This window comes from Phascolarctos cinereus, unplaced genomic scaffold, assembly GCF_003287225.1.
Source record: "Phascolarctos cinereus isolate Bilbo 61053 unplaced genomic scaffold, phaCin_HiC Scaffold_3;HRSCAF=262, whole genome shotgun sequence".
Classification (NCBI taxonomy): domain Eukaryota; kingdom Metazoa; phylum Chordata; class Mammalia; order Diprotodontia; family Phascolarctidae; genus Phascolarctos; species Phascolarctos cinereus.
In genome coordinates, this window is record NW_027555736.1 from 46,493,290 (window position 1) to 46,565,378 (window position 72,089).

The 72,089-nt window shown below is 43.3% G+C and overlaps 1 protein-coding gene across 2 annotated transcripts; it reads left to right on the forward strand.

Moving 5' to 3' along the window:
• Positions 1–5,716: 5,716 nt before the first annotated feature.
• Positions 5,717–31,306, forward strand: TBC1D21 (TBC1 domain family member 21). Of its 2 annotated transcripts, none has more exons than XM_020994734.2 (11): positions 5,717–5,920; positions 10,807–10,914; positions 11,193–11,296; positions 13,744–13,838; positions 15,089–15,199; positions 15,456–15,556; positions 24,913–25,009; positions 25,454–25,554; positions 27,760–27,876; positions 29,903–29,986; positions 31,227–31,306. In XM_020994734.2, the coding sequence occupies exons 1-11, from the start codon at positions 5,864–5,866 to the stop codon at positions 31,257–31,259; spliced, it is 1,008 nt and encodes a 335-aa protein (XP_020850393.1). In that variant the 5' UTR covers positions 5,717–5,863; the 3' UTR covers positions 31,260–31,306. The 2 variants fall into 2 exon arrangements, with proteins under 2 accessions (XP_020850393.1, XP_020850392.1); XM_020994733.2 differs by lacking the exon at positions 5,717–5,920 and adding an exon at positions 7,558–7,812.
• Positions 31,307–72,089: the final 40,783 nt, after the last annotated feature.

The window sequence follows — 72,089 nt, forward strand, 5'->3', positions numbered from 1 at the left end:
GGAAGAAAGAAGAGTATGGAGAAGAGTATACAAACATGAAGGAAGGGATGATTGAAAAAGGCATTAGATGAACCTCATTTTCATGAAAACCGATAAAGGAAGATTGAACATATGCATAAACAGTTTGGTGGAGAAATATGTGAAACAACATGGAAACAAAACAGGGATTAGGAACAAGGATGCTTAAAAAGGAACACAGTACTGGGAAGTGAAGAGTCACATGCAAAACAAACTTCCTGATCCCCAGAGATGAGAAGGAAGAAAAGAAAAAGAAGGGTTGGCACAGTGGATGGAATGCCAGGCTTGTAGTCAAGAAGATTTGAGTTCAAATCTGGCCTCAGACACTGCCTAACTGTGTGACCCTGGGTGAGTCACTTAACCCTGGGTGTCTCAGTTTCCTCTGTAAAATGAGCTGGAGAAGGAAATGACAAACCACTCCAAGGTCTTTACCAAGAAAACCCTGAATGGGGTCAAGAATACTCAGACATGATTGAAACAACTGAACAACAACAACAGAGAAAAAGAAAATAACTCTAATCTAAGGGGGTGCCTACCAGTTGGAGAATGGCCAAACAAATTTAGCACATGAATATAAGAAGATATTATTGTGTTGCAAGAAATGATAAGAGAGGGATTTCAGAGAATCCTACATAGCATGATTTGGTGTAAGAGCAGAGTGAGCAGAATAGGGAAACAATTTATTGTTAGGGCAACAATATTGACATTTCATTTTCTTCAATTTTTAATTATTTGATGTTGTTCTAATATTTCTTGCTATCTTACATAATTGTTAATTATTGTTCAGTCTATTCTGTGTTTTAAAAAGTCTGTTTCTTGGGTAAGCTTTACTGTTTTCTCTTCTAAACTATTTGTTCCCCTTCCCATTCTTTCCTCCAGAGTTTTTATTTCATTTTTACCTCTTGTTTCATTTCTTCTAGGCATCCATACAGTCCCTATGGAAAATCCTTTTTTTCATTTTAAGTCACTGCTTTTATTTTTTATGGAGTTATTCCTTCCTTTTGGAGATAAAATCATTTTTATAATGGATGGAGTTTTAAGATTTGTTCATCTTCACAGCTTCAGTTACTGAATTGGGGTTTTGTGTCAGGACTGGTTTCTGACCCCTGCTGAAGTTTTGGCTGAGGTAGGAGGCTCCTCTTGGTTGTGTCTTGAGTCTCTTGGGTTTTTTCAGTGACCTCCTAATCTTGGGAGTAGGCCCCCTGGATCTTTGATGTTCAACGCATTGGTCTTTACAGCCCTCTACGGCATCTCAAAACAGAGTTCCAGTGATCTTACATTCCCTAAACACATGGACTGTCGCTACCTGAGGGCTAGCATTTCAAGATATCAACCTTGGCTCAAGGTTTTCTGATCTCTTTGGGGATTTCTCAGGAGGGCATTCACCTGTTATTGCCTCTGTACTCAGAGCCTTGCAGGCTACACCTGAATATGGCTAATTTCTGGTCCCATTTGAAAACTGTTAGCTTATCTACCTATACTGGTCCTTACTTTGCTGGTGACCTCCTTTCCTATTAACCGTGAGCCTCTAGGTGATTTTTTGTGAAGTTTTAGGGTAGAAGAAGTCACTGTATTTTCTCATAGGATTTTTTTAATCATTATTTGGTCTGGTGTGAATTTGAAGTTTTGGAAGGAAGGAAGGAAAGAAGGAAGGAAGGAAGAAAGAAAGAAAAGGAAAGAAGGAAAGAAAGGAAGGAAGAGGATGTATGGAAGTATGGGGGAGGGAGGAATAAAGGAAGGAAAGGAGCATTTATTAAGCACCTACTATGTGGCAGGCTCTTCACAAATACTGCCTCATTTGATCTTTACAGAAACCCTGGGACATAGGTGCTATTATTATCCTCTTCCTACAGTTGAGGAAACCGAGGCAAATAGAGGTTAAGTGACTTACCTGGGGTCACACAGCTAGAAAGTATCTGAGGCTAGATTTGCATTCAGGTCATCCTGTATCCAGACTCAGTGCTCTCTCCACTGTACTACTTACCTAGAGTAGGTTACATGGGAGTTATACAGTCTGACTCCTTTCAGGATTTCATCTTGACAGGAAATTAGAGGAGGCTTTTCAGTGTCTGACACTATGCAAACTCAGCTGTTTCCACAGTGGGAAATGCCAACTATATCAGATTGCTACTTAAAACTCGATTTGGATTTATGAATCATAGCTTAAACTACTGGAATTATGGACTCTTGACCTGAGATGGAATATCTTATAAGAGCCAGTAATAGTGTGTGTGTGCCCACATACACAAACAAAATAGTGTATGCACATATACTATTGCATATTATATTTGTGTGTGTTTACTTATAGTCCTGTACATCTGATCAAAAGACTCAAATGAAAACAGAGTTGGAAGAGAACTTCCTATGTATAGTTACCCAAGTTTGATACCTTAGAGAGCAGCAGCTATAACAAAGGAATAAAGAATAGTAGTTGAGATGCTCACTAATTCATAGAAGACAAAAATCAAAAGGGAGCCAGCAATAAAACTAACAGCCCCAGATAGGCACAAATACACTAAATATGGATTATCTGCAAAGGGAATCAGAGAACATAATGGAGGTGAATTTGACCTCCCAGTTATCACTGGCTTGGAGGGATGGCTGAAACATGGATCTAGAAGGGTTATACTTTGTTTAAAATGCACAGAATAAATGAGGGGCAATGGATGAGCATGGCACATAAAGAATAGAGATTCAGATACCAAATCACCTCCTTGGTTTGTCACTGTGGTTTTTGCCATTTACATTTGAATTTAATATTTAGTAAATATTAGGAAGTCAAGGAACCAAGAAGTAACGCATGGTAGAAAGTATTCCAGTAAGGATCAACAGAGGAAGAAACAGAACAAAATAGTTTTGCTAGAATCAGCTACAAACCACCTGGACAGAAAGAAGAAATAGATTTGGAGAAATAGATGAGTAGTCTTGGAAGCATTGGAAGTCCAGCAATGAAGTCATGATATAATGATGATGGAAGACCAGTTAGCTGGAGCTCTGTCTGCCAAAAGTAGAACATCTAATTCATCCTAAACTGGCTCATCCTTCAAAATATGTAAAACTGATGAGGGGAAATGACCCTCTAGATCTTATTATTATCAATGAAGGGGACTTGGTTTCTGAAGTGGAAATGATGCCAACCTTGGAGAAAAGTGAATGAGTGACCACTCCTCTTAGAACTTGTTATAGAGGAGAGGAAAACTGGGCATAGTCGGCATGCTCCCTAAATTCTGCCGTAACAAATTCCAAAGTGTTCAAACAGAGGATACATAGGATCCCATGGTTTAAAATTCTCTGAAGAAAATCAACCCAAAAAGAATAAGAAGTTGTGGGGAATGATTATGCAAACAGAAACAGTTGCAGTGAGGGAAAAAATATGGAAGCTGTCAGAAGAGATTGATGTGGGTATGCAGAGAAGTTATCAACCAATTTAGATAAACAAAAGACATGCACAAAAAATGTCAAGCAAGGGCAAGTAATGGGAGTTGAATGCAACTGCATGGCCCAGTCCTATAAGAATGTCAAGTGCCAAAGCTCAGAATGAGCTGAGGCTGGTGATGCATGCTAAAGACTCAAAGGACTTTAATATGTTGGGAGAAAAGAAGGGTAAAAGAAAAGAGAGGACCACCACTTAGGGTGGATAGAATGAAGACAATGGACAACATTGCTTGCTTTATCTACTCATGATAGACATAGTTGTACTGGAAAAGACAGAGAAAAAATAAGAAATAGGGAGCTGAAACCCAAGATAATGGGGGGAGGGGTTGACAGGGAGTGAATAGTTGTCCCTGCTGAGTTCAAGTTAGTAACCAACCACCAGATGAACTACATTCCAAAATACTGAAAAGACTGGCAAACGTATTTGGTGAGTCAAGGTAAATGGTCTTTGAGAGATATGGAAAGTGGGAAAGAAGGGCTTTAGGATTGCAGAAGGGCAAATATCCTGATTTTTTAAAGAAAATACAGCAGTCTGCAATCTATGAGCCAGTGAGTTTGACTCAATTTCTGGCAAAATTTGAGAACATTTTAAAGGAATACATAGTAAACATCTAGAAAAAGGAAGTGGTGATCACAAAGGGCCATTATGATGTCATTTAGATGTCATCTATGGCAGATTAATCCCATTTTCTTTTCTAATAGATTTAATAAACTAGTAGTGGATCAAGGCAATGTTGTACATTAGTTAACCTAGATTTTAGCAAAGAATTTGACAAAGTCTTTCACGTTGTCTCTTTGGGCAGTATGAAGAGAAATGGGCTAGACCAGTGGTCTCAAATTTAAATAGAAATGGATCCCTGATGGCTACATATTGACTTAGAAAACCACAAGTTAATATAATCCATGTTGTATTTGATTGATTTGATTTGAGTTTAATCTGGCTCTGGCAGAATTGGCGAGTTTGCCATCTTTGGGCTAGGCAATACTAGAGTTAGAGAGATTTTGACTGATAGAATGAATGAATGCAAAGAGTAGTTCTTAATGGACAGATGGCAATGTGGAAAGAATGTCAAAGGGAAGAAACGTTTCATAGAATATTCCAGGTACTACGTAACCTGTGCTGGTCAACATTTTTACAGTGAGTTCTTTTGAGTATTACATTGGTATCCAGGAAACATTAGAAGACCCAGAGGAAGTCAGAATGCTGGCAAATACTCTCTGGAGTATTTGTGGAGAGGTGTTCCCTCAGTGGAATGGAAGCTCTCTGAGGGCTGGAATGGTTTCATTTTGTCAAGTTAATGCCAGGCACATTCTCCCCCCCCCCACCCCAGATCTCTGATTCCATCTGTGGAGGAAGCTCCTAGTAAGGAACTTCCTCTCCCAATGCAGATCAGTCCCCACTCAGCAATGTAGAGACTTCTAGTCTTGGGCACTGAGACATTAAGTGACTTGCTCAGGATCATACAACCGGTATAGAGCAGAAGCAGGACTCAATCCCAGGTCTTCTGACTCTTAAGGATAGCTCTCTATCTACTTTTCCATGGTGCTTCTTTTGATACACAGTAGACATTTAACAGATATCTATTTAATTGAATTGAATTGAACTGGCAAATCTCCCTTTTCAGGTTGTAAGTGTCCTTGATAATATCTTTTTTTTTCTTTTTGGGGAGGCAATAAAGGTTAAGTGACTTGTCCAGGGTCACACAGCTAATAAGTGTCAAGTGTCTGAGGCCAGATCTGAATTCAGGTCCTCCTGACTCCAAGGCCAGAGATCTATCCTAGCTACCCCTCCTTGATAATGACTTTTACTCCACATCTTGCATCCATGTCTTTGTTGATGATGAACTTGGGTTGATTGAGGCCCATGAACCATTCCGGTGCCTTTTGAATAGCCTACACTTTGGAGTCTTCTGAGATATTTATTCTATTTTGTCCCAATCCCCTCTCCCCCACAAATCCTGCAGCTAAATCCTGAAAAGACTGAACAGATGAGTGTGCAAATGTATGGGGAGGAAGGCTGATAGGCGAGGCTCTGAAACAGTTATATTACTGAATCTCAGAGCTGGAAGAGATCTCAGGGCTGTCTGGTCTAGGCTTTGCCTGGAAACCTCCAGTAGGAGGAGAGAGCCCACTGTCTTTAGGATGGTGAAAGGCCTTAAGCTATCAGGGTAGGGTTGGGGGAGGGGGTATATTGATGTATTCCTCCTTTTTTCTGATTGGTTGTGATGGAATGGGCACTTCTGTGACTACATCAGTCTTGCGTCAGTGGGTAATCAGAGTAAAGGACTCTGTCATGGCTAACCTCACGGAAGCCACGGACTTTCATGCAGTATTCTGTGTCTGATTGGATACCTCTACTATCCCTCTCTGCAGCCCAGATTAAAGCTTGATCCCATAAATCTTAAGGTAGATGGGAAATTGCCCCTCAGAGTTGCTTCAAAAGAAGAAAGAACCTAAACAATTACAGGTACTTTCCTATGTCATGGGTTGTGATTTTAATTTTCTTCTTACCAGGTAGGTGATATAATGGAAAGGGCCCTGTGTTTGGAGTCAGAGGACCTGGCTTTGAACCTTGGCTGTGATACTCACCACTTTCTAACCTTGGTCAAGTCATAATATCTCTGGGTCCAATGTTTCTTATCATCAAAATGAGGCGCTTGACCTTGAAGTGACCCTAAAGGTCACTTCCATCTCACTATATAGGATCTTCTGATGCCATCATTATATCCCCATGATTCTTAGGCATAAAGGAGAGAGAATATTGGCTTTGATAATCTTGCTTCAAATAAAATGCATTTCAATGAGTTAGGATGGTTCGCCCAGTTCCCTCACTGCCCCTTGATCCAAGCTCTCTGCTCCATGAAGGGACTGCCTGTAGGTAAAACGCCTGAATGGCATCATCTCAAAAGACTGAGCTGACTCACCAGCCTGAGCTGAACCGGGTGAGTGAGCTCTGCCCAGGGTTGGGACTACAGGGATGGGGAAGAGGTAACAACATGTTTTGATTTAAAGGGGCTTGGCTGCTTGCAGCTGAAGAGATAATGAATCGTGTTATTAGGGACTCTGCTTAATTATGTTAATAAGAAATTGAAAGCAAGAGGCAGGATGCTGTATTTTATGTTGTTTTTTTCATGGTTAAGGGGATCTTGGCTCAGAGAGGAAAGAACCATCCATAGCAGAAAGGTTGTCAGAACTCCTGCTTTCAAATTGCCTCCTCTTGGTCCTGCCTCCTAATAGCTAAAGATGCTTGGAAGCCAGATGACACTTAGAGTGTAGAACCACATTTAGAAATTTGGCCTATTTAAGGGTGACAGCCAGTGGTGCTGGGTGCTAGCCATGCTCCTAATGACAGCCACCTTCACTGAAAAGTTTTGAGGTGAGCAGTCCAGGTGAGCCAATAACAGACCAGGTAGAGATGACTTAGATCAAACCATGTCAAGGGTAAGCCTTCTTTCCCAGTCTCACGTCAGCCTAGCAGGGTGAAAAAAAGCACTGGACCTGGGTTCAAGTGTGGCCTTGCCATTTACTAGCTGCATGATCTTTGGCAAGTCATTTAATTTCTCTGTGTTTCAGTTTTCATCATCTGCAAAAAGGGCATGATAATATGTACAGTACCTATTTCCCAAGGTTGCTATGAAGGAAGTGCAAGGTAAACCACAAAATGCAATGTATGTGTGAGTTCCTATGATTTCCTGCTGTTGTGGGTAGGAAAGAGGAACCTTAAGCTCCATCTCTTATTACTGGGCAGAGATGAGAGAAATGCTTTTGTGCCATGGTTTGGCCAGAGTGGAAAACTCTGCTGAAGAAGATAGGAGGTGAGAGTAGGGCCAGAATGGTTTCTCCTTCATCCTCACTACTCATTAACACCTTACCTGTTCTTCAAGATTAGACTTATACCCCACCTCCTCCAGGAAGCCTTCCTGGGTTAGCTCCCTCTCCTCTGACCTATATAGTAGCTCCTACCTGTCAGGACATTTGGCCCTTACCACAGACTGGCTGTTAGTTATCTTTGGGTGTATCCATGTCTTATTTTAGAAGGCCCCAAGTTTTCATGGTGTTCTGACGTCACTGTGATGACTATTCTAGTGTGTTTGTGATGTCATCCTGTTCAGTCTTGTGGGAAAGGCCAGAGAGAGGGACATCTCCCCCTCATGGTTTATCTGGTTGGTAAGTAACCCAGAGCCTTCTCATCAAAAAGTCACAGTGGAGGGCCTAGACTTTCCTCCCTAATCTGGAATTCTCAAGGTTCTGGGAGAGTTCCCACTCAAAGGTTGCTCTGAAGACAGCTAGCAGAAGGCCATGACTACCCTCTCTCCAGAAAACAGCCTCTCTGCCATGAGGTCAGCCTCTTTCATCCTGGTAAGTGGTTTCTAATGGTCTGGATTTACTTTCTCAGTCTCAGCCTCATCCCTACCCTCAGAGAAGCCTTTCACCTCCTGCATATTTTGCTTGGAGACATCCTTTCAGTCACCGTGGTGGTCATAAAGTCTTAGTTGGCTTAGTAAGTCACTAATTCATATTCCTGCAAAACCTCATGTCTAAGTACTGTACTGTGCAGGGAGGGAATTTTCCCCATCCTTCCACCCTCTCACTCACCTGTGACTCTTTACCTGTTTGCATTTGGGTCTCCACTACTCTTGGTGTATGATACCACCCACTACAGCTCAGACAGAAGTCAGGTCTGTGGCTAGGTGAAGGATGGGAAGGCCAAGGTATCAGGACTTAGGTCAGGAGAGCATCAGGGGAGGAAGATAGTTCCTTTCCTGTTAGTGAGACCACCCTCCTCAATCCCATCCAGAGCCATCTCTGCATGGAGGTGGAGTAGACAGTTTCCAGTTTGATGCAATGTAAGAGCCCTTACATAAAACATCTCCCTCACTGACCTGCCAAGCTGACTGAAGTGAGACCTGATACTTTGGGTGATGACAAGATCTTTTCTTAAAATACAAAGTTTGCTGCAAGAAAGACCATGAGAAGTCATTAGCAGTCACTAGCACCTCAGTATGAATTAGCTAGATGATTTCCAAGGAGATACTTTGATAGAAACAATAACAATAATATTGCTATAGCATTGTAAAGTTTACAAAGTACTTTATATGCCTTTTCTTACTTACAATCCTGTGTGGTAAGCTTTACAGTCATCATCTTTAGGCAGCTAGGCAGCACACGGTGGGTGAAGTGCTGGACGTGGACTCAGGAAGACCTGAGTTCAAATACAGTCTCATGTACTTTCTAGCTGTGTGACTCTGGTTTGTTTTTGGTTTTGTTTTTGGTTTTTATATGAGGCAATTGGGATTAAGTGACTTGCCCAGAGTCACATAGCTAGTGAGTGTTATGTGTCTGAGGTCAAATTTGAACTCAGGTCCTCCTGACTCCAGGGCCAGTAGGCTGTGTGACTGAGCAAATCATTTAACCTCTGTCTTCCTCAGTTTCCTCATCTATAAAAGGGGATAATAATAGCTCCTACCTTGCAGGGTTGTTGTGAGGATCAAATGAGATAATATTTATAAAGCACTTTGCACGTTAAAGCACTATATTATCATCCTTGCTTTGTAGATGAAGAAACTGAAACTCAGAGTACTTAAATGACTTAAACCTAGTTCTTGGGTTTCAAATCCAGAATGCCATCCACTGTACTACATGGAATGAGAAAAGGAGAAATACAGTCTTAGAACACAGGATGCTACTATGGGTGCTAGGTTTGGGTGGAGTCAGCAGAACACCGCTAGATACCTGGAGGTGAGGCTCAGGGAAGGGCACATCAATGGAAGCTTATTTAAAATGAAAAATCTGTCCACGAGATGGACCTGATTTCATCCTACAAGAGCTGGTGATTTTTTTTTGTCTTCAACATCATCATCATCATCATCACCACCATCATCATCACCACCAGCACCATCATCATCATCATTTATCACCATCATTATCATCATCACCACCACCACTACCACCACCACCATCAGCATCATCATTTTTATTAAAGGTGCCCACCTTAATTTAAGCTGGATCCATTGTTTTTCCTCATGAAAACAAGGGGAGAAAACTAGCTAGGCCCTGTCTATGAGGCTAACTTTTACCAGTAAATGAAGTGGGAGGGTGTGTGGATCCCTGCCTCTTCTTTTTTGCCCATGAAGGCCAAGACTGTAAAGCTCCATGTTCCCTTTTCACCCTAGTTTCTATCTCTCCTGCGAGACATTTTTTCTAGCAGTATTTGAGATCATTTTCTGGGCTTAGGTTTTTAAGACTCAAACTCTTTTCCCCTTTAGGGACTTTCCAGTCATGAAGTGGATGTCAGTGTTATTTCTTATGCTGTACCTGGTCTGAACAAGGGCTATCCTTTGATCGGCCATCCATAACAGCCATAAGAATGAGAAGCAGTTTGGTGTCATAAAACTAGCTAAAGAGCACGGGAGCAATAGCTGGGAGATTCTAAGGTTCCAACAACAGACAATTCGATTTTACCCAAAGTTCCTAGTTCAAATGCTTTGAATAAACCTTGAAGTGTAATGCGAATGCACATTACCATCATCATGGTTGTTGGTAGTCCAGATGCATATTCATACTTTTCCTTTGGGGCTTTACCCATTAGAGTTTATTCCAATCCTAACTGTATGCCAGACCTCACTTATCGGGATGCTTTTCTGTACTCTACTCCTCTTTTAAAAATTTCTGTATTTGTTTTTAGTTTTCAACGTTCACTTCTCTAAGACTTTGAGTTCTAAATTTTCTTCCCCTCCCTCTGATCCTCCCTCACCAAGACCACCCTACTCCTCTTAACCTAGAGTCAAAAGCCCTCCCTATCAAACTGTGGTCCTATTGCTTTAGGACTTCAGGCCAACTCATCATCAAAAGCCCATCTAGAATGCTTTTCACATTTAACAACAGTTGAACTCTTGTAGTGAGCATATACTCCTCCATCTTCTAATTATAGAAAAGACTTTAATTTGATTTTCCTTCATTTCTATTTTCCATTTGCTTCCTTTTTTCTGCAGCAGAAACAGATTCCATAGAGTCATGTAATAATCTCTATATAAGTAGTAAGAAAACTTCCAACTATTTTTTCCCAATCAGACCAGACAGAGTAGCATTCCCCTCTCAAAGGTAAAAAGGAACCATTCCTTTTTCTAATAGCCTATTTGCTACCTGTGGTGTTCACTAGTAATATTCATCTAACCATCATTTTACAATTTGCCAGCGCTACGGTTTAAATTTACAAAAAAACTCCAGCTCTTGCCAGAAACCATTTTCTAAAATGACCAGTGTCTGTGCTAGGACACATCATTTTAAGACAATATTCGAACAGAAAATAGAGCAAGATTTTAAAACAGCACTAAATTGGTCTGGCCACACCAGGTGAAGAGGAAACCACCAATCGACAAGACAGAATGGGATAGCTACTTTGATGAAAATGGTCACTTGGACAAATCCCGAGATTTTATTTGCCTCAATATCCTGGAAAGGGTAAGTCCTCCCATTTATTTTTGGAAAGGGGAAAAGTGGTTATCACCAGTGCCCCATTAATACTCTTAGAGAGTTGGGGGAAGGAGAAAAATGGCTACCACCAGGACCTCATCCATACCCTTAGAGAGTTGGAGGACCAGTAGGGCTGAGGAAGATAGGGAAGTAGAGGGCAAGGGAGGTCTGGCTTTGGGAAGGGAAGCTCAGAGGAGAAGTCCAGAATTTTGTTGTCTACTTTCATATGACCCTGAGGGTTGGCCCCATGCCCTCTCTGCTCACAGGGCCTGCACCCCTCCATAAGGACAGAGGCATGGAAATTCCTCACAGGCTACTACTCATGGAGGAGTTCCAAGGATGAGCGCCTGATGGTGGACAACACCCGGAAGTATGTTGGGTCCCTATGGATCTATAACATTACGGGAATAGGATAGAGGAAAGCGTGGGTTAGACTAGAACAGAGGGTTTGAATGATGATTTTTCTAGGCCTATTTCTTCATCTATAAAATGGAAACCATAGTAGTTGCATTTATTACTTATTTGAAACCCTCTCCAGGCCCCGTGAAACCCCAGACTAAGTAAGGGAAAGGTCTTTGTAAAGTTTAAAGTACTATATGGATCGAATTAGCATTATCATCAACTCTTCTGGTCTCAGAGGAAGAGGCATCTCTCTTCTTCTCTCAAGCTAAGCTTCCTGAGATCCCATCTTCTTCCACCTTGTAAGTATCAAATGAGATATTGCACATCTGTAATAAATTAGGCTATTATTAGGATCACAACTCCCATGATTTAGTACTGGGATTAAAATTCCATCATTTAAACCTGGAAGAGACCTTGGAAATTTTAAGTCCAATGCCTTCATTTTATAAATGAGGAAAATGAGGCTCACAGAAGTTGTGTCTCATTAGTCAATTAACAAGAATTTATTAAGTGTTTACTCTATGCCAGGAAATATACTAAGTGATGGAGATACAAAGAAAAAAAGCAAAAATGGTCACTGCCCTCAAGGAGCTTCCATTCTAACAGGTCAGGAGGAAATTAACTAGGTATAGAGTTAATCTGTACTAAGCAGATGGAGGGCTGTTTCAGAGGGGAAGGCACTGGTAACCAGAAGAAGAAGTGGGAGTATCAGGAAAGGGTCCTGCAGAAGGTAGAATTTGTTCTGAATAGAGCTCAGATTTGAACCCAAGCCTCCTCACTCTAAATCTAGTGCTTTGCCTGTTACATTACTATTGGCATTACCATGGTTGTCTAAACCAAAGATGTCAAACACCCTAAGCATTTCTGCCACAACTCTCCAGAGTACAGCCTGAACCTAATTAAAATGTAATTGGGGAAGATTCAACAAAATACATAAAAATACAACAGGACAGAGATAATGTTAATAAGCCAATATGCAGCCTGTAATGATCTTATATAGGGTTTAGTGCCCCCCTGTTTCTATTTGAGTTTGATACCACTAGTCTAAACTCTTCACAACCTTTCCCTTCAATTTCTTTGTTTTCATTTTCAATTTTTTGTTTTATTTTGTAGCCTCTCCTGTGTGCTCAACTATACATTCATCTCAACTCTAGAGGGAGAGGAATAGGAATGTTTATTGATTTGGGGGAAGCTCCTAGGTGGGGAAAGACAAGTACCCTACATGAGACAATTAAACATTGATATGTAATAGTATAAAATCTGGTTCTAAACTGGATGGTTTTGATTCAAAGGGCTCTGAAGATGAGAGCATAGAGTTTAGCATGGGCTAGAACGGTCAGGACAGACTTCACAGAGAATGCAACCTAAAGAGTTGGGGGAATTTGGAACAAGGGGGGAAGAGGCAGAAGGGGATCTTGGGGATCAGTCAGAGGAAAGGTCCAGTGCTGAGAATCAGTGCAAAGTGTGCAAAACAATAACCAAGCTGGGGCAACTGGAGATTTACTTTAGGGTACCAATGTGAGATGGGAGGGGATTCTTCCACTCTGTCATTCATTCCCATGTCTTATAATCCTCCATTAACCCGTTATAATACAGCATTACTGCTCCCTTTCTCTATCCTGGCCCCAGACCTTCATTCCTAGGGTCCATGGCTATGGGACCCCTCTCCAAGGCTCCCCTCTCTACACTGCATCCTCTACCTGCTGCCTACTCCTAGAGGTCAGGGGGCATGGCTAGAGGTCAAGAGTTTTGGGGCCATGCATCTGTGTCATAAACTGGACTTTCTGAAGGATAGGCCATGCCTTCTCTCAGAATGACTGTGAGTGGCTAGTGTCACTGGACTTAGAAACCTGTTCTATATCATTTAGGGAAGGTGAAGCATGGACCCAGGTGATATAGGCAGATGGAGCAATAAAACCCTCAGGTCTTCTCAAATATCCACTGAGCTTTTCCAGGATCAGCCCTGTCTTGTTCCTTCACCCAGTTGCCTCCTGAGCAATGATATCATCCAGTTTATATTCACAGAGACCTTTTTAGGAATCCTGTCTTTCCCTCATTCTAAAGTATGAGACCTCTCCCCATGCCTAGTTATGACTCTAGGAGTATAAGAGAAAGAAGGTTAGGAAGCAAAGATACAGAGAATCCCAAAACATCTGCTGTAAATCCCTCTCTGCCTTGAGAATGTATCTGGGAGAGATCTGAAGTTGATTATTCTTCCTTGTTAAGTTTGTCTAAGGCTGGTGGGAAAATACATTGGTGTTAGCTCTGTACCCATCAACCAGAGACAGTGTGTTTCATTTGTGATCGGTAGCCCCAGGCAGAGTAGGAATTCCTTGTTCTCACTGGCCCTCAGCCCCAAGTCACAACAGTTCTCATTGCTGGGCCCCTGAAGGCATTACCTTCATGTCCTTGCAGGAAAAACTATGAGGCTTTATGTGAAATGTATGAGAAAATCCAACCACTCCTGGAAAATTTGCACCGGAATTTCATGGAGACACGAAACAACATCTGTGAGCAGAGCTGGGCAGAACCCCTCGGGATCCCCTCCCTCAACGTCTTTCAAGGAAGGAAATTCCCCAGGTTTTATAGAACTAGCTGCAGATGCTTTCAAGCTTTGTGTCACCATTTGGGGGCTAATGCACCAACAATTAAGTCTCTGCTGAGACTCCTGGCCAGGTGCTATGGGGGGAAATACTGGGGGGGGCAGTACCTGCCCTGGCACACATTGTAGTACGGTTGAAGGGAGATATACACATGAGAAATCTACAGAACAGCACAAGGCAATAAATATGTGCCAAGACCTTTGAGTGCCATAGACTGGGAGGTCAGAGGAGGGACCTATTAGTATCCACTGGAATAGACACAGAAAGTTCCCCAGAAGAAGTAGAACAGAACTGGGCCTAGGAAGGGACGTAGTTGTTCGTGCTGATAGAAGGGAGGAGGGAAGACACTCTAGGCAGGCGACAGAGGAGATAGTGGTAGATTAGAGAGCAGGGAGATGTCTTAAACAAAGAAGGATGAGTATCTGTGCAGGCATACTGAGACTAGCTTGGTTGGAGTGGAAGGAACCAAGGAGGATTAGAAAATTCTCAAGTCCCAACCCCCACCAACCCATCCTGCTCCATCATGGGGCACAGCATTCGGGGGAAGGGGATGAGCTCCTGTCTCCCTCCCTGATGCTGTGAGGGTCTGGACACTGACCCATTCTAAGGAGAGGAGGCGGTAGATCAAAGGTTCTATCAAAGACAGAACTGTGGCCTTCCTCGTGACCCAGTTATCCCCATCACCTATTCCCTTTCATGTTCTCCATGCCCAAGTTCTCAGGCAGCTTAGCCCAGCACCTGAAATGCCCCAGTGCAAAAAATGGCCCTCAGAGGAAGGCACAATACAAAGTCAATGTGCTCACAGGCCCACAAGAAATGATAACCGAGGGCACTGAATGACCCTGCCATGCTGTGCTGCAAGCCAGGTGGGCCTCCCCACCTTCTCTCTCCTGCCTGTGACACTATGAGGCTCTGCATGAGTCAGTCTCAAACACCATCAGCAAAGGCTTGCTTCTTCTGGCTTTTATGCATGAGCTTCAGGCAACCCTAGTGTGACAGAGTTGGCCGCTCTTGAGGCTACGACCCAAAGCTCTGTCTGTCTCAGCTTTCCTTGCTGGGCAGCTAACTGTCCATCTGGTAGCTTTGTCTGCACTGGTCAGGAGAGTTCTCATGGAACTCAGAAGTTATTCTTTGCTTATCTACCCAACCTCCTGAAGCCTATGACATCCAGAGACTCTATGACAAGGATCCCCTGGGCAACGTCATCATAGACAAGAAACGTCTGGAGAAGATTCTGCTCCTGAGTTATGTGTGCAATACAGAGGCTGGTGAGCCACCCCAGGATGCCCCTGCCTCTGTCCCCACCCCTTGAGCCAGCCCAAGCCTGTCTCTTCCTCACCCTGCCCCATCCATCTCCTTGTTTCCTGGCTCTCTCTTCCGTAGTCTCTTCCCACAAGTTCCCAGCCTTTGCCTCCCCTGAGCCCTGCCCCTTCCCCATGCCCTCTCCTCCACCCCCAGCTCCCAACCTAAGGAGGACCTGGCACTCCATCCTCCCCCACCCCAGCTCTGCTATGTCTCTGCTAGAATACCAGCAGGGTTTCCATGAGATGGTGATGCTTTTCCAGCTGATGGTGGAGAATGACCACGAGACTTTCTGGCTCTTCCAGTTCTTTCTGCAGAAGACAGTGAGTGGCCCAGCTAAATCCTAACCACCCAGATGAAAGTGCCAACAGTGTTGGCAGAATTTGTTTGTGTTCACCTGCCTGTGTCTTGTCAGTCCCAGACCCCTCCCCCCATATTCTCAGTGCTCTCCCAAGGACTCTTCACTTGGCACTAAACTGACAGGGCAGGGATTAGCCTTGCTCCCCACTTAACACCAGGCTCACCACTTAACACCAGGCCCACCACATAACAAATGTTCTACTTATGATGAATGAATACACATGCATTCAATATATTCTCAGTCCCAAGATTAGGGGAATGCTGGGTTAGGGATGGATGTGCATTTTAAACCTATTCTGTTATCTAAGTAGTTATGTCAAACGGTTGTTGTTCAGTCATGTCCAACTTTTCATGACCCTATGGACTATATTGTCCATTGTGTTTTCTCAGCAAAGATGCTGGAGCAGTTTGCCATTTCCTTCTCTAATTAACTAAGGCACTTAACAGAGGTTAAGTGGCTTGCCCACAGTCACACAGCTATTAAGTATCTGAGGCCAGATTTGAACTCAGGTCTTCCTGATTCCAGGCCCAGAACTCTATCTACTGAGCCATCTAGCTGCCCCATGTCAGAGAAAAGCACAGTACGATTTTAAATACTACTACTGCTACTACTACTACTACTACTACTAATAATAATAATAAGTAGTAGTAATAAGAGTAGGAGATAGACCTATGATTTCATTGGAATGGGGATCTACCAATAAGGATATGTCCTTTTTCAATGCAGATGAGTACTCATTTTACAATTTACAGTTTTAGAGAGTTGTTTGGGGGGCTTCAAGGGGTTAAGTGACTTGTCCACAGTCACAGAGTTAGGATGGGTCAGGGGAGGGATGTAAATCTGGTATTTCCTGATTCTGGGCCAATTCCACTATTGCATATCCCCTGTAGATGATGATAATTTTTAGTCATTCTTCACTCATGTCTGACTCTTTGTAACCCCATTAAGGATTTTCTTGGCAAAGAGAGTGGAGTGGTTTACCATTTCCTTCTCCAGCTCATTTTGCAGATGAGGAAACTGAGGCCAACAGGGTTAAGTGACTTGTCCAAGGTCACATAGCTAGTAAACATCTGAGGCTGGATTTGAATTCAGGTCCTCCTGACTCCAGGGCTGGCACTCTATCCACTATGCCACCTAACTGCCTCAATAATAATAATAGAAGAAGAATTAAATTAGGAGTAGGAGTAAGAAAAAAAGGAAGAGGAGTAATATATTTGCACAGTAGTCCACAGAACATTAAATATGCTAGTATAAGGGTGGGGTAGACTGTGAGTTTAACCTGTGACATACTTGTGACCTACCTTCCTTTATATCTTCAGTACTTAGCATAGTGCCAGGCAAATGGTTGGCACTTAATAAATGCTCATTGAGTTGACTGTCTGGGTAGAAATTGGTCCTAGTCTATCTGAAATCTCTCAAAAAAAGATGAGATGAGATGATGATGATGATGATGATGATGATGATGACGACAATAATAATAACTGGTGCTTACATAGTCCTGGAAGGTTTGTACAATGCTATACAGACATCTCATTTGATTCTTAAAACAACTTTGAGGTGAGAACTATAAATATTATCACCATTTTAAGGATGCATAAACTGAGGCTGGATGAGTTGCACTTAGCAAGTATCAGAGGCAAGATCTGAACCCATATTTCTGACTTTGAGGCTAGTATTTTAACCACTGAGCCATTTCACTTCTCACTAGCAATGAATATCAAGACTTGGAATCAGGAGACTTGGGTTCTAGTTCTAGGTCTGACTTAACTCAGTGATGTTGGCCAAAGCCTAATCTATGAAAATGAAGCAATTCCCAATTCCTTCCCTTCCCCAAGGTTGTTGTGAGATCATTCTGTACATGGCAATGAACAGCAGAAATGTTAGTTAATAACGGTGTTATTATTTAATTGTCTTTGCTAGATTAGACTTTCCTTCAGTTTGCATCGTCATGCTTGTTTACAGAGATATGGGCCATCTATCTTGAAGCAAACTTTCTTTGCATTGCTGATGTGGAAACTCCCTCCATTGATGCAAATCTACCGCTGCCTTGTAATTGATATAATCCTAGAGAGTTGTCTAGGGGCATTGAGAGATCAAGATCTTCCCCAGGCTCACACAGCCAATATGTGATGGGGACAGTTCTTGAACCCAGCTTTTCCTAGCTCTTGGGCAGTCCCTCTAGCCACCATATGACTTTGCTTCTCATTCAGAGAATCAGAAACGCAAAACTGAAAACAATCTCAGAGGCCTTCCAGTCCAACCTCTACCCAAAGAATTACTCCCACCCCCAACAAGTGGCCATCCTGTGTGTCCACCTAAAAACTGAAGTGACAGGAATTCCAAGGAAGCCCACTCCACATTTTGATAACCCCAATTGTTTTCCTTATGTTGGGATAACATCTGCCATCCACCACTTGGAGAGTCTAAGTCCTAGTTCTGGGGCCAAGTAGAACTAACCTAATTCTGCTCCCCATGACAGCCCTTCAACCAAATCAAGACCATTCTCATGTCTTCCCTTCTCTAGACTAAATTCTCTGAGTTCATTTTGTCTTGCAGAATAGTTTCGAGTCCTTCAGTATATTGTTTCTTCATCAGAACACCCTGCAACTCTTCAATATCCTTTCTAAAACATGGCTCCCAGAATCAGACACAGTATCCCAGTCTAACCAGGACAGAATATAGTAGGATCACCACTCCCTTCATTGTGGACAACATGTGCTCTAAACAACAAGATCTAAAATCACATTAGAGATCATGAGATGGAGTGTGGTAAAGTGAATAGAAAAGTGACCTTAGGGCAGCTAGGTGGCACAGTGGATAGAGCACCAGCCCTGAAGTCAGGCGGACCTGAGTTCAAATCTATCCTCAGATCAAACACTTGACACTTACCAGCTATGTGACCCTGGGCAAGTCACTTAATCCCAATTGCCTGAAAAAAAAAGAAAGAAAGAAAAGAAAAGTGGCCTTAGACACAGGAAGACCTGTATTCAAATCCCTCCTCTGACTGGAGCTCCATTGCTGGGCAAATCACCTCACTACTCATTGTGACAAGCAAATCTTACAGCTGCAAGTTGTTGAACGGTTGCTAATCTGCATGGGGGTAGCATCTTTGGGGCAGCTGGGTGGTACAGTGGATAAAGCACCTGGCCTGAAGTCAGAAAGACATGAGTTCCCATGCGACTTCAGATATTTACTAGCTGTGTGACCCTGGACAGGTCATTTAATCTCTGTTTGCCTCAGTTTTCTCATTTGTAAAATGGGGATAGTAGCACCTATATATTAGGGTTCTTGTGAGGAACATAATAATTGTAGAATACTAGGCACAGTGTCTGGTACATACATCAATGTTAGCTGTTATGCTGTTGTTGTTGTTATTATTACACCAATAAAGACATAGGTTCAAAGCAAAGAGGAAAAACAAAGGTCTCATCAGTTGCTGTGCTATTCAGTCCTATAGACCCTCAAGGTCTTTTTTGTTTCTTCACATGAAGTTCCTTCTATGTCCTGTACAAGTGTAGAAATCCAAAAAGAACACTTCTCTTGCATCACTAATTAATTCATTATGTTAGTTGCAGGTACTTTTCCAGCCCTGTAATATCTCTTTGGATTCTGTTTCTGTTATCCCCTGTACTGGGTATCCCTCCCAGCTGCCATCTGGAAATTGACAATCTCACTATCTGTGCCTTTATCCAAATCATTCATAAAAGTTCTGAGGCGAATGAGACAAAGGATGGTGCTGCCAGGCCTCTGTCTAGAGACTTCCTGACAGGTTGACATCCAGCTCTTAATGGATTTGGTATGGGTTAGTCACTCAATTCCTATCTCTTTGCCTTTTCGTGAGAGACATTGGCAAATGTCTTGCTAGAATCCAACTATCTTATGTTCTAGTATTCCCTTGACTTACTAGTCAGATAACCTCAAAAAAAGGAAATGATGTTAGTCTGACATATTCTTCATGAAGGTATGCTGGTGCTTCATCACATCAACCCTTTCTGAGTGCTTACAGACTTCCCTAATAATATTCCTCCTCAAACTGATGGTAACTCACCATCTTATGTAGTTCAAAGAATGTACCTTCTCCTTTTGAAAATTAGGACAGCTTTTGCCTATTACCACTTCCAAGCCCCTTGTATAATTCTCAAAAATCAACAACAGAAGCTTAACAATTATATCCAAAAGCTATTTCAATTCTCTGGGTCATAGTTCATCTAGTGGCTAGAACACACAGAGGACAATTAGAGGCTCCGCTGTCTTCTCACTTCTCTTTGGTTCCAATTCCCTCTTAACCATTTTTGTTCTATCCTTCCCAGGCTGAAGGTCCTTCTCCTCAGCAGACAACACAGGCACAAAATGACAATTGAGTGATTCAACCTTTCCCTCCACACACAGCGGAGTGAACTTTCTCCTCCAACACAGAAAAAGAATTTGGTTTTGTTTTTTTAATTGTGTTTATCATCTGTCTCAGCTCAGTCTGAGCTTTCACAGTCCTGACACTGGTCATACAGGAGTGAGTCATTCTTTTAAATTCATCCTCAGTTACCTGCCTGCTATTCTGTCTCTTTAAAAAGCTGGTTTTGTCCCGTGTGGTCATTGCAGTCTCCTTAGACAACACCTGTCTTCTCACCTCATGGGACACAGCTGTGACTGCATCATCAGAATTTCATAGCCATTCACATCAACCACCACTGGGCAAATCTTGGCTCTGCTCTTCACCACAGGGTTCTAGAATTATATCGTATAGAGGAATCCTTGTTCGTGGCATTCATGCCACAATGGTAACACATTTCCAAATACTGAAAAGTTTGTAAGAAGTCAGCATGGAAGCCGACTTCAGTGGAAGCCTAGGAGTAGTCAGTAAGATACCTTCTTACTGATTTTCTCATAAATCCCATTGCTCAAGTTACTGAGGCCATCAGGAGAGTATTAATATTACAGCACCATTCTGAGAATTTTGGTTGAAGTCTGTTTTGAGTACAGAATATACCTGTTGTTCCTATTGTTACCACAAGGGGGCAGCACAAAAGGCTCTTAGGAAAAATCCCATCATTGACAACACCAGGAATCACTGTTTAATCTGTCAGCGTAATTGTAACAATACAAACATTTATGTAGCACTTTCAAGTTTGCAAGGTACATTATCTCACTTGATCTTCAACATCCTGTTAGGTGGTTGCTATTATTTTCCCCATTTTATAGATAAGGAAACTCTACAGTGACATGCCCAGTGTTATACAGAACAGATAACAGGATTATAGAGTTAGTGCTGGAAGGAATAGTAGAAGTCACCTAAGATTTTTACATCATTTTACAGATAAGGAAACTGAGACTCAGAGAGATGAAGTGACTTGCCCAAGGCTACCAGAGCAGGGATTTGAAACCAAGTCTTCTGATCCCAGGGGTAGCTAGATGGTATAGTGCGTGGATAGAGTGCCTGGCCTGGAATCAAGAAGACCTGAGTTCAACTTTGACCTCAGACACTTACTAGTTGTGTGACTCTGGGCAAGTCACCTAACCCTGCCTCAGTTTTTTCATCTGTAAAATGAGCTAGAGAAGAAAAATGGCAAGCCAAATGGAGTCACAAAGAGTCAGGCATGTCTGAAACGACTGAACAAAAACCTCTGATTCTAGATCCGTTGCTCTTTCTGCGTAAACCCAGTTCTTCCTGACTCCGCGTCCAGCATTCTGTCCACTATAGCATACTGACTCTCCAGTAACAGAATGAAAACATCCAACTGCAGAGAGATGCCTTCTGGTTTTTCAGAACAGAAGGTCTAAGTTGGAAGTGCCTCAGCGGCCACCTGCTCTCACCTGCACCCGAACAATATAAGATTCCCATCCATCCTTTGCTTGAAGACCTGTAGTGAAGCCCACTGTCCATGACAGTTTATTCTACTTCAGGGTAGCTCTAATTATTAGAAAGTTTTCCCCACTTATATGCTTCACTCAGTTTGCCCTCAACTTGCTTCCACATTGGCAGCTTGGAGTTTTCCCAGATGAAGGATGATCGCCACAACTCACTACTCTCAGGGTTTTAGGGCTGACCCTTGAGAGTGACTCTTCCTAGTAACACTGTAGCTCATGACTACCCACCTGTGCTAGAAAATCTATTTGGAAATCAGTCATTCAATTAATCTTAGCCAAAAACTTTAATGAAAATGGAAGTCAAATATATAACATTTTCACAATACTGTATCCATAAACTTGAATTGCACTTTCCCACTAATGCACACAGTGTCTGTACAAAGAAGGGATTTACGGGTAGTTCCAGGATAGTAAGGCACACTTAGAGAATATGTATGGCTGGGGCATCTCATAACACTGGAAGCTCAGACTTCAGTGGCTGCTCTGTCTCAGGAATTGCCCATAAATATTCTTTGGTGAGCATAGCTTCTGTGTTGAACAAATGCTTTCACTGCTAACCTGTGCTGATCTGCACTGTGGTGGATGAACACTTCACTGGGCATGCCTCAGCTGAATGAGGTAGTTTATTTTGCTGCTTCTCTTGCGGTTCTATTCCTAAGCTGCTTTTCTCCTCAAGTGAGCTTGCTCCTTGACAGCAACTGTAGTATCTGTCACTTTCAGTTTCAGGCTTAGCTGATGCTTTCAATTGAATTAATGTTGTGTTCTCTTAGGAAAAGGTAGTAACCCTTATCCTAAAGTAGGCAAAAGCTTCTACAATTCAGTGCCTTTGCAGGATTCTTCTGCTCTACCTCTCAACAAAAACAGATGACAATAAAAATAAATTTCTTCTTCTCTTCTTCTTCCCTTCATTCTCCTCCTTTTCTTTCTCCTCTTCTCTTTCCTTCTCCTCCTCTTCCTCCTCTTCTTGGCAGAGATCTTGTAGAGAACAAAAATATCTTCTCTATTTCAGCCACAGGTAATAGTGGAAAGAAAACCTAAATCTCTCTTTAGCTAAATAAATTTACTGAAGACAAGTGACAGTGCAGAGAAGGAGTCATAGCTTCTCCGACACAGCTCTGAAGTCTGTTATTTTACCTCCACATCTTCTTACCTCTATCTCTATGTAATTATCAACTGAGTCCTCTCTGAGAGAGAGATCTCACTTAATTTTATGATTAGCAGCCAAATCTTCATCATCGATCACTAAGCCATTATCAAGTAAAGTACATTTGTTCCATAATCACAAAATAAGTCTAGTCCAGAAAACTTAAGTGGCTTGCCCAAGGTCTTGGAGGTAGTAAATAGTTGTGTTAAAGTTTGAAATTAAGGTCCTCTGGAGAGCAACTGTATTTGTGGGCTGCTTTTGTCTCCTTGTTACAGTGATACATTAGTAAAATAGTAGAAGATGGTGATAGAAGAGTTACTGTCTTTTCCTTTATTCATTTCCATTTTTTCGGTACCAACAATTTATTCTAACAGGTTAGATTATAACTGTTAATGGTCTCAGAAAATGTCTTCTCATCTTTATCTGCTCTTCTAATTTGCTTTTAACTGTGGCCATTATTCTAACTAATTGATTTTCTTACTGAACACAGATAGCTAATTCTGAAGTGATTCACTCATCTGTGCCTAGTCACTTCCTGTCTGTTAAGATATAGTTGATTTAATTTTGGAGAATGTTATTTGGTTTTTCACCTTGTCCAGACATTCTTCTGAAAGAAGATATTCATGTTATACAAATATGAGGCTTCTGAATAGTCCAACAGCCCTTGGCCTCTTTCTTTTCTTAATCCAGAGCCATATTTTTCCAACATGTTTTTCATTATTCTCACCTGTGACAACCTTCACAATGATCAAAAGATCAAGGTCTATGTTGATTTTGGAGGATCTTGTCAAATTCCCTGTAGAATTGCTCTAACATTACGTTCACTACAAAGAGGTGTTGGTACATAAGTTGCAATTCAATTCGCATCAGGTTTTTGTTTTTGCTTTGCCCATGGAGCACTGAAAGGTGGAATGATTCTGAGCCTGATAAATGATTTCTTACTGCCTTTGGACATATGGTGAAATCATCTTCACCAGCTCCTTGATTTGCCCCTCCAAAAAGTGCCCATGATCCATCCTTCCATATAGCTACAGCTTTTTCTGTCTTCTGGCTTCATTTATAAGGATAATATCAGTGTCGATGTGGTTCCATTCTTCAAAAAGCCTAGCAATACATTGGTCATTGGATAAAAATCACACATAGAAGACCAACAGTTTAAATTAATGCTAGATCATCAAAGAGTCACCTACTTCTAAGGCCACTTTGCTACTGCCATTTTGAAAGTGAAAGGTAGGAGCTAAAGCAGAGAGGAGAGGATATACCTTCTTCCTTTCTTGGCAGAGAGATTATCAGTGTGGAATATTGAGTATAATATCCGTCTCTCAGAAGTGTTTGCTAATTTTTATTGTCTTTATTTTTTATTATAAGAGATGGCTCTCTCATGAAGACAAAAAGGAAATGTTTAGAAGTGAAAAGTGATATAAAAAAGCAATTAATGTGAAATTTTAAATATGAGTAAAAAGACCCCCTTTAGGGCCAATTTGTGTTTTTCTTTGAACCGTAGATTGCTATGGCCAAAGGAGTAATTGCTAGTGGTCAACCTATTTAGAAATGAGTTTCTTAGCATCTAGGTCAGCTGGCCCTCAGGTAGTGGATTTAGGCCGTTGCCTGAAAATTACTCTACCATTACTTTACAGACCTGAACATCATGGTTACAGTCTGTGCCACTTAGAATATTTTATCTCTCTGGGACTCAGTTTCCTCATCTATAAAATGAGAGGTTTGGACTAGGTGACCTCTAAGGTCCCTTGTACTTCTAAATCCATGATCTTGTGATCATTGGGTCCACCTCCATGCTACCACAAAGCAGCCAAGGGAGACTTGGGTGGAGGTCTCCTTCCTACCAGCCACAACGACACTTGTAGCCAGTCCTATGGCTATCCAACTTCACAGCAGTTCACTTCTTCCCTGATCCATTGCCACCACATTTGAAGTGCCTGTCCTCAGACTGAGCTGGCCACTCTGAGCTGATAAAACACCCACTTCCAATGGTTTTCTGCCCCTCTGCTCTTCACCCTCCCAAAAGTGGCTGCTGAGAGGTGCCATGGCTGGGTCATGAAAGCCTGACCTTGGGGATACATCAAGCTACTTAGAACCCTGAACTCTAAGACCTGACCCCAAATGATGTCAGCTTCTGTATGAGACCATCTGAGGAGCACCCCAGGCAAAGGTCTCTGTGGGGCTGGGGAAAAGGGAGTTCTTGAGGATCACAAGTGAGTTTTCCAATGCTCTCCAGTTGTTCCACTTTCTCTTCTCTCTCTCCCTCCCCCTTCCCCCTTTCTTCCCCCACTTGTCATCCTCTGTCTCCCCAGGAGCACAGCTGTGTCATTAATATCGGGGTAGGGAAGAACCTGGAAATGCTCAGTGACTTGATTTCTTTCCTGGATCCCACCTTTGCTGAGCATTTGAGTGAGTTGGCCTTTTACCTTTTACCCTCCTTTAGCTAATCCATCCCATCCAGGGACTCTGGGGGGTGGGGGCAGCAAAGAATTCAATCCAAACAAGGTCCAAGGGAAAGAGTACTGAATGTGGACCAGAGTTCAAATTACACTCTGCCAGCTAGACCTTATGTGACCTTGGACAAGCCACTTAACCTCTAGAGCCTCAGTTTCCTCTTCCACAAAATGAGGAAGTTGGGTTCTAATGGCATCCAGGGGTCTTAAGCACCTAGTCTGTGATGCTGCCTACTTGTCCTGATGTGTCTGGCTTCTAAGAGTTGAACTCACCTGTCATTTCATGATCTGTCATGCTCCCCCAGGGAGCAGAAACCATTCTGGAGAAGAGGTGGGAGAGTCTAGGGGGCCCAGGAAGAGGAGTCAGTCATTGGCTGGGTTTATTTTTCTTCCCCCATAGAAGGGAAAGGTGCAGGAGCTGTACAATCCCTCTTCCCCTGGTTCTGCCTCTTCTTCCAGAGGGCATTCAAGTCATTTGATGACGTCTGGAGGCTCTGGGAGGTGAGAAATTTGGGTGGGCTGGTAGATTAGTCTGGATAAGTCCATACCCTTCACCCTGTAGTCTTTCCTTCCTTTTCCCTTCATATCCACTTATCTCTTTTACGATGTTGGTAACATCCAGGCTCACTTTCCCAGGGGTCACAGGACAGGAACCAAGTCCACACCAAGTCCACACAAGTCAGCCTCCTTGGGGGTATGTGACTCACCCAAATCTGTCTACACCACTGTACCCAAAAACCAGTGTGAGAGAATCTAGGTGCAGGACAGGAACTTCCCTTGACACTGCCTGGTTAGCTCCCAAGAGATTTTGTACTAAGGTCTTTGCTGTTGAAGATGTCCCTTAGGGAGGTGTGGCACTTTCCCCTGCAGTGGGAATCCAGAGGGAAATCCAGATTTTTTTTTTCAGTTGCATCATCAGTGACACATTAAATCACTTTGGAGATCTTTCTTTTGGGCAGCAGGAGGAAATCCAGATTTTCCTCTTAGTTTGCAACTTACGTATTTGATAAGGGGATGGTACCCAACGACCTGGATATCTGACGAATGATTAAGATTGTTCAGGATGTTCAACTATGTCCCAAGTGGCCTGGGAACCCCAGATAAGCCAGTTGCAATTATTGTCTAGTTTCTGACCTCTTCTGGTTCCTATGAAAGTGCCTTCTCACTCGAAGCAGTACTCACATAGTCTGTTTCCTAGGGAAAGGAAACTTTAAAAAAATATATAATCTGAGCCCAATCTCTGTTGAATGGTCCAGAATTAAAGCAGAGAGATTTGATTTATTTTAACAAAGCTTCTTAAAGAACCTACCATGTGCATGGTACTATTGGATGCTAGGGTTACAGAAGTGGAAAATTACACAGTCCCCACCCTCAAGAAGCTTCCAGGCCAATAGGGTGGGATTTGACATGTACCTAAATAAGTATGATCCAAGATAGAACATGACAGGGCATTACACAGGTAGAGAGAAGGTGCACTAAGAAAATCTAAGGCAAAGATTATGTTCTTCTGGGGAGGTCAGGGGAGGCTTCATGGAGGTGGTGACGCCTGAGCTGGGCTTTGAAGGGAAAGGAGAATTTCAACAAATGGTCAAATAGAGGATGTTACTATTATTTGTCCTTCGTTCTCAAAGAGGACCATGACACCAGGAAGGTGATACCATGACATGCAAATGAATTGGATTTAGGTGAGGGAGGGCTATGCAAGGTCACCAGCCTCACTTTCTCCTCTGGAGCATCTGAGTCTAGTGGCCAGATATTCATCAGGATGACTGGAGATGGCCCAGGATACAGTGGGAGACCTTGGCCTTTTGAAGCTAAGGTTTTTAACAGGTCTCAGTTTGACTGAGGCAACACCCATTCATTGATTAAGGATAGGTAAGAAATGAGTCCAAAAAAATGGCCTCTATTACCTAGCTTAAAAAAATCCACCTAGGAGGGGAAGACCCTCTAGGTTTTTGTCCAAAACAGAAACAATTGCTATTTACGCTCACCCGGAGCCAATCAGGGCCCAAACAATGACCAAGTCAGGTTGGCCTGTTGGATGTAATCTGCATGAAGGGAAGAGAAGGGACAAAACCAGAGAAGTGGGTAGTCCAGTTTGGCTAGAATGCAGGATACTTAAAGCAGAGCAGTGAGAAATAAGATTAGAGAGATAAATTGAAACAAGATTAGATGGGCTAGATGATCTCTTGAGGTCTCTTGCAAAGCAGAGTCTCTGAAAAATCAGCCCTGAGTCCAGGGATCCTGCCCATTCAAGCATGTGGTAGCCGCTCCTTCTCTGGGCCAACGCTTCTTGGTTGTGGAACTATCTTCCATCACCAAGGCCCTGGGTACACAGCCCTCCTTTTTTCTCCTTCATTTTGTTCCCCTCGTAGACAAGGAAACCCTGCCATTCTCTGAGGCCAGGAACTATGCCTCTTCCTTCTCTTGTCTCCCCTAATCAATCAATGAACATTGATTAAACTATAGACTATTTTGCCAGAAAAAAAAAAAACTATGCTAGACTGGAGATACAAAAATGAGATAATCCTTGTCCTCAAAGAGCGTAATTATATTCTCTTGGGGAGGACACAGGTAAATAAACACAAGACACATTCCAAATAAATACAAGAGCAGTCTAGCATGGGACAGGACACACAATTATGAGCCCTTAAGTTACCCAGTACTCAGTAGGGACTGACTCTCCATGGCCCATGGCTTTTACAGGTCCTGCTGACAGGGAAACCCTGCAGGAACTTCCAGGTGTTGGTGGCCTACAGTATGCTGCAGATGGTGAAGGAGCAAATCCTTCTGGAGAGTATGAACGGTGAAGATATCATCATGGTGAGGAACCCACAGGCTGGTCTGGCTTAGGATCTCTGGGAGAAGTGGATACATCTCTTTCCTTTACCCCTCCCTCCTTCGACCTCTGACTTCCCTGCTCCCTGTTTCTTCCAACTCTGCCTCAGTCTAAATGAAAGGACACAAGGTTTAGAGCAGGAGTGTGTAGTAAACATTTAACAACCAGGTTCTTGATATATTCATGACATGCTTTTAATTTGCATTATTAGCATTTTCTTACATTTAAATAGCCAATGAAGCAATAAATCAAGCCCTGATGTGTGTGTGGTTTGCCAATTTCTGAGGCACGAAGGCTCACACTGAAAATTTAACAATCAACTTTATGCCAGCATTTTTTTGTTGTTCAGTCACGTCTGATTCTTTGTGACTCCATTTTGGGTTTTCTTGGCAGAGATACTGGAGTGGTTTGCTTTTTCCTTTTCCAGCTCAATTTACAGATGAGGAAACTGAGGCAAACAGGGTTAAGGTTGCCCAGGGTCCCCCAGCCAATGTCTAAGGCCAGATTTGAACTCACGAAGATGCGTCTCCCTGACTCTAGGCCTGGCATTCCATCCACTGTGCCACCTAGCTGCCCTTAAGCCAGCATATCCCTGTCTTAGAGTCAAGGCACAATGTGGTAAGATAGAAAGAGCATGATTCTGGACTCAAATGACCTGTTTTCAAATCTTGTTTCTGACATTTACTATCTCTGTGACCCTTGGGCAAATTACTTAACACCCAAGGGCCTCAGTTTCCTTTTCTGTAAAATGAGAAGTCTAGAGTAATTGGCCTCTGAGGTCCTTCCAAGCTCTAGACTCATGACCTATGCTCGGCCTGAATCTGAGTTCTGTCTTGCCCCCCATGGCAGTGTGACCTTGGGCCCTTGTTTTCTCCTCAGGAAAGGGGGGAGAATGGTACCTTTTCTTCCCTAGCCTCCTAGTGCGTAGTCATGGACTTGAGTGAGGACTCTTCAAGACTGAGCCTGGCAAATGAGAGATAATAGAGATTAAAGGATGGGGGCGTGGGTGGGGGGAACAGAAGGGGCACAAAAAAAACAAGTACCAGACTTGGAGTCACAAGAGAGCTGTATTCAAATCCCACCTCCAATACCCACTTGTTGGGTGACCCTAGTTAAGTCACTTAATTTCCCTGAGACTCAGTTTCTTCAACTGTAAAATGGGCATAATAATATCATCCTGTAGTTTCTATCTCATAGTGCCATTGTGAGGTTTCAATGGGATAACCTATGAAAGTGCTTTGTAACCCTAAAAGCATCATAGAAATATCAGCTCTTACTATGTTTACCCCATCATTGGTCCCTCCCTTAAAAAGTACCTAGAAGGTGTTGTACATTGCACATGATTCTGGTCTTTTTCCAATGTACTGATTGATTGTGTTGACTTGTTGACTTTTTTGTCTTTAAAAAATACCATTTGTTCTAGGGGGTGGCTGTCTGGGAAGAAGAAAGGAAGGGATACTGGAAATGACTATGATGAAGTAAAATAAAAATAAATTAAGAGTACCCAAGAGGGAACGTCTTCTTCATATCTGTTCTCTGAGGGAGTCAGTGATTCAAGCGGTGGGAGCAGAAGAGAGAGACCAAGGGAGCCGGGAATTCCCAGATGCTGCCGTATCTGCCCAAGAGCAGATGGGGGAGGAGGAGGTTGGGAAGGTGACAGAATGGGACTGGAATCTCCCTCCTTTCTTCTCTGTCAGTCTTCCTCTGCTCCATTCTTAGGATTTATTTTTCCCCTCCATTTCCCCTTAACAAAATTTGATCTTGGGCAAACTGTCACTGCAGAAAAGATCTGATGGATGAATCCATTCTTATGTGTTAATAACTAATATTGGATTTTAACTGGGGAAAAAGCCTTAGATGAGTAGAATTTCAGGGAGCTCGGGGCCTTTCCAGAGCTGATCACATCAGATTGTGTAGGTCTTCACCTCCTTCTGGTTGTGCTTGGCCTCTCAGGGGACACATCCCTCAGACAGGTCCAGATGACCCACAATTCCGCTTTCCCCTCCACAGGCCTGCAATAATCTTATTGACCTAGATGCTGATGAGCTTATCTCTTCTGCCTGCTTGGTCTACGCTGAATTAATGCAGAAGGATGTGAGTATTCAGAACTTTTAGGCCCTCTAAGGCAGCCATCCTTCACTGGCCTTCCTTACTGCCTCAAACCACCCTCCCCAAATCATCACTTTCCTTTGCATTCTTGCAGTGCTTGAGAGAACATTTGGTGCCAAATTATTACACTCTTTCATTCCCAACCAGACTCTGAGCCCCTCAGATGAACTCTTATCTCTGCCTCTCCCCACAACATAACTAATCACAGGTCTAAGTATGTAGGGAAATGTTGGTTCTACAAATGAATGAAAGCATGAGCAAATCCAGAAATAAGTGAATGAATGACTGAATGGGATGAAGGAGTGAAGAAGTAAATGATGGAATACCTAAGGAGCAAATGCAGGAATGAGTGAATGAAGGACTGAATGGGATGAAGGAGTGAAGAAGTAAATGATGGAATACCTAAGGAGCAAATGCAGGAATAAGTGAATGAAGGACTGAATGGAGTGAATGAGTAAGGAAGTAAATGAATGAATAACTAAAGTAATGAGCAAGAAAATAGATGAGTGAACAAATCAGTGGCTAAACGAATGCATGAAAAGACAAAAAGTGAAGGAATGAAGGCATGTCATTGAGTAAATAAGACCTCAAAGAAAGAATGATATGATAAGATGGATGAATAATGACTGAATAATGAAAGAACAAATGAGTGAGTGAATTAATGGTTAAGTGAATGAGTGAATGTGAATGAATGAATTGTGAATGCATGTGAATAAATTAAAGGATGTATTAGTGAATGAGTAAATGAATGAATGAGTGGGAATAAACTATGGAGTGAGTGAAGGAATGAATGAGTGAAAAGTAAATGAATCCATGTACAAAATAATGAGTAAGTGAAAAGATGAATAAAGGAAGGAAGGAAGGAAGGAAGGAAAGAAGGAAGGAAGGAAGGAAGGAAGGAAGGAAGGAAGGAAGGAAGGAAGGAAGGAAGGAAGGAAGGAAGGAAGGAAAGAAGGAAGGAAGGAAGGAAGGAAGGAAGGAAGGAAGGAAGGAAGGAAGGAAGGAAGGAAGGAAGGAGCCAAGGTATGAATCAGTGAATGAGTCAAGGAATGAGTAAATTAAATGAATAAATAACTAGAGGAATAAGTAATCCAGTGAATGAATGAGTGAAGAAATGAATTCAATAGTGAAGGTATAAGTAAGTGAATGACTGCTCTTGTTGCAGGTAGCTCCTCATCTTTTGAACTCCTAATGGCCCCTGAGCCTTCTCCTTTTATCTCCATAGGTTCCAGAACCTTTAAAGGAATTCTTCCAGTAAGGAAACAACAACACTGTGTTCAAAGCGGACAGACGCAGTACCTGGGCAGTAACATCAGGAACAACTCATTAGGGATGAGGGAATAATACAACACCTTTGGAAATCACCATTGCTTTGGGCGAGTGACCGTTTCTAAGGGCCAAGAGAAAAGAGCACCAGTGACATCCATTACAGAGCTGCCTCTTAGACTTGGGTGGGCTAGGGGAGATTGGCTACCTGGGAAGAATTTGTTGAGAGATGGGTAAATATGGTAATAGATGGGAAGGCTGGGAAAAGATCATGAGGGCCAAGGAGAGATGATGTGGACTGGGAATAATAATGATGAGGATGATGACAATAATAATAATTACTTGAATTTATATAGCACATTACAGTCTCTAGGGCACTTTCCTCACAACAGCCCAGTGAGGCCATTAGTGCAAGTAGCATTATCCTCAACAAGGAAGACAGAAACCGTGATTTTCTTGGGGCAACACAGTAATGTCAGAGGTCTTCTCATTCCAAGTCAAATATTCCTTCTACTGCCTTGGCCACAAAGAGTGTTTGCAGGCAGGAAAGACTGGAAAGGCTGAGAAAAGACATGAGGGATGGAATAAGATTGTGTGGGTTGAAGGTAGATTGTACAGTTCTGGGAAGAAATTATGCAGGTTAGTAACTATTTAGAAGGCAGCTGTGTATTCTATGTTAAAAAATAATTGCTAAAAGTGGGTTTATGCTAATAAACTGAGCCCCCACAAAGGTTCTTATCCAGCCAAGCCAGGATAAGCTCCACTCTGAGTCTGCTAGGCCCATCCTCACAGGACTAGAGCACTGGCCCAAGAGTCTATGCCTCAGGTCTCTGCCCCCTCTCAGCCCCAGAGGAGGCCCCACATGGCAGGATCCTCCATGCTGAGGGAGGGGCACTGCCTGTTGTCTCCTAGGGCAGAATCGCTCCAGGGCCCCAGAATTATAGCTCTCTAATATCAGAGCATTACTTCCACTGGCATTCCCTTAATGTTGTTCTAGGGGACATAGGAGAATGAATCCCATGGTCTGGATCATGGATCGTGTGGTCTGCCATTATTTTCCCAAAACTTCTGTAGGCAAGGCCATGGTCAGGAGAACATGGAGGAACTCTTCTCAAAGTCTCTGAGTTTGGACAATCACAGTAACAGTCTAAGGGACTTCAGGAACATTGCCTCAAAGGAGACCAAGACTAAATGTGGAAGTAAATATCTTACTTCACCTGATAGCCATGGTTTAAGTGACTCACCCAGGGTCACACAGCTAGTAAGTGGCTGAGGCTGGATTTGAACTCAGGTCCTTCTGACTCTAGTGCTCTATCCATTGTACAATGTACTTGCCCTGAGAATCTAAGTTTCAAAGAAAGTGTCAAGTGACATTGGCAGAGAGTTTCTTTGGGAGAGAGTCTCCATACCTGCAACATTACAGGTCTAGATCCCTCCGCCTCCAAAAACACAGTCCTATATCCTATCTTACTTTTGTACTGTTGGTCTAAGGTTGAAATGCCTTCCTCTTTACCCCTTCCCTAACTATTGAAATCCTCTCCTTCCTTTAAAGCCCAACCTACATGCCCCCTTCTCTATGACTCCGTCCTGTTAGTAATGGCCTTCCCTCTCTGACCTCATACATCATTCTGTTTCTCTATTATGTACTTGTCCTGCGTTATTAGATATTATAGCTATCTGTGTATGTGTCTATGAAATCTAAATTGTAAAATCTCTGAGATCAGACACCAGGACTTAGCTAAACTGGGAGTCTCTACCAGCTGCCAGCACAATATTCTGCTCACAGTAGGTGCCTCATAATTGTTTTCACTGAATTGATTTGAGGAATCAGGGAGGAGGGAGAGAGAAGTGAAGCTAGTGGAAGGGAGAATGTTATTCTCTTAATTGAAGGCTATTGTCCAAATTAAAGACTGTGATTGTTTCAAAATTGCTACTTGATATTTGGCAGACATTAACCATGCTGCTTTTGCCTTCAAGGCATGCATGTGTATATACACATATATGCGTATGTATATGTATACATGTATATGATATAAAAACATGTATGTATATGACATACATACATATGTTTATGGTGCATATTTATATGTGTGATGTGCATACATACACAAATACATATATACGCATACATGTGTGCATATATGTGTATGTGTGTATGTATCTATACGTATCTATCTATTTATTTACCATAAAACCCCACGCTTCTCTCCTCTCATTCTATTGGTTGGTTTGTCCTTTAAATGAAAAGAATTTACCCCTCCCTTGCTTTCATCTTTATTCTCATCCCCATCCAAATCCCTTTTGCTTCTACTCTGGGTTAACCATGTTGGAGGATTCTGCCCTGGTTTCTTGATCACAGGAATAGGAAATGTACACCTATGTGGCTTGAAGGAATTTGGCATAGATTAGCAACTGTAAGATATAAAACTGTCGACCTTCATGCCGCTGTGGCCTGTGGGTTACTATTGAATTGATGGAAGTTGGCAGAGAGACTCACCAGGGACTTAGGCTAATAACCGGACCTCATCCCCATGTTGTATTGCTAAAATCAGATTCACTTACAGGTCATTGTTTAAAAAGCCTGACAACAAAACAGACTGCCTTGGAGGTGGTGAGCATCCTATCACTGGAAAAGCCCATTATCTCTGAAGGGAATGACATAGGAGGGGTCCCACCCAAGTGAATAAAATATGTTTGTTGTTTGTGCTCCCTAGAAAAGGTGCTGAGATGGGGGCACAAAGGTCTGTATCTTTGCTCTGTGAAAGACCACATGAATCTCTGTCTTTGTCACTACCTTCATGCCTTTAGACAACTTACTTAATCTCTCCAGGCCTGGTTTTTTTTTTTTTGTCTGTAACATGAGAGGGTTGGACTACAGGACTTCTGAGGATTTTCCAGCTCAAAATCTACCATCTTATGATCCAGTGGACATGCTGGGTTGAAGGATTCTCCAAACCTATTCTAGAAACTGAGTTTTGTAGTTGTTCTATAGAGAGCCAGGGCAGTCAGAACTGGAGGAGCCAAAGACCCAGGAGCAGGGTGTCAGAAGGTTAAGGGGAAAGGAGTTAGTGTAGAAGGAGAAACAGAAGTAAGAACCAGGACCTGAGACTGGACTCCCTTCTGGACACCATGTTTCTGAAGAAGTTTCTGAACCTCTTTTTCCAAACTCATACTTACCTCCACCCCCAATACACACACACACTCCCCTCCTTCCCACACACTTCTACTAACACCTATCAGAGAAGAAGCCCTTATAGACTTACTTCCACTGAGGCAAAGCAGGTGTCAGTTTCCCCTTCCAGGAGGGATATATGTTTAAGATAAAATTACAGAAAGAAATGATCAGCCCAAAGGGATGCAGCTCTAATGGGGGAATTCCATGACAGGACAAAGGAAGATATATTTGTGTTAGAGGGGCTTCTTGGCACCCCTCCCATCACAACTTCCTAAGCATGAATAGAATTAAACATGGCAGGGATGGGATGAAACCCAGCTCTAGGAGCATGGGAGAAAACTCAACGGAGGGTCTCAAACTGGCCAAAAAAAAAAAAAAAGGAAAGGGCAGAGGTTAGCAGAAGAATGGCTCCATCATCCTGGGTCAGGTCCTCAAAGGTAAGAGGAGGAGTGGAAAAGGCTCAGGAATTCTGTGCATGGCCTCTTTCCTTCTTGAATAATTCAGGGCCAGGCTTTCTACCTCCTCCTCACCTCGGGTCAGCCCACACAGCTCATTAACAGCTCTCCATGGCTGCTTCCCTGTCCTCCATCTGGTTAAATAAGCTCATTACAGAAAAGGTGATGCCTGGGGCAGCTGCTACTCTGCCCCTTCTTCCCCCTCTGTATGTTTTGCCTTCTCAAGGTCTAGCAAGAAGAGAACCTTTTCAAGACCAATGGAGCCAGAGGCCACTGCAAGGTTCCCGGTGTGAAAAAGAGCTTCAGAAACTTGGACTTCAGGAGCCCCAAGGTGCTTCCTTGAGCCTGTCTATGATTCTGTTTCTTTTTTTAATTCTGTTCATCTAGTTATTTTCTTCTATGAACTTTAGCAGTCCTTGTCTCCTATGGGTTTGTTCAATCCCACTGTGGGATGAAAGGAGATGACACCTGGAGGGCCAGAGGAGATGGCACCATCTCTACATCTGACAGCTCTGAAGCCGGATCGGTCCCCTTGGCCACCTGTCATCAGTATTACAGGGAGGATTCACGTCAGAAACAAGATGGATTAGGAGGCTCCTGGGATATCTCTGGTTCGACATTCAGTGATAGCTCAAATTCTACTCCTGCTTTAAAAAGAGTCAGGGGTCTCTGCAGGTTTCTGCATCTGGTCCCTGAAGCTGGGAGCCACAAGGCACATGGGAAACAACACAAACCAGGGCAGTGTGACAGTGCATGAGCCGGAGGAAAACTGAGGAGGGAGAGAAGCTGCCAGACCCGGGATCATCTGCGAGGGCTTTTTGGAAGCAGCTGACTCTGGAGAGATGCTGAAGAGGAGAGGGAAGGTGATTCAGACAGACAGAGGAACATCACAAGCAAATATTCAGGCATCGGAATGAACTTTGGGTGGGGCTGGCAGAAGGCTAGGAGATGCACAGGTAGGGAAGTGTGGGAGGGAGGGGGGGCAATGGCAGAAAGCATAAGTATCCAGTTGAAAGGTTTGGACTTGATTTGTTGGGTAATGAAGAATTCTGGGATGAAAATCAAAGACAGAGGGGGGAGAGAGAGAGAGAGAGAGAGAGAGAGAGAGAGAGAGAGAGAGAGAGAGAGAGAGAGAGAGAGAGAGAGAGAGAGAGAGAGAACAGGCAGACAGAAACAGAAAGAGAGAGAGAGAGAGAGAGAGAGAGAGAGAGAGAGAGAGAGAGAGAGAGAGAAGAGAGACAGAGAGACAGAGACAGACAGGAAAGAGACAAAGAGAGACAGAGAAAAAAAGACAGACATAGAGACAGAGAGGAAGAGTTACAACGAAAAGAGTGAAAGGATGCTGCCTTTGAAGTCATAAGACTTGGTTTTCCTGCTCACTGAATGTGTGACTTTGGACAAAATCTCAGATTCTTCCCCTCAAAATGAGGATTTGGGCTAAATGGCCTCTAGGGTTCAGAGAGTAAGAAAGGAGTGGAGGAAAAGAAGGAAGAAGCAGAAACAAAAGAAGGCAAGTAAAGAGGAGGAAGGAAGGAAGACAAAGGGGAGTAAATTAGAAGGAGCTGGAGGAAGGGATAAAAGAAGCCAAATATGGAGGAGGAAGGAAAAGAAAAGAAGGAAAAGGGAGAAGCCAGGAAGGGTGGGAGCAAAATACCATGGCACAAAGGGCCACCAGGGGCCCCTCATTGACTCCTGCTCAAGCCAGAAGGAGCCAACGTCCTCTTAAGTTCCACTGGTGAAGATCTACTCAGGCCCCCTCGCTGTCACTAAATCTGCCCTTTCCAGACAGCGACAATCGCTTCCTTTTCAGTGGGTCTTCAGGACAGAGCTCAGCCAATAAATCTTTCCATTCTTCCCAGGCTGTTTTTCCTTCTTCTTTGTGAAAGTTAGACAAAAATCCCATCATCTCCTTTTGAGTGATGATAAAGGAGAAGAAGTGGATTCTCCTTCCCCACTTCCCCTTTCCCCTATCCACCCAATTTGTATTATATTCTTCTCTTGGCAGGGCAGCCAATATGTGAAGCTTGGGATCCATTGAGCAAGACAATCAAAGCAAGGGAAAGATGAATTCATTCCCTGAGCCTGGAATGATAACATGGATTCTAGTGCTGCCCCCCACCCCAGCTGGGGCTCAGATCAGGGGTTCTGAAGACAGATGGCAGGTTTTGCAAATTAAAATAACAGGGGAGCTACTCAATCACATATCTTCCTTTTGACAGGAGCTCAGATATAATGAGAGGATAAGAGAGAACAGAGGAAGATCTCTTACCAATCTAATGAATGAACAGCAAGGTCCAGAAATTGCTGGAATTCAGGTATGGATGTGCTGGACTCAGCTCCTCCTGTCTTATAAGAGTCCATTGTTAAATTTTCAGTATGAGCATTTTACACCTTGGCATTTTTCAAATGCTACAAATCAGGGTTTGATGAATCATGTTGTTGATTGTTTAAACAAGAAAGTGATCCAGAAAATGCTAATAATACAAGTTAGACTTAAAAGTGTGCCATGGAGAGTTTTTTTTTTCCTGGAAAGTTGGTTATTAACTATTTACCAGAACATCCCTAGACCTAGAGCAGCAGGGAGGCAAAAGCATGAAGGGGAATCAGGTTGACTCTACAGACTTTCATTTATCCTTTCTTGTCCTTTCCCTGCCCCATGGCCTTCAGTATTCTCATGTTTTCCTTCCCAGTTCCCTTCTTTTGAAATCTGCTGTCAATTGAGCATCCCTCTAGGAAGGATCTAACAAATTCATACAGAGGTGGGAACAACTCAATCATTCATTCACCCATTCATTCAACAAGCAGTTATTAAGTGCTGACTGTGTTCCAGGCACTGTGCTAGCTGCTGAGAATACAAAAGTGATAAAGAAGCTTAGTCCAATGAATTCAATAGCTGTTCACCCCATGGTCATCTTGCCAACAGGGATCTTCCAAGGCTTAACCTCATGGAATGAGGTTCCCTCTGCACAGAGGCAGGAGAATATTTTCAATGATACCTGATGTCCTTCCTGCACTTCCACCCCAAAACTCTTTAGTTCTATGATTCTAAAATAAAACAAAAATTTTCTTTTTCTGGGTCAGCATGAAGAAAAGACATTCAGAATGTTAATTCTTAGGCAGAGCCACACTGAAAGTTACAATATAAAGGGACCAGGATGAAAACCATTTGCCTAACACCATTTTCTTCACAGGCCTATCAGGGTGGCTGAAATTCTACAGTTAAATCTATATTATTTTAAGTCCTCATCCTCATAAAAATACACACAATTCTGGGGGGTGTCTTGGGAAGGGCACATTGAATTGGCTACAGAATTTAGAGCTATGAGGAAAGCCAAAGATCATTCAATGTCCTCCCTCTTTATACAGATTGAGCCTTTGTAAGACTAAGTCTTACCTGGGGTCACAATAGGTACACAGTAGAACTGAGACATGAACCCATTTCTTCTTACTGCATACAGATCCAACATTCTTTCCAGTACACCATACTACCCATTATCCTCACAGTTCACTGGGAATGAGCACCAGGGCAGCTGCAAGTAGAGCATAGAGGGAGAGATGGAAAGGGCAAAACCAGTGTAGAAACAGAGAACTCCAGGAATGAACTCAAAACTTTAAAAAATTTTACTAATAATCTTTCAAAAATAATGTATGCGTATGTGCTTAGATATTTTCTCTATCATTTATCAAATATCTATCATCTATATGCCTATCAGCTTTCACTTTTCTATCATCTATCATTTTTCACTAATCTCTCATTTATCTATGTATCTAGCTATCTATTACTTATCATTAACTCCCCAGTATTCCTCTTAAAAGAACAAAGAAATATAGTAGGGCAAAGCACATCAGTGTATTGGCCATGTCTGGCAAAGTATGCCTGGTATATTCTTCTGAGGTGGCAGAGGGAGGAGGATGCTTCAGCAGCTCTCTTCTGGTCACAATGGGTCACCATGTTGTGCAAAATTTTTAAGTCTTATGATGTTGCTCTCCTTATAATTATTTTGGCCAGTGTATCAGTCATTCTCCAAAGACTTTCCAGTTCTTTGGAAAATATCTTAGCCATTCCTTGACCTCATTGTTCATGGTTGGATACAGTCTCCCTCCCTTCCCTTTGATTGCACCTGAGTCCCTGTGAGAAGTCATGGGCCATTACTGGGTAGGTGAATATCAAAAGTTAAGGGAAGACTTCAGCAACTAGACTAAAAAATGGGATGGGGCAGGACTGGGGATTCAAGGACTGGGAAGGGAACTGGTGTCTCAGGAATCATGGCGAGGCCAAAAAATGTCATTACTTAAGATATGAAAAGGAGCATGTGTGGGGCATACCAAAGCTGATGGAGTAACCAAGAACCCGATATTGAGAAGACCAAAGCCGGTGAAAGGATGGAGAGGGGAAGCCAGGAATAAGGCTGTTGATGAGAAAAGCCAAAGAACTGAGAATAAAGAAAAAAGCTGGTCCCAGAGGAAGAAACTGGCTGTGCACAAGTTTGAAAGAACATAGGGAAATATGACTGGTAATATTGTACACAGTAATGGCAATATTGTGTGATGATCAACTGTGAATGACTTATCTATTCTCAGCAACACAATGATCTAAGACAATTTGGAAGGATTCATAGTAAAACATGCTATCCACCTCTAGAGAAAGAACTGTCGGGACATAGGTGAATGCAGATTGAAGCACACTTTTTTTTTTAACTTTCTTTTTCTTGGAATATTTTTTTTGGTCTGTGTTTTCTCTTGCAAGATGGTTAATATGGAAATATGTTTTTGCATGATTGCACATGTATAATCAATATCTAGGGAGGGAGAAAGAAAATTTGGAACTCAAAATTTTTTAAAAACATGAAAGTTAGAAATTGTTTTTACAGTAATTTGAAAAAATAAATTATAAAAATTTTCACATAAAAAGAAAATGCGTCTGTGCAGCTCTCTTTTAACTGCAAGGCCATGTGCACTGATCACAGACTTTCTTGCTTCTTAAAAGAGCCAGCAAGCTGTGAATCAGGAATAATAATGATTCTAGCTAATATTTATAGAGAACTTTGAAGTTTCCAAAGTGCCTTAATATGCCATTTCATGTGATCCTCACAACACCACTAGCCTAAATTAAGTAGTATCTCCATTTTACAGATAAGGAAACTGAGGCTGAGAGTGACTTGCCCAGGCTCACAGAGTTAGTCTGAGGTAGGATTTGAACCCAGATCTTCCAATGCACTATCTACTACACTTCCTAGTTGAATGGACCATGGACTAGCCTGGGTGGGGAAGCTCTTCTATATTCACTGGAAGATGGAAAAGTCTCCTCTCAGAGTAATATAAGCATTAATTCCAACTTTCTCTGGTGTCTCTTTAAAACCCAACCAGAGTCTCCCAACTCTGGCTCTGTGGTCTACTGGGTCACTGACATCAACTTGTCACCTCCTCCAGGCAGCCCACCACATTAGCTGGTGGAGGGCAAGGGGCCAATGGCAACTCCCGTTATGCTTATAAGACTTCTCAGATAATTATGCTTTGTACACGGTAAATATGACTAGAGACATAACTGAGCATCATCTTTCCTTCCCTGTCTCCTTTTCTGGGAATTCAGGTTTGTGATGATGGAATGAGATGTGTGACAGCTGCTGGTGTGTGCAGAGGTGATGGAGGGATTGCTCAGAGAGGATGTGTTGGTATTAATTACCTACATCCCTGCTGAGATTCTTAACAAGATGACTTTTTCCGTGTGTTGCTGGTTGCAGGCCATACTTTAATTTCCAGGCACGTTATCCTGGGTGTGTTTTCTTAATACTAAATCAGTGGGAGGAAGGAATTGGGTTTTTCTGTTGATGCCAACCTGGATTGGAATCAACAGGTGTGATGGCAAGAGGCAGATGTAAAGGGGTAGGCTGGAGGAACTGTCAGACAGTCTAGAAGGAGACCCCTGGCCCCCCAAGTCCCTTTAAACACACACACACACACACACACACACACACACACACACACACACACACACCCCGCAGGATATGTCTATAGTCAACTTGAGGATCATGCCCCGAGGAAAAGAAAAAATCAGAGGTACAATCAACCAGCAAACATTTATCAAGTGCCAGCTGTGTGCAGGGACAGTGCTTGATGCCTGGGATACAATTCACAAGTGAGGCAGTCCCTGACCTCAAGGAGTCTGCATTCTCCTGGGTCTAGATACACATATCTATGTATGCAACTTTGATCAAGGGAGCTCCCCCTCTCTCAAGGGGCTGCTGCTTTGGACTCACTTAGATAAGGTTCAGTCCTAGAGGGAACGTGACCCCAAATGGTGAGGGTCAGGTTTTTCTCATTTCCCTGACTTATGTCTCAAGCCCCACAGAGTTCCTGGTAAAATCTCTAAAACAAAGCTTATGTCTCACGTTTTTGTTCCCTCAGGAACAAAGCTTAAAACAAAGCTCAAGTCTCACATATAGGGTCTCTACAGCTTCCCTTATAGAAAAGACAATATACAAAAGAGGTATCAGGTATAATATGGAAATTAGTTGTCACAGTGGGTAGAGGTCTGGACTTGGAATCAGAAAGACCTGGATTCAAATCCAGCCTCAGACACAGCTGGTGTGAAGTGACCCTGGGCAAGTCTTTTCCCCTCTAACTGCCTCAGTTTCCTCATCCGTAAAATGGAAAAAAGTAATAAAAGCACCTATCTCCCAGGGTTGTTGTGAGAATAAAATGAGATAATATTTGTAAAATATTTTCAAACTTAAAAGTAGCATCCAAATGCTAGGTATTATTTATTATTATCATTATCATTATCTCTTCCATCACAAAAGAAATACTTAAAACACGAAAGAATAATAAATTCAAACAAATAAATAATATAAAACCTTAACCTTTTAGCATTCTTCTATTCTCCCAAAGGTACAGGAACTTGGTGGGACCATTGAATAGACATTAACTTTCCCCTTAGTCCCAGAATGAGGACTTCTGTCTGAACACAGAGGATAGAGTTAACTCCCTTCAGCTTCATCCTCCCTGGGGATCGGCTCACTGCTATACTTCCCCCAACCCCCTCCATCTCTTCTCCTAAAGCAGATGCAGACAGACATTCACAGCCAGAAGAATATTCTCTTTCTCAGTCATTTGGCTCCGTACCCAAGAGGACAGGCAATGGGCCCTAGTATACATGTTCATTCTGTTCCTTTCCTCTGGGAAAAGGCCAACAGGTCAGCTCCCCCAAAACCATTCCTAGCACTTGACTATTCACTTACTTTGGGGACAAGAGAAGTCAACACACATTTATTAAGCATTCACTTGTGCCAGGCACCATACTAAGCACAGAGAAGTTCATGGAGTTTAAAGTTTAAAGGCTGGTCCAAGGGCTTTGCATCACATTCCATCTTCACAAGAACCCTATGGGGTAGATACTACAAAGAAACTCAGAAAAGTTCAGAGACTTGCCTATGGTCACACAGCTAGTAATTGTTATAGGTAGGATTTAAACTCAGGATTCTCTTGGATCTAAATCTCACACCCTTCCACTACACTGAACTGCCTCTTAAAGTATTAGTATATGATCAAAAACTAGGAAAGCTGAGTGAGGACTCACTTGTGAACTTTTCCAGCAGGCAGCTGAGGAGTATATTAGAGCTGGATTGAGAACCAGGAAGACTTGTGTTCAAATGTCTCTCCAACACTTAGTAGCTGCATGTCCCTGGACAAGGCACTTAATATCTTTCAGTCTCAGTTTCCTCATCTGTAAAATGAGGGTAAATGATAATGCCAACTTCCCGGCATTGTTGTGAAGATCAAATGAAATAAACACACATAAAATGCTTTGAAAAAAAATGAAGTGCTATATATAGATCCTAGGAAACAGCCTAGGCCTAGGCATTGGACCCAAGGTCTGACGTTGTCAAAGATATGATGAGTTTTTAAGTTGAGAGGAATTAAATAGAGAGATATGTAACTCCAGGCCCGAAGCCCATTGGCATGGGCTCCTTACTGATGGAGATTAATGTTCCATGCCTGTGTGAAGGGCAGGGCAGAATTGGTGGGAGAGAGAGAGGAGAGAGAGAGAGAGACAAAGAGAGACAGACAGACAGACAGAGAGGGAGAGAGACAGAGAGAGACAGAGAGAGAGAGAGAGAGAGAGAGAGAGAGAGAGAGAGAGACAAAGACAGACAGACAGAGAGGGAGAGAGACAGAGAGAGACAGAGAGAAAGAGAGAGAGAGACAGAGAGAGAGGGGAGGAGAGAGAGAGAGAGAGAGAGAGAGAGAGAGAGAGAGAGAGAGAGAGAGAGAGAGAGAGAGAACTAGCTTTCTTCAGTCATCTTCCAGACTCTTCAAGCATTGTCACTTCGGGCCCTCCTGGCTTCTAGCTTCTAGTTGGAAGACAGAAGACACCAACCCCACTTCAGGGTTGCAGAAGAAGACTCTGGGAAGACATGAGAGGAGCCAGTAGTCTCCATCATGTCCTTATCCCTAGCTTGTTACTCTACAGACTTTGGGGAGTTTCTCCTTGGGGGAGTCTTAGGACTTTCTGTCCTGGTTGAGCTGAGTTACCTCACTCCCAATGGGAAAATGCCTTCACTCTGTATTGTCTGGTCTACATTCTTCTATGTATATTGTCTCTAATTTCTGTTTCTACAATTTTGATAAATGGGTTTCTTTGCTATTCACTAGGTGTGTTCATTGTGGAGCTAGTATTCAATGGGAAAGTTTTGGATATAAAGCCTGCAGGCCTGATTTCCCTCTAATACTGATATAGCAATCAGGAGTTAGTGTGAACCTGCTCATATTCCTAAATATTTTAGGGAAGCAGACAGTTATAATTCTAGCTCGGGACCTCTTTTCTCTCTGAGGAGAGCAGAGTAGCCTCTGGCCCTAGCTACCTGCTCCCTTCCTGGCACCCATGGAGAAGGGTGAAGGGGAGAAGAGGCTAGAGATGGCTATTCTGCCTCCCTTCAAACCACGTACCAACATTCCATGTGACATGCAGGGGATAATCCTGGCCATACATGTGGCCTCTCTACACATAGGACCTTCAGTATAGATAAATTTACCAAAAGTATTCAATGGTGATATGGAAGATGTCTATTATAATAAAGTCCATTATAAGGGAAGGGGCGAAGAAAGAAGGGGAGGAAAGAAGGGGGAAGATAAGGGAAGGGAAGGAAGTGGTGGGGAGGGGAGAAGAGGGAAGGAAGGGAAAGGAAAAGGGAGAGAAAGGGAGAAGAAAATAGATGGGTGAGGGGAAGGTGGAAAAGGTACCTTCTAGGAGTCCTGGTATTGAATCAGGAGAAGGGCTGGGAAGGCAGCGGCCTGGGCACTTCCTCTAAATGGAAGTTCTAGGAAGGATCCCCTCCCCCCAATGGGAAGACAGGACTGCAGAGGTGGTATGATCTTCCATAAAGCATGAGAAGTCTGACCTATTATCATAAAACATTGAATTCTGGGCTGAGAGGTTTGAACTTCATCTTGTAGCCAATGGGGAACCATTATAGATTCCTGAGCAAGGAAGTGATCTGATGAAAGTGGCCTTAACAACTCACATTTGTAGAGTACTGGGAGGTTTACCTGACATTTTTCTTACAAAGATTAATCTGGTCACACAGAAGCAGAGAGAGTTGTAATAATCCCACCAGGAGATAATAAAAGCTTGGCCCAAAGCAGTGGCCATAGACTCAAAGAGGAAGAGACCCTCAAATATGTATTGAATGATTGATTTTCCTCTCCAAGTTTGGACTTGGTATCCTTGTTCTGAACTCCTGAAAAGCTCCCTGGAACTATGTTTCTATCATATCAAAGCTTGGCATGATTTGACCATGCCTATTGGCCACATGGAATAGTGCCTAAATATAGCATTGAACCTAGAATTGGAAAAACCTGGGTCTGAACCTCACCTCTTACTAGTGATGCAACCATGGATATATGACTGAATTTGTAAGAGCCTCAGTTTCTTCATCTTTAAATGGGAATAATAATACAGGGTTATTGTGAGGCTCAAAAGAAATAACATAGGTACACTGCTCTGAAAACCTTAAAACCACCTTAGAAATGACAGTTCTCATTATTTGGTGAGATCTAGACTCCTGTTGTTAAGTGTTGGGCAGTATTAGCCTCTTCCTCTGAGGTGGCTGATTCAGCAATCAATCAAGCAAGCATCGAAATAAATAATAAGCATTTCTTGAACACCTACTATGTGCCAGGCAACAACTGTACTAGATGCTGGAAATCCAATGAAACAATTGCTACGTGTAATGAGCTTACATTCTAGAAGAGAGAAAATAATCACATATATAATAAGCATATGTAGAGTAAGCGGAAAGAATAAACAGAAAGTATCTCTCCTGAGCTTCAGTCCCACATCACCAAATACCATCAAAATAGATGTCCTGGAGACATCTTAACTCAATACATCGAAAACTGAACTCGTTATCTTTTTCTCAAACTCATTCCTCTTCCTAACTTCCCTATTTTTTTTCAAAAGTACCACCATTCTGCTACCCTACCATATTTGTCCTCAAATTCTTATTCTCCCTCAATCTACATTGTCATTCAGTTGCCAAATATTGCCATTTCTACCACCAAGACATGTCTTGATGACAATTAGTGATGTACAACCAAAGCTCAGGGGCTATATATACAGATCTGAGAGTCATCTGCATAGAGATGATCATTCAATTCGTGAGAGTTGATGAGGTCACCAAGAGTGAAGGGCGGGGGGCTGGGACCAAGCTTTGGAGAACCCTCACGGTTAGGGAACATGGTCTAGATGAAGAACAGCCAAGGGGACTGAGAAAGAGCAGCCAGACAGATGAGAGAAGAATGAGGAGGGAGCAGTGTCATGGAAACCCAGAGAGGAGAGCCCATCCAGAAGATGAGAATTTGGATAAGTGTTAATGGCAGCAAAAATGTCAGGAAAGATTAGGACTGAGAAAAGGCCGTTTGATTTGGCATTTAAGAGATTGCTAGTGATTAGGAGAGATGATTTCAGCCTGCTGCTGGGGTCAGAAAGACCACCTTCCTCTGGTGTTGCAGAGAGTCCAACAAGGTGTCCATCCTGAGGGGAGCTCAGCCATCTCAGTGATCTGAGAAGCAATCTCTAAAGCAGCAATGCTCTAAAACAAGGGAGCTGTCCAGATTGTTCAGGACAATGGACAGCAGGTCTGCTTTCTGAAGCTGGGTAATAGGAGGGGAACTGGCCTAAGAGGCAAGACCTAGCTCTGCCACTAAATTGTTGGGTCACCTCTCTGGGCTGCAGTTTCTTCATCTATAAAATGAGGGAAGCAAAATAGATGAACTGTTAATCAATCTCCTTCCAACTCGAATATTCTGAAACTCTATTGTGGGGCCTCAAGTCTTCCCACCTTGGAAACTGTTGGGACTATGGATTTTTCCAAGATGTTTTGGACCAGACCTGTGATTTCATCAGCATATGGAACTCCCAGTGAGGGGAATCCCTTTATCAACAAAGACCAGCACCTCTTTGCAACTTCTAGTCTTAGAGTTGCCTGGAACACAAAAGGTTAAATGACTTGCCCAGGGTCACACAGCCAACCTTGTGATTGAGGTGAGACTTGAACCCATGCCTTCCTAACTCCAAGGCTGGCACTATCTGCCATCACCCTGTTGTTTTCCAAACGTAAGTCCTGGCTCCATCCTCAGAAGCTTGGCTTTCTCTGACAGGAATTGTTTGAAACCTCTTTGAAAACAAAGAATGACACATCAGCCCCACATGATCGCAGCAATCAGAGCAGCCCAGCCCCATCTCTCCCACCCTGCCTTCCTTTCATTCCAGCTCCATCTATCACTTTCTCAGTGTCTGTCACCCATATGTCTGTATCCCAGTCATTTGTCTGCATCTATATGCAGGGCTTTATCCATCACCAGTCTCGATCTCTTTCTTTCTTTCTCTTTCACACACACACACACACACACACACACACTTCTATCTCTCCATCACTGTTTCCCTCTCATTTCTCAGTCTCAATTTCTCTCTGTCTCTGTATTACACACTGTTACTATGCACACACTACTCCAGCTTTCTCTCTCCACCTTCGTGTCTCTCTGTCTTTGTCTTTCTGCTTCTGTGGATGGATGTTACTTGGTTTATGTCTCTCAGTGGCTCTGTCTAGCTGTTTGTCTCTGTCTATCTGCCTCTCTCCTGCTGTCCCTTCTTCCTCCCTTACTGAAATGAGGGAGGGAGGGTGTTACAGAGATGGCCAACCTTGATCAGGCTGGGGAGAAAAGGCTCACTTTTGTTAGAGGCATTGATCCTTTCAGACCATAGAATTTGAAGACAGATTCACATCAATAATAGCTCCCTCGGAGCTCTTATTTACTGCAGACTTGAAAGAGTTAAAGTTTGATTATATGACATGGAGTCCCCTCTTTGGAAACCAATCAGTGAGAGTATGACCTAGTTATTGGGAAACACGCACCACTTCTGACCCGCTAGCAGCAGTGGGGATAGGCTGTTCTCAGCCAGTCTCATTCTCACTGATGTGCACTTTACAACCAATGATATTTGTTCAACGGCCTCCTGAACGAAAGATCAGGCCGTGGCCTGACTTGGGGATCAGTCTGGGCTAGAGCTAGGGACTAGTTTGCATTAATGGCTTAGGGGTCATCTGGGGCTATGGGAAGGGGCACGTTTCTGCTGCGAGTCAGCCTTTGTACAATAATTTGACCAAGAGTCTGCAGAGCTAAGACCAACATGCCCACATGATTATGTGCACCCTAGGCAAGCTCCGCAGGTAGAAAGGCTAGATGTCAGGGTGGGGAGGGAATCATTAGTGGTAATCTCTTCCCTGTGGCTCTCCAAGTCAATTTACTTCCACATTTATTATTAAGTGCCTACCATTTGCTAGCCATTCTGCTACAAACACAAAATACAAACCGTTCAGGATACAAACATAAACAGGAAAAACAATTCTTGCCCTCAGGGAGCTTACATTTGACTGGTTGGAAACGAGATGTCAAAAGATAAGTAAATGCAAAGTAATTTCAAGAGAGAGAAAGAGGGATAATTAAGAAAAACAGGAGAGGCCTGGGAAGGAGGTGTTGACTGTGCTATAATTTGAAGGAAACTAGGGATTCTGGGAGAGGAGGGGAAAGGGGAATACATTCCAGGGATTAGAAACAGCCTGTACAAAGTCACAGAGGCAGGGGGTGGATGAATATCACATTTGGAGGCTAGCTGTCAGGGCAGTTAGACTGGAACAGAGAGCATGTGAACAGGAGTAACGAGAAAATCACCCTGCAAAGAGAGTTGAGTCATGTTATGCAACAGATCACAGAAGATAAATAGCCTTAAAGCCAGGAAGGCCTGGGTTCAAGTCATGTTTCTGAGACATCCTGGCTAAGTTGCCCTGAGTAAGTCACTTAATTGTGAAGTGCTCTAAGTGATGCTCTAAGACTAAGTTGCAGAGAAGTTCCCAATCTGCATTGGTAGGTGTTTCCTCATCACTACAGATCTGTCCCAGTCCCTATCCCTTAGAGGCCAAAGGCAGAGCAGAAGGGAGCCCACCTGTCCACAGGCTACTTCCACAGGTGGGGACAATCCCACAGGAGGGGAAATCATGTCCTTTAGGGAGAGGAAGAGACACCTGCCTTCTTGGGTTTCCTCCACTTAACCCAAACCCACCAGTCTTTTAAGACCCAGCTCCAGCCTTGCCTTCCCTGACTACTCTGATCAGTACTGATATCCTTCCTCAGAACCCCTTAGCAGCTGCACTACACAGTCCAGCATTTTGTCCTCAGTTGCCATTTTGTTCTTATTCGTCCATACTGTGAGTGCTGTCTCACCAAGGAGGCTGAGACAAGTGTCTGAGAGCAGCAACTAAGCCTCCTTTCTGAGCCTCCCCACGGGAAGGATCATCAATTGATTGATTAAAAAATTGATGAAACTACTTAGCAATCAGTCCATTACCAATCAACGGTAGGTGTTCCTTGCTGCTAGAGAGGCTGAGGCAGGCTGATCACTTGAGCTCAGGAGTTCTGAATTTTAGTAGGACTAGAGCAGATGATGGGTCTATAATAAACATGGCACCCATATGGTGAGCCTCCAGGAGTAGAGAGCCACCAGGATGCCTAAGAAGGGGCAAACCACCCACATCAGAAAAATTGAGCACGTTAAAGTTTCCTGGCTAATACTACTGGGATCAGGGCAGTGAGCAGTCACTGCATTTCCAGCCTGGGTGAGATAGGGAGACCCAGTCTTAATCAAACAAACAAATAAAAATTAATTAATGATTGACTCTATAGGTGAGGAGCTTGGATTTGGTTCTGGGCAGGTCCTTTGGACAGAGCATGAAAGAATGAAGGAAATAAAGCATTTATTAAGCACTTACTATGGGCCACTGAATGCTGCAAATACAAATAGAAAAGTCAGACAGTCCCTGCTCTCAAAAAGCTCACATGCTAATGGGGTTGTAGCTGCCAAGTCAGATGGAAAAGTTCCCATGGTCTTTGGGGTGCCGCAGCAAAGGAAATGATAGTACATTTTCTTTAGCGTCATTTTCACTCATAAGATCATATTGGTTTCTGATGTTGAACCATTCACCATGCCAAGGACTTTGGTGGTGACGATGTTCTTTGCTTCAGGAGCTGTGGTTGCTGAGGAAACAGGGACTGTGGCACCCGCAGAAGCAGTTGCCACATTACATGCCCAATCTCCACAGAGGTTTCTTCTTCCAGGATAATGACTTTGGAAGCTGGGCTGGTGGTCCAGGGGTGCTGCCATTCTCAGGGCTCTTGGATTCAGTGTCCTTGGTTGTCTCCATAAGGTCAGAGGGAAGGTGTGGTTAAGGTAGTAGTGGTGGGGGTAATGGTGGTTTTGGCCTATTTCCTCTAGGCTGGCTTGCCTACTCTATACCTGGCAATTGGTCTACATTTGGTGGGGATGACTGGCCAGTAGGAGTTGTTTCTTTTCTCCATAGGAGTTGTTTCCTTATGTGATGGCTACAGGGGATGGCCTGGAAGCCTATCCAATTAGTATTTCCTAAAACCCTGAAGGGTTGAAGTCCTAATGGTAAAATTTCATCTATCAGGACAGGTAGCTGGGGAAGGTCTTTTGGGTCATCTGAGTACTCCCAGCACCAGGCTCTGCCTCCAGAAAAGGCTAATCATCCCCACAGCTGGATCCAGATCACTTCCTTCCTTGACAGTCATTTCCAGGGCCAGTCAGAATCACACATTTGCCCTAAGGACACCCCATGTCAGGAAAACCTTTTCTTTCTCCTTCTCTGCTTTTCAGAGAAAAGAGCAAACTGACACCCCCCAACTCAGTTTGTCTCCATCCAGAGGATACCATGTGCAGGGATTACATTCAGTTCTAAGCACCCCATTTCAGGAAAATCATAGATAAGTTGGATCAGATCCAGAAAAGGGGGAGCCAGGATGCTGAAAAGACTAAAGCTGGTGCCACACACAAGGACAGGGTCACCAAATGGGCACGTTTAGCCCAGAGAAAAGAGGACTTTGATAACATGATGTCAGAGCTCCTTTGCAGCTCTCAATCATTGCTCCTGTGTCATTAGAGCTGTCTTTTGGCACTTAACAATGTGCTTGTCTTGCACTGACAAATGAAAGAGAAAGAGACGTGTCCAGCTCAGTCCCAGAGTACAGAGCAAGGAGCAGTGAATGGGTGAAAACTGAAGAGCGGTAGATTTTTGCTGAATATAAGGGGAAACTCTCTAACAATTAGTGAGGAATGGGCCACCTCAGGAATTAGTGAGTTCCCAAGCATTAGTGACTTCCAGCAATGGCAGAATGATTCCTTGTTAAGTCTACTGTAGTGGGAATGGACCAGGAAGAGTTGAATTGGATGGTCAGGAGTGCCTTTCCAACTCTCAAAATGTGGTGATTCTGTGACACCTTTGTGCTCACTCCCCTGCTTATTAGGGATTCTCAGTCAGGTATTTGTTGCTGTTCAGTCATTATCAGTCATGTTCTACTCTTCAAGACCCCATTCCAGGTTTTCTTGGCAAAGATACTGGAGTGGTTTGCCATTTCCTTCTCCAGCTCATTTTACAGATGAGGAAACTGAGGTAAACAGGGTTAAGTGACTTGCCCAGGGTCACACAGCTAGTAAGTGTCTGAGGCCAGATTTGAACTCAGGAAGATGAGCTTTAGGCTTGGCACTCTATCCACTGTGCCACCTAGCTGTCCAGTCAGGTACAGCTGCCCTCAAAGCTCTTATCCTTCATGCTCTTAGATTCTATTAAACTATGATGTGACAGGCTCCTACTCACACACCTGAAAGGATGAATGGAGACTGACTTAGAACAGACTCCAGAAAATTAGGCCTTTGCCAACCTTTCACTGATTCATCAGTATGGCGATGAGGTGGTCTAATGGACATTAGACTTGGAGTCAGGAAGTCATGCGTTCTAATCTTGCCTCAGAGACTTACTAAGTGTGAGATCTAGGGCAAGTCACTTAACACTTTCCTCTTCTGTATAATGGGGATAATAATAGCACCTAGTAGACAGAGTTGTTGGAGTATATACATATATATATATATATATATACACACACACACACACACACATACATACACACACATATATATACATATGTGTATATATTTAAGTATTTTGAAAATCTTAAAGTACCATATAAACACTTATTATTGTTGTTATTATTACCACCACCCAACTGAATTCTCTTTGGATTCTCTTCATGCTCCAAATATTGAAATGCTTAAGCACAAAGGACTCAAACACATAAGGCATGCCTGGGGGAATCCATGTACACCCATTTCTGTCCTTAGGGGCAAAGCAGAACACAGCCAATCTCTCTTCCACATGTTAATCCTTCAAATATGAGAAGACAGCAATGATGTCATAGGATCATAGCTTGAGAGGTAGAAGGGACTTTGGAGGTTGTCTCTGTAAGTTTTCTCTTCTTCAGGTTCCCTGCCTTTCCCCACAACCTAGAGCCTTCCTTGGGAATGGGGGAAAGGTAGGTCCTTCTCAAGCTTGACAAAAAAATATATGTATAAAAAAGGAAAGAAACTGAAAAATTCCTCAACCATAGTAACTGTCTTTTTTTTTTCTTCCAAAAACATGCTGACTCTGTGACAGAGGAAGAATCAGTGGGGCCCATGGTTGGTAGAGGAATCATCAGGCCATTATTATAAATGGAACACTCAGATTAATGAATTCTACAAGTTTCTCTACTAACTAACTCTGGTTTCTTAGTACTCCCTATCTCCCTCTAGCTCACCAGACAGCCTGTATCTTTCATCCCTGTCATTCATAATTGCTGCCCCAGGCAGAACCAACCTTCATGCTGCAGTGGAAATGGTGCTGGTCCCCAGAGATCTTGAGTTCAAATCCCAGCTCTGCTGATTACCATCTATGTGACCATGACAAGTCCTTTAACCTCCCTGGGCCTCAGTTTCTTCATTAGTAAAATGAAGAGGTTGGATGACCTCAAAGATCTTTTCCAACTCTCAATCTATGATTTTATGACTGATCCTACTCTCATCCTTATCTCACTATACCCATCTCTAGTCTTGATCCACTGTGCCCTTTGGAGCATCATTCTATTGTTTAAGAGCACCCGCAGTTTCTTGCTCCTAGGCACCTTCTATCTCTAGGTTTTTAATGTGACTTCCCCTGGGGGCTGTTCTGTCCCTTTCATCCTTCCCAATGCTGGTCTCTTATCTCTTGTTCTTTAATCTCATAGGGATGGGAGGAGGGGTTGGCAGGCTACTTGCTCTCCACAGCTATATAGGATGATAAGAACATAGCATTTAGGATGGAATGAACCCCAGTCTCACCCCATCTCGTTTTACAGATGAGGAAGCTGGAGCTCAGGCATATTAAACAACTTTTCCAAGATCACATAGGTAACAAGCAGAACTGGTTTTGAACTCAGGTCATCGGGCTACTTCCACACCCTCAGTCATCTACCTTCCATCAACACTCCCTTTTCCTTTGAAGTCCAGAGCATTCATTTATGCCTCCCGGTCCTTGTCACTGTCAACTACAGGCCTCCAGGTAATTCTTCCCTATTCCTCAATGTCTTCAGCACCTGGACGGCTGGACTTATCTCCACCCATCCCCTACCATCATCCTCAGCAATGTCAGTGTTCAGGTGGATGATTCTCCTAACTCCTTAATCCTTTTGGTTTCCATGACTTCCATCTTGACACTGCTTCGCCCCCCAAGGGGAATCCTAGGATCCTGGGATCATAGGTTGAGAACTGGAAAGGATTCCAGAGACCATCTAGTCCAACTTCTTAGTTTATAGATGAGTAAACTAAGTCCTAGTGAAGCTAGTGACTTGCTCAAGGTCACACAGCCTATGGCATTTAAAGGCCAGTTATTTGACTCCACATCCAGGATTCTTTCTACTTGATCCAGTTGCCTTCTTGAGATTGATGCCTAAGACCTCCTCATTGCTCAAAATTTTTCTGTTTCCCAGGTCTTGAACTCTGAAATTTCACTCTCTGACCTTGATCTTCTGTTCTTCTGTGTCTCCTACTACTTTATTCCCTTAAACTTGACCTTATGCTTCTTGACCTCCATTCCTTTGAACTCTGCCTTTTTTTCTCAGTCCATCACCCCTATTCTTGCCTTACTTTTTCTTCCTATCCATTCATAAAATCAAATAGCATAGGATAATAGAGCTAAGTGGGAAATGACTCAGAGGCCATGCAGTCCAGTCCCTTCATATGAGGAAATTGAGGCCCAGAGAAGTCAAGTGACTTTCCCAAAGTCACATAGGTCACAGGTATTGGAAGTGAGATTTGAATCCAAATCTTCTACTCTTGATGTAATAAGCAGCCAATATGGAGGTTCTGATGGACACACTTATTTAGCTGAGTAATCATCTGGAAGTCTAAAAGAAGGAAAGACCTTGGAACCAAGAATTATAGATATAAAAAGACTTAAAAACAAACCCAAAGCCCCGGGTTCTTGTAGCTGGTGGATCATTGGGATAACAGAAGGGTTGTCTTTGGAAGGCAAGAGTGAAGGGCCTTGGCCAATAGAAGTCAAATAGAAAACTCAGTGCTTTTAGGGGCCCATGTTTTCAGGGTGGAGGCCCTGACCACTTGGCCCAATAGTACAGGCCAACAGGATTCTCACTCAGGCTAAAGATTCAGACAGTGCACAAATCTTGGAGGTCCCTAGTTTCTTGATTGAGACATATGATAAAGCTTACTGTAGCTCATTCATCCTTACAATAATCCTACACTACAGGAAACTGAGGCCAAGAGGCTGCCCCTTCTGCACCTTCTGAGTACCACCAAGAGGGATGAATGATAGGGCACACGTATAAATCACAGAATGAGAAGTAACCCATGCAGAAGCCCTCTGATCCATCCCTGCCAATGATACTCAGAAGGTTAAGGGAGTGGCCTTTAATACAACCCAGCCATCTGAAAAAAGGAGAGATACAGAGAGCAAGTTCAGTATGCAACACAGGGAAGTCTTGAGAGGTAACAGAAAGGCCCTCACTTCTATGGATTTTCTGTCTCCTGGGCCAGGAGAAGGCAGCTGAGCATTAGCAGCTCAGTGTGGAAAGCATCTCCTGCCCTCCATCCCCTCCACAGCAGCACAATGCAAAGAATCAGGGTCACTCTTCCCGACATCTTTCCAAAACAGGGATGCTTTAGAAGGGTGATCCTACAGGCACATTTGCAAGCCAGGTCCAGTAAGCTGTGAGGTCAGCAAGCAGCAGCTTCTGGCAATAGTCCCAAAGACTGAAGCAACCTCTTTTCGCCTCTGAGACAGTGTGCAAAGAGTAGATAAAAACAGAGAGAGTCAGAACCTCTGAGCTGCTGTTCTAGGCCAACTCATCATATTGAGTCTTGTAGAAACTGTCTGTCAGACAGACAGAGAGAGAGAGAGAGAGAGAGAGAGAGAAATGGAGGGAAAGGGGGGGAGAGACAGAGACAGACAGAGACAGAGACAGGCAGAGACACAGAGAGAGGGAAAGAGAAAGAAAGTACTGGCGAAAGCCTCTTCACAGTAGTGCTGCTTGGGGGTTGACACATGGAGGTATCCAGAGTTCCCAAGGGGATTCCCCCATGTATCTGTGTTTAAGTTTTCTGGTTGTGTATATCGGGCAGTCCCGAGAGCACCCCAAAGTCTTAGGCACAGAGAATACCTAAGGACTTGGGTGAGAAGGTCAGTGACAGCCTAATTCTTGACAGCACTTACTGAGCCTTTCCCCATTCTCTTGGTCATGCCTATGTTAAGGGCACAGAGGTGTATAGATCACAGACTAGACATGCTCAGGGGAATACTACAACCACCCTATACACTGAAACCTATGGTTAAGGCTCATAAGGCTCTGACAGTCAGAAATGATTGGTTCCTGATACTGCAGGACTATAGATAGTCACAGCCTACTTCAACGGCATTTCCATTGGACACCAGTCAAAACACAACACACACACACATGCACACACACATACACACAGTTTCATCTCCCATTTCTGAGCTTTCACACAAGCTATTCCTCATGCCTGCAATGCAATTCCTTCTTACATCTACCTCTTCATATCCCTAGCCTCCTTAGTCCTATTCCTGTCCCTAGCTTCCCTTCCTCATCCCCGTGAACAACAATTGTTGACCAAATACCACCAATAGTCGGATAGACATAGGAGCTCTGGGAATTTCATCACCACCACCACCATTTCTACTTCTGGCCCAATCCTCCCTCATGTCCATTATCTGGGAAGCAACTCTTGCGGAGAAAAGGTCAACCATCCCCACCAAATACTAACCAACTGGTGCCCATAGGAGAGGCAAGCCGGCCTAGCTGAAGCAGCAAAGCACTCCTGTGGTAGAGACAGAAGGCAACATGTGCCAGCCAAGTCAAACCACCGTCACCTCTTTGACAACCATCTCCCTTTAGATCCTTGTGGAGACAGCTTGGCACCCTGACCCCAAGAGCTGTGGGAATAGTCATGCTTCCAGCCTGGTGTCCTCAGCCTTCATCCTGGGAAACAAGCCCTATGGAGACGCAACCTGATTGTTGCTCCCATAGGCACTATAACCACAGCTATTTAAAGCCTAGAAAAAAAAAGTTATTGCTACCAAAGTCTTTGATGCTATCAAATGGTTCAACATCATAATCTGAACTGAGTTTATCAGTGGAAATAACACTAGAAAAAATGCATCACTATCTGCTTTGCTTCTGCACCCAAATGACCACAGGACCTCTCCATCTGACTTGCAGCTGCAGCCTTCCCTATGTGTTGTCTCCCCCATGACAGTGTGGACTCCTTGACAGCAGGGACTGTCTTGTATTTCCAGGTTTGTCCCAGTACTTAACACAGTGCTTTGTACATAGCAAACACAGTAAATACTTCAGTCATTCATTCAAAGAAAAGCTCATACGCCACTGTCTACATAAGAGCTGCCTGATATTGCAAACTTCCAGGGCTTCCCAAATTACCCTGTATTCACTTTGAATAATTTAGTATCTACTTATGTTTATACATGTTGCTTCCCCCAGAAGACTATAAGCATCTTGAGGGCAAAAAATATATCATTTTGTCTTTAACTCCCCAGCACCAGGCTCAGTGCCTAGCACATAGTAGGTGCTTAATAAAGGCAGGTCAATTGATTAATCTATTCCCAAGATTCCATCCACTATACCCACCTGATTTGTACCCACATGAGGTGTTTCATAAGCCAGAGAGATGCCAGTTCTAGAGGACTAAGGTGGAGTTCCTAGGGCATGTTACAGACTATAGGCAGGAAGTAAGAATTGACCCATAGAATGTAGGAGTCATACCATTGCATTCCTATATAAGTCTCAAAAATATCACAAAATTGGAGCGTCAGAAGGGACCTTGGTAGCCATCTAGTGTAACCTATGTGTGAGAGGAATCCCAACTATGCCATACTTGACAGCTGGTCATTCAGCCTCTTCACTGTAGGGGAAGTCACTATCTCCCCAAGTAGCTCATCCCAACTTGAGATAGCTCTGATTGTTATGAAGGTTTTCCTGCCATGAAGCCTAAAGTTGCCTCTACACCTTTCAGTGGCTGTTTCTGATTCTTCCTTCTAGGTCCAAAGAGAACAAGGCTGACCTCTCTTCTACTGACAGTCCTCCAGGTATTTGAAGACAGGTATCACATCTTCCCTGAGTCCTCTCTTCTTCAGACTAAACAGTCATCATCATCCTAGCTTCCCTTCCTACGAATGCTCTCTGGTTCCTCAGTGTCCTTCTTAAATTATGTTACCCAGAGTTGAACACCATACCCCAGATGTGGTCAGACAAGAGCAAAATATAGAAGGATCAACAATTCCTTTTTATGAGGGAGCTAGAGCCTCTTAATGCAGCCCAAGATAGCATTGGCTTTCATCACTGCCATTATCATCACGGTCATCACGGTCACCACTGACACTGACATCACTATTATCAATAAAAAGCCTTCACTAAGTGCTTGGCTATGGGCTATGTTCTGTAAAGAATAACGCAGACTTGGTCCCTGCCTGCTGAGAGCTCACAGTATGAGATGACACTGATATGGCTGGACACATAATGAATATGCAGACAATTGGACAACACAGGATGAATGGATGCCCACGTAAAATGATTCATTCTGCATTATGTGGGAATAGTTACTTTAATTGAGGAGTGGGGAGTGGCTGGGACAGGGGTCAGAATTTCCAGTCTAGACATGAGATTGGGGACATTTATCACAGTCATCTCTATTCCTCGTCATTAGGGTCATGTTTGGTCCTGCTTCCAGCCTACTTAGCATCACATTCTTATTCTATGAAATTGAGTTGATCCTTTGTCTATTTATAGTAAAGAGAAAATATAGTCTACCATCCCCTCCACTACCATGGAACAATAATTACAGATTGTGATTTGTGTTGGCTGTTCTCCATTACTGGAATGAACACCCTCCTCACCTCCTCCTCATAGGATGGCCCTTCAAGACACAGTTCAAGTAGCACCTTCTAGATGAAGGCTTTCCTGATCCCTTCAACTGCTATCATCCCTCCCCCCACACAAAGACACAGACATACACCCTCCCCTGTCCAATTACCTTGTAGTTAGCTTCCTTGCATTGAATCTGGATTTGTTTTTATTATGCTTATATATGTGCCTGTGTCCCTGAATAGAATATAAGCTCTTTGAGGGTAGAGATTGTTTCATTCCTCGTATTTGTACCTCAAGTGCGGAGCGCAGTGCCTGGCACAACACAGGCACTTAAATGCTTCTTGATTCACTGACTGATGGATGAGAAAATGATTTCTTGGGGGAAAAATGCCATGGCACTATTCTAAGGATCCATTTGTGTGAATCTGACCTGGAAGGAGAAGCTAAGGTTAGGGAAGGCTTCCTCTTCAGCCTTCCCAGATGAAGGATCTGAAATCCAGTGAGCCCTGTGGAGGCTCAGAGGGCCTAAGATAGAATCTGGGGCCAGTCAATCAACAATCATTTATTAAGTGCTTACTAGGAACCAGGTACCGTGCTGATTACTGAAGACATCAAGAAAGGCCCTGCCCCGAAGGAGGTTGCATTCTCATAGGGGAGACATCATACAAACAACTATGTACAGTCAGCTTTCCTGGCCTTTCAGGGCACAAGGAAAGAGGCTAAGTAAGGTTTTGAGTGACCACCAGTCTTAGTAGCAAAAATCTGTGTTCAAAAAGAGGTAAAAAGGGGGCAGCTAGGTGGCGTAGTGGATAGAGCACTGGCCCTGGATTCAAGAGGACCTGAGTTCAAATCCGGCCTCAGACACATAATACTTACTAGTTGTGTGACCCTGGGCAAGTCACTTAACCCCACTGCCTAGCAAAAAACAAAAACAAAAAAAACAAAACAAAAAGAGGTAAGAACTAAGGCCCCAGGAAAATGGCACTGGAGAGGAAGTAGTTACAAACAGAGATGGATGGTCTAGCATAAGCTCTCAAAGTGGGTGATACCACCCCTGGGAGTTACTGGAACAATGTAGGTAGTAGCTTCAGGTGCAATTGAGGGGTATTAAATGAAAATAAGGGTTAACCTAACCTAGCCCCAAGGGGGCACTGAGTAATTTTTAAAAAGGGGGTGGTAGGCCAAATAAGTTTGGAAACCTCTGGTAGCCTCACAATCTTCATCAAGTTCATTCCAACCCAAGTCAACATGTTTCACCCTGTAATATGTATCCAAAGATGCCTTGGGAAGACACACTTCTCTTGGCTTAAGTGTCCACCCAGAGACCTAAGAAAAATCTCTTTCCAGGCAACCCAGAAAGGTTGATATTGATTGGTACCTTCAAGCATGCTGTCTTGAATATGTCAAAAGACAGATTTATTAACAAGACAGAAGAATCATGGAACAGTCTCCATTTTACAATGAAATTAAAGTGAGCCTCTCCCACACTAGATCTTGTGCTGAGTCTTTGCAATTTCACATTGGCAGCCTGAAGGATCTTCTCATCCTGGGTCTTTAATGAATCTTTCCATGGGTCCTGCCTTGCTTCTACAAGGTTACTATTGAGGTGACTTAGCCTCTTTCCCTGTGCCCTGAAAGGCCAGGGAAGCTGACTATACATAGTTGTTTGTATGAGGACTGAAGCCTTGAGGTAGCTCTTGGTTCCTTTTGTCATTGTCTTCCCTGGCACCTGCCTTTTGCTTTCCCATGTCCCCTGCAGCGATTCCTCTGCTGGCCTCTCCTTATACTTGTTTGGCCTTTAGATGGACCTACTTATTCTGTCTGGATACCTCTGATGTTAGTAGGACGGCCTCAGTGCTTCTCCTCTTGGCTGGCCAGGAGTGGTCATGGTTCTCTCTCCCACATCCTTGCAGAACTCTGTGGTGGAGCTCATAGCCCTGGAAATAAGGTACCGGGTGAGGCAACTGCAAAGCCTACCTTAGTGAGAAAAGCACTGGACCTAGAGCTACTCTTAGAATGTGAGCTCCTCAGGGAGCTATTTCTTTTCCTTTCTTTGTATAACTCAGCCTAGCACATAGTAAATGCTATATAAATGTTGTTGTTGATGATGATGATGATGATGATGATAATTTCAGTGGTCTTAAACAACCAATAAAGAAGCACTTAAGTGCCTACTCTGTATCAGGCACTGGGCACACAAAGGAAAAAAAATGAAACCATCCCTACCATCAAAGAACTTGTACTCTATAGGGGGAGATGATATATGTATGTATGTATATAATATAGACACATGTGTGTATACACACATATACATATGTGTGTATGTATGTGCAAAAATATGTGTGTACATATACATATGAAAACATAAAATGCATACATAATACATAAATACACTAAATATACATTATGTGTGTGAGTGTGTATTTATATAGGCTATCCCAAAAGTCTTAGAGCAGTGTTAATAGCTTAGAAACTATTAAAACTTAAAACTGGACTAAGACTTTTGGGACAGCCTGTATATGCATATTTTGCATATGTTTACATACATACCTAATGCCTTCCCTAAAAGAGCATATAATATAAATACAATGGAATTTATGGGTGGGAAGACACTAAATCGCTAGGAGGAATCAGGAAAGGCCTATATATAGGGGGCAGAGTTTGATTTAAGCTTTGAAGGAAGCTAAGCATTCTAAGAGGCAGAGGTGAGGAGGGAGTGCAGTCCAGGCAGAGAGCACAGCTTATGCAAAGTCACAGAGAGGAGATGAGATGTTATGGCCCTTCACCCCCTTGGGCCTCAGTTTCCTCATCTATAAAATAAAGGGGATTAAATATGATGACCTCTAAGGTCCCTTTCAGCTCTAACTCCTACCTATACTCCCTTCTCCTTGTGGAGGTCTCTCTCACAAGAAAATCAGAGACTTGCCCAGAAACAACCTCTTTGTGACATATCCTCTGTCTGTTAAAGCCCCCTCTGCCCTCTCCATTCCATCAGCTATGTGAAAGTCGTAGGTCCTATTTGCAGATAAAGTGACTGAACTTCCACTCAAACCCTAATGTGCTTTCTGGTTTATGACCTATTTGGGTGCCCCCTATTCCACACACACCCCCAACTAACAGACTACTCCCTTAATATCCAGGTGGCACAGTGGATATGGTGTTGGACCTGGAGTCAAGAAGAATTCAAATTAGTCCCTCAACTCTAACTAGCTGTGTGATCCTCAGCAAGTCACTTAACCTATGTCTGCCTTAGTTTCTTCATCTGTAAGATGGGGATAATAACAATATCTGTCTCCCAGGGTTGTTGTGAAGATAAATGAGATGTTATTTATAAAGTGTTTTGCTGACCTGAAAACAGTATTTAAATGCTTGTTATTGACATCATCATAATTTTCATCATCATCATTATCATATCTAGCAGATGACAAGACTCTTGGTTTGTTTTTTCCAATTCCATCTTTAGTCACTGAGTGGGATTAAGTTTATTGTAAGGATCAATTAAAAGAATATTAATAAAGTACTTTATAAACCTCACTATGGCAATGGATTTGTGGCCCCACTGATGTGGGCACTCATGATGTCAATTTCACATCTGTAACACTTTCTACCTCTGTGCAACTCCAGTCCACATCCTCCCAAGCAGCCTCCCAAGAAGGTCTGTTCCCCACGCTGAGTACTCACTTGGAGTCAAGAAGAGTTGGGTATGGCTGAACAACTGATGAATGAGATCTATGGGCTGTCCATCCAACTGCATATCAGAGTCTAGACAACAGAAAATTTTGTCCATTTTTCCCTTGTGTGGATAATGAAGCTGAACTCTTTGGAGTGACTATGGATCTCATTGAGAAGGCTCTTCAGTGCTGTAGGGCCTGAGAGCTGAGAGGTCCGATGTTAACCACAAACAGGAGCATTCATAGAACGTGACCATCTATAGAGGTCATTTCCATCATGTCTGACTCTCCATGACCCCATTTGGAGTTTTCTTGGCAAAGATATTGAAGTTCATTGCCGTTTCCTTCTCCAGTTCATTTTACAGATGAAGAACTGAGGCAAACAGAGTTGAGTGACTTGTCTAGGGTCACACAACTAGTAAGTATCTGAGCCCCGATTTGAACTCAAGGTGAGTCCTCTTGACTTTCCTCCCAGCACTTAATCCGTTGTGCCCCCAAGCTGCCCACACAATCCCCTAGGAAAGGGCAAATATAGGGACTCTCCTGAGTCTTGGTTGTAGCCCTGGGAAGCTGGATCCCTAAGCTGCTGGTGGCTGGGTTGGAGTCAGGGACTGATTACAGAATAACAAATGGAGGAACATCTCAGGTAACCTGCCTGGATGCAGCTGCTGGGAGCAAAGCCAGCACAGGAGATATCCCAATTACTTCTAGTCAGCGGGAACAGCAGCCCCACAAAGATGCCTGCTGTGGGGGTTGGCTCTGAGCAGCAGCAGCCAGCTACTGGGCACAGGAGTGCACCCAGAAGAGCCCATGCCCCTATCCTGAAGTCTGAAACCTGAGAGGAAGTAGACCAGGATATTCCCAGAGGGCATTTCCCCATCTGGAGTGAAACTGGAAGAGGGACAGAAAGCTAGGGATAGGGTGAAGAGCTGTTGGCTCTGTCACAGAGGGTGGAAAGGAAGGAGAACAACTCCATGGGGTAGTGGATAGACTGATGGGCTTGGAGTCAGAAGGACCTGGGTTCAAATCCTGCCACTGACATCTCCTAACTTCCTGACCATGGGAAGGTACTTCATGTCTGTGCCTCAGTTTTATCATCTATAAAATGAGGGTACTAAGACTGTAGTATCTACTTCTCAGAGAGATGGCAATGGTGGCCAGTGGTGGTCAATGGTGGCCAATGGTGGTCAATGGTGGCCAATGGTGGTCAATGGTGGCCAATGGTGGCCAATGGTGGCCAATGGCATTGGAATCATGGAATGCCAAATTCAAATCCTCCCTCAGACACACACCAGCTATGTGACCTTGGGCAAGTTACTTAACCTTTCTTTTTTAAACAACTCTGTTTCCTCATCTGTAAAATGGAGATAATAATGGCATCCTCTTCACTGGGTTGTTGAGAGGATAAGATCACATAACAATGTAAAGTGCTATATAAATGTTAGCTATAGCTCCCAGGGTTGTTATGAAGCCCAAATGAGATAAGGTAGATAAGACATTTTGCAAACCTGAAAGCTCTGTTTATGTAAATGTCTGTTATTATTTAAGCCATCATGAGAGGAACTAAGGATGTGAGTGAGGCTTTCTCCCCCTACACCAACTCAGCTGATAGAAGTCTAAGAAATAAGATAGCCAGGCTTCTGAAAACCTACCCAAGCATGGAGCCCTCCTTCCCCTACCTGCTAGGCTCTGGCACTTCTCAGAGTTATTAGTTCTGGGCAATTAGATTCTTAAAGGCAAAATCTTCCCCCTCTCCTGGCCCTCCAGCCCTGATAAGTCACGGCTCAGTCTCCTGGCGGGGGAGGAGGGGCAAGAAGGAGAACTAAGCTAAGAGACCAGAGGGCATGGTTGCCTGGGACCCTGGAGACAGAAGGGGAGAAATCCATAGGCTGGTCCCTTGGGGTTGACAGGAGGTTGGGTGCTACACTCTACATAGGCAGTCTCTTCCAGCCTGGACTCATCAGACAATCAGAGCGGTCTAGCCCTTAGCACAGTGCCTGTGACAAAGTAGGTACTTAATAGATGTTTATTGACTGACTGAGTGATCAATGTTGTTCAGGTCCATAGGGAAGCCCATACAGCTGAATTATGAGAAGGCATATCCAGGAGTCTACTGCCATAAAGAAATGCTACCTCTGGTACAGACTCCCTTGAGACAAAAGGACATCTCCCTGATAGCCTTCCGTGCATGGTTCTCATTATAGAGTGTTTGGGGATCTTTGTGCTTCACTTCAACATTTCTGCTAACATTGTAAGGGCCTATTACATGCAAGCTGCCATCCTAGGCACCTGAAGTACAGGGTAAAAAACAAGTCATGCCTTACCCTCAGGGTGCTTCCATTATGCTGGGAGGCAATGACATCCACACAGAGACAGATATAAAATGTGCACTAAGCAATTTCTATGGTCAGTGAAGTGGCACAGTAGATATGGTGCCAGAGGCGGGGTCAGGAGGACCTGAGTTCAAATCTGGCCTCAGATACTTATTAGATGTGTGACCCTGGGCAAGTCACTTAACCTTTCTTGCCTCAGTTTCCTCCTCTGTAAAATGAGCTGGAGAAGGAAATGGCAAACCACTCCAGTATCTCTGGCAAGAAAACCCCAAGTGGAGTCACAAAGAGTCACACATGATTGAACAACAAAGACAGAAATAGAAAAGTTTGAAAGAGGGATGGGTTTGTGGAGAAACTGAATGAATTTTATATTGACCTGCCTCCAACTCTGGACCACTGCTATGACACCTTTCTTCTCACTTTATTATTACCCATGTACTCTGGCTTCTCCCAGACTCCATTCTGTTCACCTGCTCAGATCCCAATTTAGACATACCTCTTCTTCTTCTAGAAGAGTTCTTTCTTTTGGGATGCCATTAAACATCCTTACTAGCACCTGGCCTGGACATCAGACCCTGAATCTCAGAGCTGGAAGGGACCTTGGAAATCATGCAGTACACCCTCTTCCCTTTTACTCCCCCACCCCCACCCCCATGCCCACCCTACATTATACACATGAAACAAAAAACAAAAATCTGAAGCCCAGAAAGTAATACAGGTACTAAGGATCAGAGAAAGGATTTGAATCCAGATCATGTGGCCCTAAATCTTGTATTCTAGCCACTACTCAATAGCTTTTCCCCTCATTTTTCTGCTGTTATCCCTAGTCCAATCCATACCCAAACAGGATGTAGCTGACAAATATCACCCAACCCCCAAATTGAAGACCTCTAGTGATGAAGTACTCACTCTTTTCCAAGGCTGCCCATTCTGCCTTTGTGACAGCTCTGATTATTAAGACATTTTCCATTCCATTGAGCCCAGATTCTCCTCTCTGTAACTTTGCCTTTTGTTTCAAGCTCTGCCCTCTGGGGCCGAGCAAAATAAAGCTAAACCCTCTCTCTCCTGACAGTCCTTCAAATACTGGGAGACAGAGAGTTATCTTCACACTCCTCTTTTCCCACCTCTTGCCTTGCCAAATAACCCCATTTCCTCCAACCAATCCTCTGATTCTGTTGCTTTGAGATCCTTTCCATCCTGGTCATCTGCTTCTAGACACAATCTGGCTCATCAGTCTCTCCAAATGGGCTGCCAAGCGCAGAACAAGCACTCCAAATGTTGTCTGATCAGTCCAGGGGCGCTGCAAGTCTCTTCCGTGTTCTGGATACAAGGTCATTGGCTTTCAGGAATCACAAATTCCAAACCCCGGGCTGTTTGGGTGCCTGTGGATTTCTCTCTAAAGCCTCCAACCTCGGCTAAAACTGGCCTTGCAAGAACAGAAGCAGGCATGAGAGTGACCATAAATAGAGATCCTCTTCTCTCTGGTTCCAAGGAGGACATTAGAGAAGAGAGACACTGATGCCCAGCTTTTATATTCCCAGGGGACTGGTCTGAAATAGATTTCAGGGGAGCCAGGTATGGAGATTTGCAAACTTGAGGTCAGGGTTACCTTGGAGCAGAGTTTGAGCCCCTGGCCCACCTTATCACACCCAAAGCTGGCTAACCTGCTGATTTTTCAGGTGAAGAAACTGAGGCCTAGAGAGGGCAAAGGACTTATCCACCTATATAATTAATATGGGGCAGAGCCCAAAAGACTAAAACTCAGGCCTTCATAACTCTAAAACGGATGAGTTGCAAGAGGAAAATAGATGTGTCTGTACATCCTAAACTCTAACCCTAAATCACAAAGAGCAGCTAGGTGGCACAATAGTGCATACAGTGACGGGCCTAGAGTCAGGAATACTCATCTTCCTTAGTTCAAATCTGGCCTCTGACACTAGCTGTGTGAACCTGGACAAGTCACTTCACCCTGTTTGCCTCAGTTTCCTCATTTGTAAAATGAGCTGGAGAAGGAAACAGCAAACTACTCCAGTGTCTTTGCCAAGAGAACCCCAAAGGGGGTCAGGAAGAGTCAGACACAGCTGAAACAACTGAACAGTAAAATTATACATTTTATTTTATATATATATATATATATATATATATAATATATATATGTATATATATGTATATAACTATTATTATTCCCATTTTATAGATGAGGAAACTGAAGCTGAAAGTAGTTAATGACTGGACCACGGTCACACAGTGTCTGAGGCTAGATTTGAACTCAAGTCCTCCTGACCATGCCACCAGTTGCCTCATTACAAAAGGGCATTTCCTCACCGGAGGACTCCTTTAGGCTCCCCAAGACTCCCAGTGAGAGTCCCACCAGGCCGACCTTGCCCTGGGCTGCGGTCTGGCCTCTACGCTCCTTGTTAACCGCTTCCACAGCCTCCCTCTCCCAAGCTCACAGGCCCTGAGTCTCATCCCCAGGGCTCTGCTCTTTGTCTAGGATCAACTGCCCAGTTACTCAGAGTCATCTGTGCTCGAATCTTACTCCAAGGCTTCACAGATGGACTTTGGAGCAAGAATCCAATTCCCAAGTAAAAATGCCAGATGTTTTTCATCTTTCAAGGAAGGAGAAACAAAAGAAATTAAAATAAGAAAGAAGAGAGCGAGAAGGGAAGAAGGAGAGGGAGAAAGAATGAGAAAGAAGGTGAGGAGGAATCCTTTTTCTCTCCTATCCCCACCGAGTGCATCTCTAATACGCTCAGGAGCCAGCTGGCCCCCTCAGGCTGTTTCCACCATTATCCAGTGCTTTGGGCCGCCCATTTCCAGGTTATTCCACAATTCCACCAGACAAAAGTGAATTAAGTGCTTCTACCTAGAAGTCATTCTGTTGCACTGGGAATTAACCGGAAGATGGATGTGAGGCGTCCTTCGTAGCACCTCTTGACCCCTAGAACTCCCTTTCTCTCCAGGGCCTTACACTCAAAAGACAAGTACAGAAATATAGTTTGAGGAGGGAGAGGTCACTGGGGAACTGGGGGGAGGATCCAGTTAGAGAAGGCTGCACGGGAGAGGTTACCATTTTACTTGGGTCCTGAAGGAAGTGGGAAGACGGGGGAGGATAATGGAGAGAGAGAGTCCATTCTAGAATTCTAGATAGAACAGTATGAACAGTGGAAAAAGAAGATGGAGGTAGCCCAGTCGGACTGGAAGGGAAGAAGAAGAAGTAGTAGTAGTAGTAATAGTAGTAGTGGTAGTGGTGGTGGTAGTGGTGGTGGTAGTGGTAGTAATAGTAGTGGTAGTGGTGGTGGTGGTGGTGGTAGTAGTAGTAGTAGAAGTAGTAGTAGCAGTAGTAATAGTAGTAGTTGTGGTGGTGGTGGTGGTGGTAGTAGTAGTAGTAATAGTAGTAGTAGTAGCAGTAGTCATAGTAGTAGTGGTACTGGTAGTAGTGGTGGTGGTGGTGGTGGTGGTAGTGGTAGTAGTGGCAGTAACAGCTAACATGTATCTCCAATGCTTTAATGCATCTACCATTTCATCTGGTCCTCCCATAACTTCCCTGTGAGGTAGGTACCATCATTATCCCCGTCTCACAGATGAGGAAACCGAGGGTCAGAGAGTCTCACGTGGCTTGTTGAGGGTCACACAATTGGTGTCAGAGGCAGGACTCAAGCGTAGCTCTCCCAACAGCAAGGCCAGCACTTGATCCTCTACACAATCTGTAATTAATAAGCAGTTATAAGTTACTAGTCTGAGATACGGCAGGAAGGGTCCTGAATGTCAGAATCAAGGATTTAAATTTTATCTAGCAGGCAATGAGGAAAGATTGGCTTAAGGAGTAAGGGAAGGTTACACAGCTAGGTGCCACAGTGGATAGAATGCTGGGCCTGGAGTCAGGAAGACTTGAATTCAAATCTAGCCTCAGACACTTACTAGCTATGTGACCTTGCAGAAGTCACTTAACTTTTGTCTGCCTTGGTTTCCTCAACTGTAAAATGGGGATAATAATAGCACCCACCTCCCAGAATTGTTGTATGGCTCAAATGAGATTAGCACACAGTGCCTGGCACATAGCAAGCACTCAATAAATGTTAAAGGCAGCCCAGGCTTGATTCTGTCAGCCACAGCTAGGAAGAACAGTCCTCTGTCTGTCTCCTTCCTCAGCCGAGGGGGTTTGATTGAAACTCTCCAGGCTTTTCCCCACTTCCTTGTTCCTTGCCTTATAGAGGTCATTCCAATAATGAAGATTGTCTAGCTCATTTACAGAAGCAGGGGGAGAAGCCTCCTGTAGCAGGAGATAACGAACCTTGTGACTGTTCAATCAGGGCAACCTTACACACAGCCTGCATCTCCTATAAGGCACGGACTCCCGGAAAGCTCCCAGACCCTGACCCCCAAAGACCTGCCACAGGGCGTCAAGAGTGCTCCACATTAGGGCTCCCGTGCTTCCGCTTCAGCCATGCCTCTTCAGGCCCCTCCTCCCCAGCACAAATCTTGCCCTCCTCCCTTCACGGGGCAAATGGGTGTGTCAGATTCTTTCATCCTGGAGAGAAGGGGCCAGGGCAACCTGAGGGCCCTGAATAACTGGAAGCAGGGAAGAAGCTGGGACCTGACCCAGAGGCCAGGAATGCTCAACACAAAAGTTTTGCTAGATTTGAGAGCAGGTCTGCATCTGAGAGATGGTAAGGGTTCTGGTCTTATCTGGCTTTCCAGCATAGTTTGGTTGCCATGAGTCACAAAACGGGATGGGAGTGTTCATCTGGCACAAACCCCTCATTTTCCAGATGTGGAAAGAGCAGCCCAGAGAGCTTTTCCCATAGTTGCCAAAAGTCACATGGGGTAAGAAGTAGCCAGTCCTGGTAATCTGACTCCAAATCCAAGGCTCTTTTCAACGTGCCATAATGCTGGAGGCCATTGGATACAACCCCCTTCTTTTTGATGAGGATAGATACTTGACTGAAGTAATCATCAAACCTTTATAAGGTCAGTGATCACTGGGAAAAGTCAGGCAGCTCAGACTCATGGTCTTTTCTGCCAAAAGGTCACTTGCTTCCAAAGACTGTCTCCTCCAGCGTCAAAGATTTACAGAACTAGAGAATCTCAGAACTGGGAGGGACCCCAAAAGCCATCTAGTCCAGCCCATATCTGATTAAGAATCCCTTTCATAATATTCCCAACCAGTGGCCACCCAGCCTTCATTTGAAGGGAATGTGAATCACTACATCCTGGGCAGTTGTAATCATTAGGAAGTCATTCCTTAGAGCAAGCCTGGTTAGGACAATTTCACTCTCCTCCTCTACTCAATCAAAGCTCCAGCGGTTCCCTATTGTCTCCAGGATCAAATATAATTTTCTCTAATTGGCATTTAAAGCTTTTGATAATCTGGCCCATTCCTACCTTTCCAGTTTTCTTACACCTTAATACCCTCCATATATACTACCATCCAGCAAAACTGGCCTATTTTCAGTCCCTTGAACATGATTCTCCATTTCCCATCTCCATGGCTTTGCATTGACTCTCCCCCATACCTGGAATGCTCTCACTTTCACCTTTGATTCTTGGTTTTCCTAGTTCATTCCAATACTCAGTCAATCCCCACCTTTCACTGGAGGCCTTTCCTGGCCCCCTCACTACTAGTACTTTCCCCTCTCAGATCTACATATATTTGGTATGTACCTAATTTTTAAATATTGTCTTCCCCAGTAGAATGTAAGATTGCTGGGGCCAAAGACCATGTTTTTGCCCTTCTTGTGTCCTTGGCTCTTAGCACAGTGCCTAGTACTTGGTAAGAACTTAATAACTGTTTGTTGACTGACTTACAGGCTGGGATTTCCATCCATTGTTTCTAATTCTGCCCTTTGGGGCTGAGCCAAATATGACTCTCCCCTTTTCCACATCAAATACTTGAAGAAAACAATCATGTCCTTTCTAAGGTCTTCTCCAGGCTCTTTGTTGTTGCTATTCAGTTGTGCCCAACTCTTTGTGACTCCCATGGACCATAGCCCAGCATTCGGATGTCATCTCTCTAGGCTCCAGCAAAGAGTAAATTCAAAAACAACTTAATCAAACTATCCACCGTGTCCTGTGGCCCATTCTCCAGTCCTCTAATCACCCCCCTCAGATTACGCTTTAGCTTGTCTACAACTTCCCCAAAATGCAACACAGTACTCCAAACATGACTGAAACATGATGGATGATGGTGGAAAAGAGAGGCTTCACCCCATTCACTGGAATGGGGCCAGTTTAGAGGTTTGAGGGGTGCCAGATCTTAACACAAGCCCCAGCTGCTGGTTATGAGTGTTTGTATGTGCCCACTTTTCCCACTGTAGAACAGGTTTCATTTTCAAAATGGCAGACTGAGAGTGTTATGATTGAATGATTAACCCCAGAAGATGAGTATGGAAGAGTACAAAGGAATCATGCCACTATCCCAAGGAAACAACTTCTTAAGTAAAGGAAGTGACTGATTATGGAGATGAAGGAACCTTGGGCAGCTTTATCCCAGCTGCCTCTTCTGTAGGCTCATAGGCTCTTTGATTTAGGGCTAAAAGAGACCTGCATAGTCACCTTCTTTTTCTACTGCATTCTCCCTTACTCTATTTTAATCTCTTTAAGAAAAGGGTTGGGCAGCTAGGTGGTACAGTGGATAGAATGCTAGGCCTGGAATCAGGAAGACCCGAGTTCAAATCCAGCCCTAGACATTTACTAGCTGTGTGACCCTGGACAAGTCACTTAATCCTGTTTGCCTCCGTTTCTTCATATGCCAAATGAGCTAGAGACAGAAATGGCGAGCCATTCCAGTATCTTTGCCAAAAAAATGCCAAATGGGAGTCATGAAGAGTCAGACATGACTGAAACTATGGAACAATAATAAGAGAAGGGTTTGGGTCTTATTCATCTTGGAATCCTCACAGTAGTCTTCCCAGGAGACATCTAATAAGTATTTATCGGATGATGAATTCTCTACTAACATCCTACTTGGATGCTTTATCATAACATGAAGCTCTAGTTTCTTGAAAGATATTCCAGTAGAATCTAAGACCTGGCTGGTTCTGCCAAACATGGACAGTTTTGAATATGGGCCTAGTGATAAATGACATGTCTGCCATCATGTGACCAGCCTTGATAAATCAACAGGTTGACTGCAGGACTCCAATGATTTGAAAAACCATTTCCTAATTCATGGAGAGGTTGTGATCTGTATCTTCATAGGGAGTGTCTACCTTGACAAATGACAAGTCCTTGAAGTTTTGAAGTGTAGATGAAAAATGATGAGTAGCATTTCCTTCCTAGGCTTTTGGAAAGAGTCACTCTCTGACTATCCCCTATTCCTGTCCTTTATGTGACCACCTTCTTTTATTTGCCTCTTCATTAACCACACTTTCTGTCATCTACCAGCCCCTTTCCACCTTATCAGCCACTCCACCCTTATTTGGTGCTCTGATTTTGCAATTTAACCAAGCAGGACTCAAAGTCATTCCATTGGGAGGGGAAAATATCTGGGAGACAAGCACCTGAAATATGCCATTCGCTTATAATTGAACAAGTCACTTACAGAGGTAGTGTGACATGGTGGATGGTGCTCAGGAGACAGATTAGAACTAAATGTAAAAATTTGAGAGTTATCTATTTGGAAGTGATAATTGTGAGCCCATGGGAGCTGAGGAGGTCACCAAGTAAGAGAAAAAGGGTGTGTAAAGAAAGGGTACTTAAACTGAGGTCTGTGAAGTTGGTTTCATACATGCATGTGTGTGTATATATATATGTGTGTGTGTATGTATATGTGTAGAGATGCACATTCTATACATATAAACACATACATAAATATACATTCATATGTACATATACGTAGATCTATACATTATACATAATTATATACAGTATGGTTGGTTATATATGGTAAATATATATTTACATGTAGCATATATGTCTTTATATTGCCAACTGTATTTCAATATAATTGGTTTCTTTTGTAATATTATGGGTTTATATTATGCATTTAAACACATGATTCTGTGCTACCCAACTAATCTTTTTGGACATGGCCAATATGAGAATTTGTTTTTCTTGAATATATTTATTTGTTACAAGGTTTGGTTGTTTTTCCAGTACAGGAAGGAAAAGGAAAGGCAAAAATGCTTTATAATTGAAAATTTAGTCATTAGCTTGTTCAAGCTGGCTCTAGCACACTGCTGGACTAATAGGGATATTCAAAACACTACAAGAAAAGAATGATTCCAAAACATCTATAAGCAAAATGTTGAAGAAAAACATAGCTTGGGAACAAGTATGACTAGAATTCCTGGAAAAGATGAAACAAAAGGTTTTTCTTTTTATTTTAAGAGTTTTAAATGATTTTAAAAT

Bases quoted from the DNA above. Each gene is read 5' to 3' on its own strand.
- TBC1D21 (XM_020994733.2), top strand. From the start codon at position 7,753: ATGACTACCCTCTCTCCAGAAAACAGCCTCTCTGCCATGAGGTCAGCC. The intron at 7,813-10,806 runs GTAAGTGGTTTC...TGGCCACACCAG, and splicing joins GGTCAGCCTCTTTCATCCTG to GTGAAGAGGAAACCACCAAT. The intron at 15,557-24,912 runs GTGAGTGGCCCA...CTGTCTCCCCAG, and splicing joins AGTTCTTTCTGCAGAAGACA to GAGCACAGCTGTGTCATTAA.